The sequence below is a fragment of the Lactuca virosa genome, chromosome 8 (assembly GCF_052849685.1).
Source record: "Lactuca virosa cultivar CGN04683 chromosome 8, Lactuca_virosa_CGN04683_v6, whole genome shotgun sequence".
Lineage (NCBI taxonomy): Eukaryota > Viridiplantae > Streptophyta > Magnoliopsida > Asterales > Asteraceae > Lactuca > Lactuca virosa.
In genome coordinates, this window is record NC_136433.1 from 2,475,100 (window position 1) to 2,547,188 (window position 72,089).

A 72,089-nucleotide genomic window follows, 5' to 3' on the forward strand; every position below is an offset into this window, starting at 1 on the left:
GTTATATTGAGTGTTATTTAACACTTATATAATAATAATAATAATAGCTAGACTATTAATTAGTTCCGGTTAACGTTAAAACTAAACCCTAGTGGTATTTATACTAGGTTTTGGTCGAGGAAAAATTGTTTTGAGATAACGAAGTGCTGTTCAAGTGCCAAGTCACCACCTAATCAGGTGAGTGCATAGTTACTTTCATCTTACACATAGATATGAAGTATTTTATATAAACTACATGCTATGTGTGCATATTATCTGAATACTTGTTGTCTATGCTGGATGAATGTTTTTATACAGGTTATCTGAATACTTGAAGTTATAGACTTAGTGCCTATTGGACAAACACTGGTAGCTATGGACTTAGTGCCTGTTAGACATTGGTAGCTATGGACTTAGTACCTATTAGATAAACACGGGTAGCTATGGACTTAGTACCTGTTAGGAATTGGTAGCTATGGACTTAGTACCTATTAGATAAACACCGGTAGCTATGGATTTAGTACCCGATGAATAAACTATAGCAGCTATGGAATTAGTGCTTTACGAATGAGCATTGGCAGCTATGTATTTAGTGCCAGTCCTATAACCCTGGAAGCAAGGGACTACGGAATGAACGAATACAGGATAGATGACTCTTAGGGTAGATCCTTAAGAGTAAAGAAGATAATGGGGATGGGAAATTGGGTTGATTGTTTGATTGTTTAAACATAATAATTATATTATTGTGGGTTGAAACCCCTATGTACTCACCAGGTTTCCCAACCTGACCCACTCAAGCTTATTTGTATCACAGGTGTCGATACGAAGCTACTTTACACTGAGAGATTTAAAAGAGATGTAGATCACTAGTGTAAATAATGTAAGTTACTTTACACTGAGAGATTTAAAAGAGATGTAGATCACTAGTGTAAATAATGTAAGTTCTGTTTGTGATTATGTTTCTGTATTGACAATGACATCCCAATGTTTTGAAAATGAATAAAAATACATTTCCTCGGAAATGCTTTGATAACCTATTTATCATGTTTTCTGGGAACAAATTCCGCAACATTTTTCTAAAAGAAGTACTCTGATTTTTGTAAAGCATAAACAAAAAATCGGTCTTTTCTGGCCATGAAAATGGGGATGTCACATAGCGCGTGAGCTGTTTTCGGGGTAGGTGATTGTAGTGGAATTTGAGGACGAAGTCTAGTTTAAGTGGGGGAGAGTTGTAACACCCGTAATCTAGAAGGCCAATTAAGGAAAGATAATCTTCATTTAAGAGGTCAACTCGTCGAGTTCAAGGGGTTTGTCACACAGGAATTTAGAAACCAACTCGACGAGTTGGGGAGGACCAACTCGAAGAGTTGGACGGGGTTTGGAAAACCCTAAATCCGGGATGTTGTACCCTATTTACACAACTTAAGCCTCTCATGTTGGCCTCATTTCCAGCCTCCAATTCCTAAACCCTAAATCTTCAAACCCTAGAGGCATAGTTGAGTGTTTGTAAGTTTTGTTTAGCATTTGTGGGTGTTTGAAGCTCTTGGAAGGAAAGGAAGAATGGAGGAACAAGAAGGAGCTACTAGATCCATAACCCTTGCCTCATTCTCTACATTTTGTTGGTATTGAGTAGAGCTGATTCTGGAGCAGAGACGTTTCAGCTATCATCCGACATTTGAGGTGAGTCTACTCACTGTTTGTATGGGTCGAAGACACCAATATCGGCCCATTTGGTTTATGTATTGTAGGAAGACCCGGGAGTTAGCCTTGGCATTATGTATGAAAGACCAGGAGGCGGCTCCTGGCACACTGTATGCTAATTAGCTAAGTAGAGTAGAATGTATGTTAGTTGTCTTTGTGATACTTGCATGGAAGACCCAGAGGTGGCTCCTGGCACTTGTCTGTAAGACCCAGGGTTGTGGCACCCGGCCTGGAAAGAAAGACCATGAGGCGGCTCGTGGCATAATGGCAAGGCTATGTGCGACATATAGCATCTTATTTGATTATGATATATTATTGATATGTATGGCCCGCGGTTATGTATGACATGTATTGACCAATTGATATGTATGGTATGTGGTATTTGGGGAACTCACTAAGCTTCGTGCTTACGGTTTTCAATCTTGGTTTCAGGTACCTCCAGTTTTCAAACAAAGGAGCTCGGGACGATCGCAGTGCATACCCCATGTTTTTCTGCAATATGTGATCTTTGGGATTAGACTCTGATATTGGATTTAATTGAAATGTCTTCATTGTCTGGAACAAAGTTATTAAAGTGTTTTTCCTATATTAAAAATGAAATTTTTACCTTGGATTTTTGGGACATTACACATGGTAATGTTGGAATTTTTTGTTTAATATGTTTAACTATATTAGTATGTTTTTGAGTCCGTGGTTATGGATTATCCTTTAATTTATTATAAAGAGGTTTACATATAATTCTCAGATCTTTGAAAAAGTCATGTATATAGTTTAAACATCCTAAGAATCTTTGAAATTGTTTTTTATCTTTAATTCTGTTAGGGAATTTACTTGAAAATTCTAAACTTCTTGTTATGGGTCTGATGGTGTTTTTAATGATGTCATGTCCTAAAAAACGTATTTGATCTTTAAATAGATGCATTTTTGTTGTTGATACAACTATACCATTTTTATAAATAAGATCATGGAATATGTTTAAATGTCTAAAATGTTGTTCAATAGATTTTGAAAAGATAAGAACATCATCAATATAAACAATAGCGAAACTGTTTATAGGAATGATAATATCATTCATAATATTTTGAAATTCAGAAGGAGCATTTTTTAATCCAAAAGGCATAACATTCCATTCGTAATGTCCAAAAGGAACATTAAAACCTGTTTTATATTTGTCAGATTCATGAAGCAGTATTTGCCAAAACCCTAATTTCATATCAAAATTTGAAAATATTTTTGAATCATAAAGTTTTTTCAATAAATCTCCTTTATCTGGAATAGGATATCTAATCCATTCTAAAACTTTATTTAGAGGTTTATAATTGATAACCAATCTAGGTGATCCTCTTTCTAATTCGGCTGCATTCGTAACATAAAAGGCCGAACAAGACCATGACGACTTAAAATGTCATATTAGCTTTTTATCTAATAAGTCTTGAATTTCTTTTTTACACTGAATTTCCAATTCATTATTCATGTGAATGGCTCTTGATTTTGAGGGAATGACCTTTTCATTAAAAAAGTTAATGTAAGGTAATTTAACGATATGTTGTTTTCTGCTCCAAAAGGCATTTGAAATATTAGAGCAAACATTCTTTTCAAATTTTGATTTTAAAGCTGTTATTTTGTCTTGAATATGTTTTTATTCTAATTGATTAATTATACGCCTATCATTTATTTCATTAATAAGATATTTAGCTTGTTTTGTTTTATAATTGAGTATATTTATATTTGAGTATTGAATAGGTTCACAAAATTCGAACATAATTTCTTTTCCAAAAATATTAGTTTTGATTCCGTTTTCATGGACATTAAATGGATATATCGTAGTAATAAAAGGTGTTCCTAGAATTAGAGGAGAAGTTAAATTTTTTACTAAAATTAGATGGGTTTTGAAACAATAGTCTTGATCATTACAAATATTGTTCAAGAAATAACTATGGCAGCTAACGCTTACAAGTCAAAAGGTAATACTCAACTTCAAATTGTTAATATCATTCTTTCTGGGTTCATTGGAACTCTTAAACGCTGGTGGGATTTCTATGTTACACCAGAAGAAAAAAAATGGGATTTTAACTGCTACTAAAACCATAATAAAACAAGAAAATGGTTAACATATACAAACGTTAGATGAAGATATGGTTAATACACTAATTTTTGCCATTATCAAAACTTTGTTGGAGATCCTGCTACGTTTCAAGAAAAAACTTCTGAAATATTAATGAATCTACACTGTAGAAAACTTACTGATTTTAGATGGTATAAAGATAATTATCTTGTTAATGTAACACCCGTAAAATTCAAGCCAATTTAAAACTTTTTAAACAATTCAAAACCCATTAGTTATTACAAAATAGTTTAATATCAGAGTATCCAGAAACCATAAGTCCAAAACACGAGGATGTGTACGGTCACGCCTTCGCCTTGCCAAGTCATCTGAATCACCTGAAACAATAAACTGAAACCGTAAGCACGAAGCTTAGTGAGTTACCCCCCAAAATACCGATACACATACAGTCCACATAACCATGTCAACAATTATCATAACATAACAAACTGAACAGCATGCAATGGGTCCACAACTTTACAAACTTGATTACCCATGGGCCCACAATGTGAGTCTGGATTGCCCTCCGAGCCAACAACTCACATTTGGATTGCCACCGAGCCCACTATACGAGTCTGGCATGCCCTACCCGGCCCTCAGCTCGTATCTGGAATGCTCCCGAGTCCTCAGTATGAGTCTGACATACCTTGCCCGTCCCTCAACTCATATTTGGAATACTCTAGGGTTTGTTAGCTACCGCACGGAGCAGTACAACCTCAACCCATCCCACATAACATGTCGTCATGTAACATAACTAATGCACATACATATAATCATACAATATCACAGATAGTCCTACAGATCTACCCGACTAGCATATCAACTAGCATACATCACTAACTCAAACTCAACATATCAATAACTACTAGGATATCAAATCCAATGGACCGGCCTTGGTGCCTTATACCCCTTAGTATAGTGAGGATAACTCGCCTGGCACTGCTGAAGTCCCGTAGATAAAACTCCAGCTGCTAGTTGACAGATCCCCGAACTGTCAACATCAAACAATACCCAATTAATAATTGGGTTCCAACCCAAGGTCCAACTCACACTACAAAAGCCCAAAAGTCAAATCATGGGCCAAAGCCCAACATATGGCCCAATTTTCCAAATTGGGCCCAGACCTCTACATGGTCTTTCCTTAAGGCTCATCCAATTATTCCAATCCAATTCCCATGGCCCAATATCACATAATCATAAAGGCCCAATTATGGCCCATCTATGGCCCAATTTTCCAAATTGGGCCCAAGTCTCTCACATGGGCCTTATCCTAAAGTCCATCTAATTATTTTGGTCCATTAACTTGTTCTCGGATAGCCCATCAATAGTCCAATCGCCAAAGCCCAATAGGAAAACCCAATACAAGGCCCAAGTGAAATTAGGGTTTTCACATGAAATGACAATTAGGGCTAAATGTTCCTACTTAACCCATTAAGGACTTAATCCATTAAGTCCATTACTGCTTTAGGTTAATTTGCCAATGATTATTAATTATTATTTAGGTTTAATAATTAATTCCAATGTGGGTCCCGATCAATCCCCAAAATTAGGGTTTTCCAAACCCTAACTAGGGTTTCCAACCCAATACTAGCCTATTAGTCAATTGGTTGGGCTTTTAGGTCACTTTGGGCTTCATTGGGCCCATTGGGGTTCTATTGGGCCCACTAGGGTTTCATTGCGCCCATTCTGTCCAATCATCCTAAACGAGGTCCAAACGCAATCAAAGCACACCGCCACCCGACACGGCGGCCGGTGGCGACAGGAGGCGGCAGCCACCACCTCACGGTGGTGGTTACAAGTTTCTATTGATTACCGACACTATTACAATTTTACAAAGATACACAAACACACACACACACTCACATAACATAACACACACACACACACACATCGCCGCACTGTGGCGGCAGGTGGTGGTAGATGGTGGCAGCCACCATGGCTGGCTGCCATGGTAGTCCCTTTTTCATTTACGGCCAACAAAACACGCACACATACACATTAACACGTCTTCTGTTGCGAAATAAACCCAGCCACCCACCTGGTGGCATTGGTAACACAAGAAGTCCAGCAGCAGCGACGGTCGACGGCAGCAGCTCCGTTATCGGCGGCAACCACCATGGCCGACCGCTATTGTGGTGTTTCGTGAATCCTCTTCGACAGAAACCACACGTACTCATGACCTCATCACGAACCACGAACGACAGCGGTGGCTGACGACGGCAAATGGCGTTGGCAGCAGCTTCACGGTGGAACAGTCGCATGGCGGCGTCCACAAAGACGAAACCCATCATCAGCAGCTCGACCGGTCCTCCCATGACCGCAACGTCAGTCACTGCGGTTTTCCCTGGTTACATACGATGTCCGACGACGGGCTAGAAGAAGCTAAGGCAGCTGAGAAGAAAGAGAAGGGGAAGGGCGGCGGTTTCTGGTGGTCGTTGTCGTTGGCGATTGACGATGGCGTTCCAGCTTCGGCACGGTGGCAACGCCGGTGGTTGGTGGTCGAACTCGTCAAGCTGGCAGCAGCCAACGATGGGGATACAAGGTCGGCAGCGGAGATGGTCCATCGTGAGGGTGACGGCTGGGAAAGGAGAGGTATAAGGGTGGCGCCCGATATTGTGTCTAGGGTTAGGGTTGTTGACGGGCAATCAAACACTTAAATACCCGACTCCATGCAAAACATATAGAGAAAATGACAGAACTGGTCCCTCCCATTCCAATCTCTTCAAACAAAGTCCAATAATTACCATTTAAACCCTGGCTCCTGAAAATCCTTTCAACTTTGATCCAATATTTTACCAAATGGCCCCTCCATGACAATTTCTTTTCAGCTTAGGTCCATAACTTACTCTTTAGTCCCTACTTCCATAAATCCTTACATATTAAATCCAATTAATACCAAACACCCCTTGCCTTATGAAAATCTTTACAAATTGAGTCCTAAAGTTACACTTTAACCCCTGGAGATTCAAATCTTGTCATTTGGTTTCCCGAAACCAACTCCCAGCTAATTGTTATTTGATTTTGGGCTATAATAATATAAAATAACAATAATAATTATTTATCGGGGTCCCGGGTTTATTATTTTAATTACCCTATTTTAAATGGGATGTTACACTTAAAGTATTTTCAAGACCTGACTGCAAAGAAGCTTATTGGAAAGAACGCTTTATTGCTAGCCTTCCAAAATTATTTGCAGAAAGAGTTAGACAAAAACTAAGAGAAAGCTTTAATAATCAAATTCCATATTAAAATCTAATTTATAGAGATCTAACCAATTATATTAATAAAGAAGGATTAGCAGTTTGTGCAGAACTTAAGTTTAAAGAAAAACTTAAAAAAGATAGAATCAATAGTAAAAATGAATTAGAAATTTTTTTGTCAACAATATGAATATCAACCTTTAACTGGACCATCTACATCAAAATCAAAAAATTACAAGAAAAAATCTTTGAAATATTTTAAGAAAAATAGAAAACATAATAATCCTGAAAATTATCATAAAAGAAAAGACTACTCTAAAAAATATTACAAAAGGTCATCTAAAAAATTTAAAGGGGAATCAAAAGACATTATTATTTGTCATAAATGTGGACGTACCGGTCATACAACCAACAATTGTTATGCCAAGACAAAAATAAATAAATTAAATATATCCGAAGAATTAAAAGAACGAATAAGAAAATTTGTTTTAAATTCAGACTCGGACTCTGAAGAAAGTATTTCTGACTATCAAACAAATGATTTAAATGTTTTAGAACATACTACTTCCGATTCAGATAGTTCTGATGCATGTGAAGGTATTGGAAAATACCACTGTAATTCAATTAATGTGATTACAAATAATTCAATTAATGTTCTCACTCAAAATGATAAAGAACTACTAAAAAACTTAGATTCTATTAAAGATAAAAATATCCAATAATTAATTATTAAACAAATGTTTAATAAGAAAGAAGGGGACACTATTATATCTAATAATATTGAATTATTTAATCTCAATAATGTATTTGAAAGATTTTTTAAAGAAAAACCTATTTCTACTCAAAAACTTCAAGAAGAATTAAAATTGGTTAAATAAGAAATAAAATAAATAAAAAATAGACTTCTTATTATTGAAAAAGGAAAATAATCTTTAACAAATAAAAATGATTTTCAAGAAATCGAGAAAGAAAAAGAAATTGAAGAAGTATTAATTGAAAGATTATAAATTCATAGCTTTCTCAAAAATAGAATATTCACATTACTCCAGTAAAAGATAATTTTCAAATCAAGATAACAGTTTTAATTGATAGTGGTGCAGACATGAATTGCATCAAAAAAGGAATAAATTTTACTCACTTCTATGAAAAAACTTCTTCTAGATTAAATGGAGCAAACGGGTCAAAATTAATCGTTAACTACAAAGTTTATGATGTGCATATTTGTAATGATCAAGACTATTGTTTCAAAACCCATCTAATTTTAGTAAAAAATCTTACTTCTCTTCTCACTATATATATATATATATATATATATATATATATATATATATATATATATATATATATATAACCACCTCTACCATATATCGTCATCAACCACCTTTTCCGCAGTTGCAGCTATTATTTATTCCAAATCAGATATGTATATAAAGTCGTACATTGAAAGATTAAATACTACATTCGTAGTTTAATAAACATATTAATTCACTCATTTGAGTTTAACGTAAAAAAATTATAAAAACTTGTACTACATACAAAATAAATATATTCCCAAGAAAATTTATGCAAGAATTCATACATAAATCATTCATATTTTACACAAAATTCGCAAAAAAATTAACAACTCAATATAGTAAATTCACAGTTTAATATACAAAATTTGTTACTTAATATAACAAATTCACAGTTTAATACAAAAAAATTATACATTCACACCCATATTCTCAACTTAATACTTACAATAATACATTTGAGGCTAGTGTTTCTTTCGAAGTTTAACTTACACAATATTCAAAGTTTAAATGTTACATACTTTATTCAAAATTTAAGAAAATCATATTTGTGTATAATGCTTCTTTCATATCATATTTCACAAACAAATAAAAAATTCACAAATTTCTTAACAATTCACATCTTAATACAGTTAATTCACAGTTTAATATAGTTAATTCACAACTTAATACAGTCAAATCAGAGTTTAACGTACAAAATTCACAATATAATATAACAAATTAACAGTTTAATATACAAAGTTCACAACTTAATTCAATTAATTTACAATTTAATACATAAAGTTCACAAGTTAATATAACATATTTACAGTTAAATACATAAAATGTACATTCACAACCATATTCTCAACTTACTAATTCAGACACTAATTCATAGCTTAAAACTTATAAATAATCATGAATTCATAGCTTAAAACTTGTATTTCCTTATCAATAATAGTTAAAACTAACATTAACAAAAGTAAACAATAATTAAAACATTAAAACATCATAATTCACAACTTAATAAGACTTAAATTCACATAATTTGAGAAAACATTAACATAATAACACATATTTTAAATTCAATTCATAACATAACAACCATAAAACATAAAAAATTTAAAACATTAAATTCATACTTTAATAAATAAGAAAAAAACTTGAATTTACAACATAGTAATAGATAAACAAACTAAGATTAACAAAAGTAAACAATAAATAAGAGATTAAAACATTAAATTCACACCTTAATAGAAGGAAACACAATCAAAAGAAAAATCGACATACAAGATATGCATCTGGTGGTGTTTCACCAGATATCAGAGATGGAAATGAGTTGAGTCATAGATTTGGAGGTGTAAATCGTAGATCTAAAGGTAGAAATCATATATCTGTCATCAGATCTTGTAGATCTGTAGACGTAAATTGTAGATCTAGAGCCGCAATTATAAATCTGTTACTAGAAATCAAAGATTTGTCACCGTACATTGTAGATCTAGATATCTTTATATGAGGAAATGAGGTTAATGTTTTGTGACAACCCGAAACTTCTATCTTGTACCTCTAGTCAATTCAATCAATGTTAAGGCTACGAATGAGTCAGCAAGGCGTATAGTAGCAAAATCGGGCCATACACTGCGTTTCAAACCTTGAAGCGGGTCCTATGCAGCGCACCTATCTTGTCCCTCCCCGAGGGGACGGAAGACTTCGTTGTCTACTGTGATGCATCCAATCAGGGCCTAGGCTGTGTGCTCATGCAGCGAGGAAAGGTTATCGCCTATGCCTCGAGGTAGTTGAAAACACACGAAGTCAATTACACAACTCACGATCTAGAGTTGGGAGCAGTGGTCTTCGCGTTAAAGATCTGGAGACATTATCTCTATGGGACCAAGTGCACTGTATTCACCGACCATAAAAGCCTACATCATATATTTGATCAGAAAGAGTTAAACATGAGACAGCGGCGATGGGTAGAGCTACTCAGTGATTACGAGTGCGAAATACGCTACCATCCCGGCAAGGCCAATGTGGTAGCAGATGCCCTCAGCCGAAAGGAGTATTCAGGTCGTAGGGTGAAGGCATTGACTATGACCATCCATTCCCAATTATCCACACAAATCCGAGAGGTTCAGCTGGAAGCCTTAAAACCAGAGAACATGTCGGATTAAGCCTTGTGGGGAATGGATAAGAACTTAGAGGTCAAGGGAGACGAAGTTTACTGTTTCATGAACCGAATCTGGACCCTAAAGTACGGCGGGTACAGGGAGGTTGTCATGAATGAGGCTCACAAGTCTAAATACTCCGTTCACCCAGGTTCAGATAAGATGTATCTGGATCTCAAACAACTTTATTGGTGGCCGAACATGAAAGCAGAAATTGCTACCTTCGTGGGCAAGTGCTTGACTTGTGCCAAGGTGAAGATAGAATATCAAAAGCCCTCATGTCTACTACATCAGCCAGAAATACCTGAGTGGAAGTGGGAGAAGATTTCAATGGATTTTATCACCAAGTTACCCAGATCTCTGAGTGGGCACGACACCATCTGGGTAATTGTCGATCGGTTGACCAAATCCGCCCACTTCCTGCCAATTAAAGAAAACTTCAAGATGGAGAGACTCACGCGGATCTACATTCGAGAAATAGTTCGCCTTCATTGGGTACCTGTATCCATTATCTCCGATCGAGATAGCAGGTTTACCTCGAGATTTTGGCAATCACTACAGAAGGCTCTTGGAACTAAGTTGGATATGAGCACGGCTTATCATCCACAGACAGATAGACAGAGTGAGAGAACGATTCAGACATTGGAAGATATGTTAAGAGCTTGGTTCATCGACTTCGGCATGTCGTGGGACACTCATTTACCCTTGTTCGAATTCTCCTACAACAACAGCTACCATACTAGCATCAAGGTTGCGCCATTTGAAACCCTCTATGGCCATAAGTGCAGATCCCCTCTGTGCTGGGCTGAGGTGGGTGACACGCAGCTAGCCAAGGGTCAAGTCCCCAACATCACTCTCACAGGTCCTGAAATCATCCGAGAGACGACTGAAAAGATCGTACAAATCCGGGAACGACTGAAAGCCTCACGAGATAGACAAAAGAGCTACGCCGATACGAGACGAAAACCCTTGGAGTTCCAGGTTGGTGACCGTGTCCTTTTGAAGGTCTCACCCTGGAAAGGCATGATACATTTCGGAAAGCATGGAAATTTAAACCCAAGGTACATTGGGCCATTCGAGATCCTTGCTAGGATCGGTCCCGTAGCATACAAACTCCAGTTACCCCGAGAACTTAGCAACGTCCATCCCGTCTTCCACGTGTCAAACCTAAAGAAGTGTTTGTCCGATGAGACACTTGTGATTCCTCTCGACAATATCGAACTAGACGAGGGTCTACACTTTGTGGAAGAACCTGCTGAAATCACGGATAGGGAAGTCAAGCGAACGAAGCAGAGTCACATCCCGATAGTGAAGGTCCGTTGGAATGCCAAGCGGGGACCTGAATACACTTGGGAGCGCGAGGATTCAATGAAACAGAAGTACCCTCATCTCTTTCCAGGTTCATGATTTGTATTCTATGCTTGAATTTCGGGACGAAATTCCTTCTAACAGGGGGATGATGTGACAACCCGGAACTTCTATCTTGTACCTCTAGTCAATTCAATCAATGTTAAACTTGTTCTGTTAACTTCTAGCACTGTTTAAGGGTTCATTTAAGTGTTCTAAGCTTGGTTACAGTCAAGGTTGAGGCTAGGAATGAGTCAGCAAGGCGTATAGTAGCAAAATCGGGCCATATACTCCTTTAGGAGGAGTGTACGGCCGTACACATGGGTGTGCAACCGTACACCCCCATCATGGAAGCATACTCACTCTTATATAAAGGGTAGACCCCTTTCCTTTCATTCCTTTCAATCCTTGGCCTCACACTGCACCATTCTCTCAAGCTTCTTCAACCGTGAACCCTCCAAAGCTTCAAGAACGTGAGTAATTCATCCTTTAACTTGTTAACCTTGAAAGACCACTCTATCTAAGCCTTGAGTCTACAATATTCATCAAGTTCTTCATGTCTTGAAGAGTGTGCGGCCGCACACCCCCATAAGATGGTCGTGCACTCCTAAAAGACCCTCCAAAGTGAGAGTTTGACCCCTATCTTCGAGATGGACATGACCCTAGCCTTGTTACACCTTAAAGTCGAAATTTTGGGCATATACATGAAGGGTGTACGGCCGCACACCCCTATGCACGGCCGCACACACACCTTAGGGCCGCAAACCCACTTCTATGACCCTTATTGACCTCAAACTTGCACTACAACTAAGCATGGACCTAGAACACTTCATAGATGCAAGTTAGGACCTTGGAAACACCTCAAAGACACATTACATCATGAGTGTACGGCCGCACACCCATGGCCGTACACACCTCTAGGGTGGCCGTACACCTCCTTCACTTAATCCCATGTGGTCCTAACACTTAGTTTAAGTGTTTCCAAGTCCCTAGAGTGGTTTCCTATCATGTCTAGTAGTGAAATACCCTAATTTGGCTCCTATATGTGTTATTACATGTTTAATAGGATCAAATTGTGTTCGAGGCTTCACTTGACACTCGGCATCCCATATCGATCTCTAGTACGAACCACTCACTCAAGGTGAGTTCATACCCCTACGCTTTTACGATTTTTAAACGTTTTCAGGGGGGGATACAAGCCAAACACGAATGTTTTTGTGAACTAATACAAAAGGATTTTTAACAAATATAGAACTCATGCAATTGATTCAGACAACGATTTTCATATAGTTAGATATCATATCGCTTTTGTACTGTGTTGAGCATAAGGGACATTTTCAACTTACCACCAAAATTGCATAGTTTTACAGATTCAACATTCACATTATATACATGAAAACTATAATAGGTATAGTTTGGGGTTTTCAAATCATAACTTTTATGAATTCAGAATTAATCACCACTAAACATATAAACTATGGCATATTTAGTTTATGGTATTCTTTACTACAAGAGCATGGCACTTAATAATTATTTAAGTATAATTATTACCGTATATTGCATCCAAAGGATTCTAATGCAAGAAAACACTTTAGAATTACATGTAAACTAGATTGTACAATATTGTGAGGCTCTACTTCAAAACTGTACCCTTAGGGTACTGAATTAAATCCTATCCTAGTATAACCAGAGTCTTCTGGAGGGAGAGCGTGAGATTTGTGAATAGATCTATTCGGGATTGACAATCCCACACCTGAACTGCTAGCTACAGTTAGGCGGGCACGCCTGAGGTGGCAAATGTCATTTAACCAACACTTGAAGAACGTTGTAAAGGTCTCTAGGTCATATCAAGCATGGTTATACGACTCACAATAAGTATAAACTAATCATTTGTTTACAAGATATCACTCTTCAATGGTTTTATTTTAAGTAATAAGCCTAATATACATATTGGTATTAACCAGGGTTTTCACGCTATATGATACTTACGTTACTGATAGTAGCCAGGGATTTCATGCAAGTACTTTCAAATATAAGAACAGAATTCAATAACAATCTTACATTGAGTCTTAGGGTTTAAGACCAATTTTCATAACTTAAGAAAATATTGGATTTTCTTGGAAGCATGCAAACCTTTCCATAAATTCATAAACAGATTTTTGCTACATAAACTCGCTTATGAACTCACCAGCTTTATGCTGATACTCTTTCAAAACTGCTTGTATTCTCAGGAAATCAATAAACAGGTACCTCCCGGGATTTGAGAAGTTGGAACAACTAAAGTCATGTCTTTAAATTTTACTTTCACTTTTGATGTATTTAAACAAGGCTTAAACAGATGTAAACCTTTTCGTATATGTATTCAATGTAATGGTTGAGTTTACTATGATTGCTATGATACAATGGTTGTGATACTATACATGACGTCATCCACCCCCGAACGTTTCCACCGTTCCGGTTTGGGGGTGTGACATGTTTCATTTCTTTAGAGGTAGAAGGCATCAAAGAGGTAGGTGACGGTGGTGGTGGATCCGTCATCGACAGTGATAGTGGCGAAATCAGATCTGAAGAAAGCGAACAAAAAATATCAGATCTTGTCAAATTAGAGTGATGTCGGAGGTAGGAATATCTTAGATCTGGAAACTACAGTTGTGGAGTTGTGGATTTGGTGCGTCAAATGGTTACAAAGTTGGTGCGACGAACGAATGTGGACTACTGTAGATCTGGAGTGACGAGCGGCGGCCGAGAGTGGCGGAGAACAGGTTGTGCGACGCGGGTGAAGTCGACTCTGTAGATGGTGATGGCTATGACGTCTGTGGTGGTTTTTAGTAGTGATTATCGTGGTGGTTTCAAATCTGATAATTATTCACGACGGAGCAACGGTTGCCGGAAAAAGTGGTGATGTAGGCTGCCGAAAAAAATGGTGATGGAAGTTGCTGGGTTTTGTGTTTGAGAGAGAGAATATGAGATAGTTTCTTAAGATATCTAGAATGAGAAAGTTTGTAGGGTAATACTCTTTACATAAAAAATTTCATTGTTATGAAGAAAATACCCTTAATGAAGATATATATATATATATATATATATATATATATATATATATATATATAGGGCTATGTTATTTTGTTTCTTCCATTTATTGTATGCTAAAATGCACCAATAGAAATTTAGTAAATTAAATAATTATTTAATTAAATAAATATAGATATTAAATGATTTACATAATTATATATATATATATATATATATATATATATATATATATATATATATATATATATATATATATATATATATATATATATAGGGTGAGGTTCAATAGAGAACCATAATTAACCAAGGAACCAATCTTTTTTTCAACTTTTAGAACTTATTTTTTATCAAAAATAAAACTAAAAATACAGAAATTCATAACTTTTTATCTTTTTTCCAATGATATCAAATTCGAATTTTTTTTACGTCAAATTCACAATGTGAATCTTTGAAAATTCACAATGTGAATCCGGATTCACACGGTGAATCCGAAATTGAAAATTCACAATGTGAATATTTTTCACATTCACAATGTTAATATATGAATTTAGATTTTTTTAGATTTTTTTTTCGATAAAGAATAAGCTTTAGAAATTGAAAAAAAGATTTGGTTCCTTGAAGAACCAATAATTATGGTTCTCTATTGAACTATATATATATATATATATATATATATATATATATATATTAAATGATATCCATAATTATAATTCTCTTTTTATGAAAACTAATTAAATTCGTCATTAATGTCAGCAATAACATTCTTTCAGAATGAATTCGCATCTAGGTTTTTATATATGAGTTCGTATTTTGTTTTAGGACTCACTCACTTAAAATACAATAAAGTTGCATTGAATATGAAGAACGAGAGTGTATTCTATTGGAATACACTCTCATTCTTCTAGATATGAATTCATTGTGAAAGAATATTATTGTTGACATTAATGACGAATTTAATTAGTTTCCATAAAAATGAGTTATAAGTATGGATAACATTTAATATACATATAATTAATACTAAATTCCTATTGGTGCATTCTAGCACACAATAGATGTGAGAAACATTTGAACCTACCTCTCTCTCTCTCTCTCTCTATATATATATATATATATATATATATATATATATATATATATCGATAATAATTAATAATATTAGTATAACAAAAAAATATAAAATCAATAACAAAAATGAAATGACAACAAAACAAAAAAAATATTAAATCAATGAGATTGAGATGATTACAAAACTCTTCCGTATATATATTTTTAAATCTTGAGACAAGGTGGAGGCATCCTTAAGAAGGAGTCTACATCAAGTAACCAACATCAGACAGTGTCTTTGTAAGGTTGCAGATGGGCATTTTACCGCGGCAGTGAAAGTGTTATGCTCATCGGGTGTTGCGCCATATAATGGTGATACTATTAAAGATTTTGAGGACAAACACCCTTTCAGGCCACCCCCATCCATGTCAAGCCCCATAATTTTTGAACCTCCCCTTGTAGCAGACTTTGAATGTGTATTTGGTTGCATCAAATCTTTCCCTAAAGGAACTTCTTGCAGGAGAGATGGCTTGAGGGATCAACACTTACTGGATGACCTTTGTGGAGAAGGTTTTGCTATTGCCACAAATATCATACGTGCTATCACTTAAGTGGTTAATTTATGGTTATTGGGAAGATGTCTGACCATTTTGGCAGAGTTTGTTGCATCCGCTCCTCTCACGCCTCTTCTTAAACCTGACAACGGGATCCGTCCAATTGAAGTAGGCCTTATATGGAGACGTCTGGTTTCCAAGGTTGCCATGAAAGGCGTGGGTAAAGAAATGACCAAGTACCTTAATGATTTTCAGTTCGGGGTTGGTGTGTCCGGGGGTGCTGAGGCTGTGTTACACAGTACCAATAGGGTGTTGAGTGAACACCATGTTGTTGGGTCTCTTGTAATGCTGACAATGGATTTCTCGAATGTCTTTAACCTGGTGGATAGATTAGCATTGCTCCACGAGGTTAAGAGGATGTGCCCTTCTATTTCTTTGTGGGTGAATTTTTTGTACGGGCAAGCAGCGAGACTTTATATCGGATACCAACATGTATGGTCTGCCATTGGGGTGCAGTAAGGCGACCCCTTGGGCCCTCCTTTTTTTGCCCTCGTTTGCACCCGCTTGTGCACAAGACTAAAGACAATTGTAAGCCCCTTCTCCATGCTTGGTATCTAGATGATGAGACTGTCATTGGGGATTCGGAGGAGGTGGCTATAGTGTTGAACATTATTCGGTTGAATGGTCCAGGCTTGGGTCTTGAGTTGAACATCAAGAAAAAATAGATTTTTGGCCCTCCTGTGATGGTAGGAAGCTTCGTGCCGATTTATTCCCAACGGATATAGGGAGACATTCTGTAACATCCGGATTCCCAGGTATGTTATTTTAATTATTTATTTTTGAAGATCATTGATCTACTCGAAGAGTTGGTGCTATAACTCGTCGAGTAGAAGCGGGGGTGGACACATGAGTTTAATGAACTACTCGACGAGTCCGAGAGTAAACTTGTCGAGTAAGCGCTGTAAGTGGAAACCATAGATCCGTGGGTTTGGGACCTATTTAAAGGCACTTATGGCCTCATTTGCGACCACAACTCACTAAGAAGAAACCCTAATCGCCCCCTTGAGCTTGTGAAAGATTTTTGAGCCTTACTTGAGATCTGTGAGTGCATTTTGGTAGAGGAAAGGAATATTCCAAGCAAAGATTGTGAAGAGACTGATAGATCTACTGCTTATACGTCCAAGAGCTTCTATTAGATGTATCAAGTTCGAACCTTTCTCTTTTATTTGAGTAGATCTCTCATTTGGAAAAATAGGGCTTCTTTTCTTTATATTTTGGGACTTTGAGGATTTGGGGTTCATGAGGAGGCTTGAACTCCAGATCTGGACCTTAGGAGGTCTCTAGCATCTAAAGGTTCCTACTTTATTCAGCCTTGATGGAATTTATGAGTGAAAAAACCCATTTAGATCATGTTCTTGGCATTTCATGCCCAAAATGCCATGCATGGACGTAAAGTCTATGACTTTACGTGGTAAATGAGCCCTGAGAGTATGGATATGGAGTTTGGGAAAGTATCCTGCCTTAAAGTCGTCTGAATGCAAGTTGAGGCTGAATGGACTCGCCGAGTTGATGAACCGACTCGGCGAGTAGATTAGGGTTGTCCTGATTAGCTGGATCAGGCGAGAGCTCGGCGAGTTAGGGGTTGACTCAACGGGCTGGACCTTCATGAGATTGTCGAGAATCGATGGGACTCGACGAGTCGCACGAGTGCACTCGACGAGTCTGGTCAATTTGGACTATTGACTGGAATTAACTTCTATTGACTTAGGGGTTGGTCAAATGAGTGATGAGGGTCAGGAAGGGGTAAAATGGTCTTTTACCCATTTCTAAGACTAGAGTGTAAGAGAGAGCAACGTTTGGTGTAATTGAGTATATGGAGAGAATTAATTAGAAATATTATCCTTGTGATAGGCCGAGGCTAGATTGAGGATTCCGAGCACGAGACTTTTACTTACCAGCTTACGAGGTGAGTCTTCTCACTATACGTTACCTAGAGTGGTATTTATGCGTGACCAGAGGGTCTTATGTGATTATTTGAGTACCGTGATATTATTGCATTATGTCGGTGTGATTTATGTCATGTGTTATTCAAAGTTAGGACCGGAGGGTCCACAGAGTTAGGGCCCGAGGGTCCACAGAGTTAGGACGGGAAGGTCCATCAGAGTTGTGGGATTGTAGGGTCCCACTGAGACACATAGACGGGAGGGTATGACAGAGTTATAGCCTCGAGTGGCTAATATGTTGTATGTGGTATTTTGGGGAACTCACTAAGCTTCATGCTTACCGTGTTATGTGTTATGTGTTTCAGGTACTTCTGATGATCGCGGGAAGGCCCCGGCTTGATTGTACACACACTCGCTTGGAGATTTACTTTGGAGGATCCTGATTTATGTGAAAAACAACTTTTGCGAAATAAATTGTACTAATATTGACACTTGTGATTCTTGGGGGATATGACATGTGATATTATGTTTGAAACGAAAAATTTGGTTTGAAAATTTTACGTCGTTACAAGTTGGTATCAGAGCCTTGGTTTGAGGGATTCGGATGCACCTTCGGGTATATCTGGACTCAGACTAAGGATTTGAGAAAACATTTTCAAAAGAAAACGATTTTTCTAAAAACGAGCAAGAGTTCTAAGAGAATAACGAGAAAGAGCAGTGTGTACAATCAGCCAGAGCCTGAACGGTGATTTCCAAAAATACCCTTACTTTCTGTGTTAGGAGATATTATGAGATATATTATGCATGCTAGAGAGTAGGCTAGGTACTTCATAGTTTCATACTAGAGTGGCCTGATCTATGATGCTTTAGCCTAAGAGTTACTGCTACTTGTGATTTGCTTTAGGAAGAGTGTGTAGCAGAAATGAGCTTATGAGAGTAGTCTGTGTTCGGCGAGATATAGAGTACTTGTGATCTGGAATCCTAGGAGGAGGACTTAGGGTGATTACAGATGTGGTGTGGAAGGTAGTATTGGGCCCGTACTACTGGAAGCACCGGGTCTGTGAGCAGTCTAAGTAAGAATCCTTGGGACGTTAAGGAACAAGTAGGGGAGTGATCGAGTGTGAGAATACTCGAGCGAGTCTCTGATTATTTGGTGTTGTATTTCAGAGACATCATGGTGGGTACGCGCCACAACCCGGGAGGCAGTGGTACCAGTGACGATGAGATTCGGAGGATGATTCATAAGGAGGTAGCCGCAGCAATCCGAGCAGAGATCCCTGAGATGTTTGGGTCTATCAATACCACCCTAATTGAGACATTTGATGAACGATACGCTGCTGTCACTCAGGCTGCTGTTGCTACTGTCGCTGCTGCTAGGCCACAGGAGGGTGACTCGTTGTTGTTCCGGGAGTTCAGCAACACGAAGCCACCAGAGTTTGATGGGATGCAGGATCCGATTACTGCGATGAGATGGATTTCTGATATCGAGGGGTGTTTCTACACTTGTTCTTGTCCAGAGTACTTGAGGGTACGGTTCGCGCTGAACCAGCTTCACTTGGGAGCGAAGGATTGGTGGAAGTTTGTGACAGCTCATTTTACTCCTGCAGAGCACACTGCCGTGACTTGGGAGATGTTTACTATGATGTTTCGAGATGAGTATGTTCCCCCGGTGGACAGGGAACGGTTGGCCCAGGAGTTCCTATCCCTCAAGCAGAGGACAGAGTCTGTGACAGTGATTACGAGGATGTCTCATGAGAGGGCGTTATTCTGCCTTGAGCACGTGTCTACCGAGCAGGCACGTATGAGTCGGTATTTGAGCATTCTGAGGAGGGATATTCGTGAGCTCGTGTCGAACTCGTCTTATCAGTCATTTGCTGAGCTTCAGGCAAATGCCCGAAAGAGGGAGATTGAGCTGGAGACTCAGGCCAGGGAGGAGGCAGAGTCCCAAGGGAGAGACCGGCGGCCGACACAGTCTCAGCCGGCAGCCAAGCGGGCTAAGCTCGCAGATTCGAGATCAGGAGGCCAGAAGGGTCGCACTTGTGGAAAGTGCGGCAAGGGTCATGAAGGAATATGTCGAACAGGGTCTTGCTACAAGTGTGGCAAGGAGGGGCACATGGCGAAGGACTGCCCCAAGGGATTTGCAGTCTGCTTTCACTGCAACCAGACTGGCCATCGGAAGGCCGAGTGCCCGCAACTGCTTCAGGGATCAACGCAGGGAGCTGCACCTGCTGCTATTCGAGCTACAGAGAGTCGGCCAGCTAAGGCTGAGGCACCGAAGGCTCGCGGGAGAGCCTTTCAGTTGACAGCGGAGGAGGTCCGCGTAGCGCCCGATGTCGTGGCTGGTGTGTATTCTTTTGTTATCCTATTCTAAGTTATTTGTGCTTATATTGTGGTATGTGTAGGTACTTTTCTTGTGAGTTTTGTACCTGCCTTAGTGTTATTTGACTCGGGTGCGAGTCGATCATTCGTGTCATTAGCGTTTAGTCACCACATCAGTATCACACGTGAGTCGTTGATTCGACCTCTGAGAGTTTCTATAGCCGATGAGCGTGCGGTGTTTGCCACTGATGTGATCTGGGGATGTGTACTCGAGATTTTTGGTGTTGAGTTTCCGATAGACCTGGTACCGATCGCGATGGGTGACGTCTGTGTCATTGTGGGCATTGACTGGTTGAGCCGGTATGGAGCGGTAATTGACTGCGAGCGTTACATGGTGACCATACGAGACCCTAGTGGGGGAATTCTTACAGTATATGGCGAGGGTACCCGATCTGGAGAAGCTTTCTGCTCTGCTGCCCGAGCGAGACAGAGTTTACAACAGGGTTGCATGGCTTTTCTGGCGTATGTGATGGATACGCGGGTTACTGCTGAGAGACCGAGTTCTATTGCTGAGGTTCCGATAATGAGTGAATTCCCAGATGTTTTTCCCGAGGAGTTACCGGGTGTGCCTCCCGAGAGGCAGGTGGAGTTCCGGATTGATCTGGTTCCGGGAGCGGCGCCTATTGCCAGGGCACCTTATCGCCTTGAACCGACCGAGATGCAGGAGTTATCCTCGCAACTTCAGGAGCTGTTGGGGAAAGGTTTTATTCGACCAAGTAGCTCGCCTTGGGGAGCACCGATCCTTTTTGTTAAGAAAATGTTAAGAAAAAGGATGGTTCACACCGGCTGTGCATTGATTACCGGGAGTCGAACAAGCTGACGGTCAATTTGGACTATTGACTGGAATTAACTTCTGTTGACTTAGAGGTTGGTCAGATGAGTGATGAGGGTCAGGAAAGGGTAAAATGGTCTTTTACCCATTTCTAAGACTAGAGTGTAAGAGAGAACAACGTTTGGTGAAATTAAGTATATGGAGAGAATTAATTAGAAATATTATCCTTGTGATAGGCCGAGGCTAGATCGAGGATTCCGAGCACGAGACTTTTACTTACCAGCTTACGAGGTGAGTCTTCTCATTATACGTTACCTAGAGTGGTATCTATGTGTGACCAGAGGGTCTTATGTGATTATTTGAGTACTGTGATATTACTGCATTATGTCGGTGTGATTTATGTTATGTGTTATTCAGAGTTTACAGAGTTAGGACCGGAGGGTCCACAGAGTTAGGGCCGGAGGGTCCACAGAGTTAGGACGGGAAGGTCCATCAGAGTTGAGTTCGACATGACTGTTAGACAGAAAGCAGTCTTTGAGTGTCTTCGGGTACCTCATGCTTAGGATTTTCTGCTAACTATCCAAATTGATGGCCTTGGCCAACATATGTCTCCTGTGGAGTACCGGACTATCCTTCGTTACTGCCTTATGATTCATCTATTCCTAATTAACGAGATATGCCTAGTTTGCCGCAAGGCATGTTTGGATACCTTTGGGGAACATGCGATTCATTGTAGAGAGCTCACCAGTTTCAAGTACAGACATGATGTGGTTAGGGATGTTCTATTTGATGCTTGTCGGGGTGCTGATATTTCTGCGTAGAAAGAAGCGCCAGTGAACTTTTTGACGGACCCGCAGTATGGAAGATCCACACTTAGACCGACTGACATTTTGGTATTTGGATATGTAGGAGGGAAGCACGTGTGTGTGGATCTTACTGGGGTCTATCCTCTCGTTGTTTTGAGGAGCGGGGGTTTCACAGCAGGGCATGCCGCTTTGAAAGCCGCTGCGTGCAAAGTGGCAAAGCACGAGAATGCATGTATAGAAAATCAACATGTGTTTGTACCTTTTGCATTTGATACATTTGGTTTTCTCACACCAGAGGCGGTGAAACTCTTCAACAGAGTCCAACAGATCATGCATTCTAATGTCGTATCTTCTAGATCCACAGATGTTGTTTTCAAAAGAATTAGTTTTGCCATCCAGAAAGGGCTAGCGGCGCAGCTTGTTGCTCGTTTGCCTTCCATCAATATGTATTGAACTATATTAGTCGAATTAATACAATTATAATTATTAAAATCCATTAAATTTTAAAAAATCTTGATTTGCTTAACCAACAACCAATTATGCAAATTAAAAAATTAGGATAATACCACAAAATAGTTATCACGTTTTATAATAGTTTCATTTAGAATAATCATCTTTTTTTAAATAAATTTAAGACAAAATTGCAAAAATGGTCCCTGTGGTATGCATTTTTTTGGAGTTTTAGTCAAAACCCCGACTTTTTTGGATTGGTGGTCATTTTGAGCTACTTTGCTTGCAGTTTTGGTCATTGTCCAAACTAAAAAGACTATTATACCCTTAATGAATTTATTTTTCATTTTTCTTTCACCTTTTAATATTATTATTATTATTAAATATAAAAGTGGGCCCACTTATCCCCTCTCTCTTTCTCTCTCTCCCGTGACCCCACCTTTTTCCCCTATAAACCATTTTCCCCGTCTCTCACCCGGTTCTTGAATTTTTGTTCATGCTATTTCCCTTCCCTTACCCGATGAACCTCGATAATCACTCCATTGTCGGGAAATTGACCATCTCCTCCATTGAAACACTTAGACCAAACTACCGCAATGAAACCCACCTATAATATCAAGATTTAGGGTTTGGTTATCGACAGAGAAGAAGAAAAAAGGGACGACAACGATGTTGTTAGGTTTACTGGCAGGTGATGGTGATGTTCGTCGTTGACGGATGTCAGCGATGATCTATTTTTCATTTTTGGAAATCAATTCACATGGAAATCAATTCACAGGTTTGCACTTTAACATACACCGACACACACACATGAACATTCAGTGTTCTGGGTCTGATCTTCAAGAACAACAGATGAAATTGATTGAGAAGTTGAAGACATATCAGGGGAAAAAAACGATTTCGAATCTGTCAAGATTTAACCACGTCGATCTCTCAAGATCCAATCGCGGTAAGCCCTAATGCAATATGAAATCAATTTCGAATCTTAAATTGATTTTACGTGTGAAATCGAACCATGGATATCCTTTCTTTATCTTAGCTGGATCGATTAATAGGTGTGTTTGTATGTGTCTTTCTTCTTTCTTTGTGAAATTGATAAGTAGGTCTCAAGTTGAGGTGGTTACACAGTCATGAGGAGGGGTGCCGACAGAAGGCTATCCCTGGAGCCTTCATTCCCTTTCTGTTGTGATCGGCAGAAAAACGTAAAAAAGGATGGAAGTCTTCGATCCTCTGTTGATCCGAGAAGAAGGAAGCATTAACGGAGGCGACATTTGGTGGCGACGGATGTGTTGGTGGTGACGATGGTAGCCCCTTAGCTCGCCAGTGGAGTTGTTGTTCTTGATGGTCACCGGAAATGCATCCACCTCCGATGGTGTTTTTACAATAAAAATGAAGAAGAAAAGGAAGAAATAAAACTGAGAGACAGAGAGAGGTGTGCCCCATAATTTTTATTAATAAAACATTAAATTAAATAGAAAAAATCATAAAAAATGTATGAGAAAGGCATTTTAGTCTTTTCAGTTTTCTGGGGGACCAAAAACGCAACGAAACTAGCTTAAAAGGACCACCAATCCAAAAAAATCGTGGTTTGGACTAAAACCCCAAAAAAATGCATCCCACAGAGACCATTTTTGCAATTTTGTCTAAATTTAAGTAATTAAACTTTAATTATGTTAGTAAAAAATTACATCCTCCTTAATAAATGAAGGTTTTTTGCCACATGTCAATCTCTCATGAGTTTTGACACTTGTCATTTTGTGGTATTTTTTAAATAAATATTATACACTTGTTAATTTTTGGTTTGTTTCATTTTTTAAAATTAAAATCATATACTTATATATGTAAAGTATTAAATATTATATATATGATATTAAATTGCAATAAATGTTTCTTCCATTCTTATTTTAAAGTTGTACATTAAAACATATTTTCTGTTTATACTTTAATTTAATGTTTAACTAGAGGGGTTACCCGCGCGTTGCACGGGACAGAATGTGTTTGTTTTCTGAGACAAATAAGGAAGTACGTTGCATAAATTGGTATCCAAATTAAAGTATGTTGCTATTCTGTGTAATTTGCCATCAATCGGATGGTGGAAATGTAAGCAGAAATTGATTACTTAATTGGTCATTGTGGAAGAATTATTTTATATAATGGTTACTTTTGATAAAAAGATTACAGAGTTGGTTCCTATGATACAAAAACATTACCAAAATGGTACGTTTGTAGAAAAATATTACAAAAATGGTTTGTTTACATAAAAATATTACAGAAATAGTCCATGTACACAAAAATACCACAAAAATGACAACTGTGGTAGAGAAACATTACCGAATTTCTCTCTGTGGCATAAAAACATTACAAAATGGTCTTTGCTGCAGAAAATGTTTACATAATTGGTCCTTCTGTAGAAAAACATTACAAAATTGGTCCATGTACTAGAAAAGATTAGAGAATTATATTTTTATATCTTGTACTTAGCTCATTATTGGACTAAATGTAATAAATAGGTCTATGATATACATTGCAAATTTACCTTTTTGCCATTTTGCAAAACTAAATACTTACAAAAACTTATCAACAAAAATGATTACTGTTAGAATCAAATCCCTGCAACACATTTTGCTAATCCTATATAACCTTGATAGAATTGCATGAAGAAAGTAATTGACATGATTAAAAAAAGACTAATTTATTAAAGATAATTACCAATTTAGCATACCAGGGGTAGGATAGTCCCTTGAAATTACAATTGATCTTCGGGGTTCATTTCAGAAAGCAATTGTCTCCTTTAACAGTTACCTGATTTCAACACACAATTGGGCATTCGTTAATTTTAATACATGCTTGCAGACATAGGATAATGAAATGTACTTTTATTTATTTCTATTACAAAAACAGTAACGTAATTTCCATGCCAACTCCTCATGTTAAAATTGATGAATATTATGGAATTTGGGTTTTTGAATGCAAGGGTAAAATGGTGATTTTGTCTGACTATAATAGTTTATTCAGTCTAGAAAACAACAAAAAACCTTTGGTAACTTTTTAATTTTTTATGTCGGTTTAATTTCTTTACCAACTATAAGGTCAGTTTAATCATGCCGGACTAAATGGGGAAAAAAAGAATTATTGTTGAGTGTAAAAAAGAAGACCTGTTACCTGTTGCAGAGTATATTGAGAAAAAAAACCAAAAAATATTAGCATGCTCCCATAGGTTTGATGATTCCTGCAGACTCCTGAAGTGAGTGGATGGTTAATATTTTAACATTAAAAATGTGGTAGAAAAATCAAATGAAGCACTTACCTAAAGATATTTTGGAGTAGAAGTATACTTACCTAATTGTTGAGATACAAAAAGCCTCGTCATCCCATCCATTTTAATTTGTCATTGTTCAAGTGACTGAAGTTTTCCTGACACAATTTAAAAAAAAAAAGAAGAAAAAAAAAGAACTCGTTCACAACCTTCATGTTTTTCCTCGAAAAACCATTCCTGCAACAAAACCAATTTCATATGTAAGTAATTTAATTTATAGAATGATTTTGATTAAATCGGATACACCAAAAAAAAAAAAAATCTTGCCTGTTTAATTTTAGACAACTCTGTGAACAAATCATCAGGATTCAATCAAGTGGTGTGTACCCCTGAATATAGAATGAAAATGGAAGTGGTCTTGAAAGTTGAAGATCAAAATGAACATGGGAACATCCGGATAATAGAAAACCCTCTAACACGGAAGCATATTTATTAGTGGTTTTACCAAAACAATAGAAGATGATACCCTTTATGCTTTGTTAACTACATCAGTCACGTAATTACAGAGAATTAGAAGTTTTTACCTTTTCTTTGAAGGACCTAATTATAGCAGTGTCATTCAAATGCTGAACAACCGAATGCTATAACAATGTAGATTTTTCAAAGTACAACGCCTTAATAAGGGAAAGAGCAATGATTTAATAGAAAGGAAAGAAATTATAATGCCATAATGAACCAATAAAAGAAAGTATGTTGCTATCTCTTGCAGTATAACCCTATGGATGCCATTTCGATGCAGATACTTGTTATCGGGAAAAAAAGAAATTAAAAAAAAATAGAAAAAATTTTAAAAACAAACTATAACCTTATACTTGGGACATTATTGTAAAGTATGATGATAATAAATTTTTATACAAAAGAGGGATAAGATAGAAAGGCTTACATATGTTTAACATCTTCAAGGCCTACAGGGCCAGACCGACTCAAACCAGGGGTAATTCTGACTTTTGTCAAATCTATTTCTAATTTGTTTGATGTAGATAAGTATCCATCGTCACCTTCAGCATCATCTTCACCCACATGTCGATGTCCAAATAAAGAAAACCTGTAGTGAGTTTAGCTAAAACCAAATCCAAAGTCCAAACCACATAAATTACTTTTTTTGTTTGCCAAAGCCATAACAACATAAGGAGTAGAAGAAGGGTCACCTGATCCATTGCTGAAAAGAACCCCATATGGTTTCATTTTAAGTGTCTTGGATTTACAGTAAACGATGCCACATACTGCTATTGATGCTAAAGTCTGCAATGTTGGTAAAGTTCCCTTTGTATCATATCTATCTCCTGCATACTACCTAACAATCTACATAAAATGAAGATTTATTATCAACAAAATCTCAAAAGTAATGTGATTGAATCAGAAAATGTAACATAACATGAAGGATGAATAATAAGAATCAAGGAGATTGAGAAAGGAAAATTGAAGAAAGTATTGACATATCATCTGATTTGAGATATTAACGATAAAATAGTTACAGCTATATCATCCGCCTTTTTCTTTGGCTTATAATCAATAACCATATGCAAACATTCATAATTAGGAGACCTCCAAAAGGTTTTAAGTACCTACCAATGCAGGATTTTCACAGGTTAGAATTTGGTTGCAAACGAAAAGGTTTAAATACCATCTGTCGTATTAAATCAAAATAGGAAAACATGAGAGAAAAGAAAGGAAAAAGACTGAAACCATTCAAGTTACATATGTTTAGAATTCGAAATCAAATTAGGAATATTTTGGGAAGAACAGGTCTCTTAAACTATCCAAATGCAGAACAAAAAACAATCAATACACTTCCCAAAAGCTGGCACAATCAGAACTTCATAATTGTCAATAAAACATAAACCCTAAACTTATAGAATGACAAAATGAAAGAAATTAACCTTGAAGGTAGGCAAATTCCCAGCAACTACTCATCTCTATATTTGACTTTTCTACAACCTAATATGCATCAAAACACATAAATTTCAACTCCGATGGAAAAACTAAAACAAATTCTAACAAATTCAATTACAAAAGCTCCATCGTCATATGAAGTTAAGTAGAAATCAACTAAAAAAACATCTAACAGATAAAAGATGATATGATCAGACACCTTCAGCGAAGAGCATATGAACAAAGTTGACGATAAAGATTGAAACCAGGTTAAATCCCCAGCAACCACTCATCACAATATTCCTCTTTTCTACAACCTAATATGTAAAAAAACACACAAATTTCAACTCAAATAGAAAAACATAAAAAATCTCCATCAAATTCAACTAAAAAATCTACATCTTCATATGAAGTTGAGTAGAAATCAACCGAAAAAAAAATCCGAACAGAGTGAAGAGCATATGATCAGACACATAGTGTATAGTTTAGATTTGAGGTCGGGTAATTACAATCCCCAATCAATTCTTCGTTCACCTCAAAAAGAGTTGTTATCCGTCGTTTGGGAAGGAGACAATCTTTGTCGCCCAAAAGTTGTTGGGCTAAGGAGGCGGTGGTCGATTGATCCAAACGATGATGGTGGGTGATAATCGATAGTTCAGGACGGTAAGCGGTGATGATGATGGAGGTAGATAACGGAAACAGATCGGGTTAAGGAGAACCTAGCGAAGAAGGCGAGCGGTGGAGAAGATGGAGTAGACATCGACTGCAGCACATAGAAACCCTAGGAAGATTACTTTGCAGCGATGAGCATTGGTGGAGCGGTGGTGGGGAGTTAGACCTGTGGTGGGTGCACAGAAAAGCGGAGGAGAAGCAGAAGCGATCAAGAAAAGAAGGAGAAGCAAAAGCGACACCTCGATTGCAGCACATAGAAACCCTACGAAGATCACTTTGCAGTGATGAGCATTAGTGGAGCGGTGGTGGGGAGTTAAACCAGTGGTGTCGATGAATGAGAACCGAAACATAGGATAGGATATTTCAGACTTTAGAGAGACGGTGCAGAAGGATCTGGAAGCGGTGACAATGGTAGATTGCTAACACGTGTTATAAAGAATATACATAATGTCAAAAAATAACCCTTTAAAAAACCAAAAAGAAATTGCAGTTGCACCCATTTTAGAAAAAAAAAATTACAACCCTACCATAATCAAAGGACCTATTCTGCCAACTCCTAAAATATTGTTACTGTTACAAGGACGAAATTGCAATTTCAATAAAGAAGTGGACCAATTCAGATCTACAACAAATTGGGGGCCATAAGGATGTACAATGAATCGAAGTAGAGGCGTCAATTTTAAAAATGGCCTAAAAGGACCCCTGAAAAAGAAGGCAAAATATTAATAAGTAGAGGGAGAGAAACTTAATATAACTTCAGGGACCCAATTTGACAAAGGAAGGGGACGATTATTGTTCCTTTTCTTCATAATCTTAATATATATATAATATTTTTTTTTAAATCAACCCGTGCAATACATAGATCTCACACCGAGTTATTTTATTATTTTATTATTATTAATAAAAGTATAAATCATGTAACGAGATGCAATGGAGCAGTCGAAAGCTTCGTGAGCTTAAAACCCTTTGAATTAGGTCTCTTTTTTCGTTCGTACTCACCCATATCTCTCTCCCTTTCTGTGTTATCTCTATCCTTTCTCTTATCATTCTTCCACAAACAAACCAACCTGCACTTCGATTTTTTTGGAGAATCCGCCATAAATATAACACCCTTTGGAGGTTGGTTCGATTAATCTACGTCAACAAAAGATGGCATCGTCATCACCTAATGTTTGGGTTTTGCTGGGTTTGAGTTTGGCCGGAATACTGTTAATGGCGAAGAAGCTTAAGAAAGTCGTCAAAGTTGACTTTGGTGCATTCGTGGAGAGGTTTCAGATACTACCTCCGCCGCAGCCGGCTCCTCCGAAAGCGCCTCACCCGCTCACTGGCCTCTCCTTTGCCGTCTCCGACCTGTATGCCCCTTTTCCTTTTATCTACTTCCTTGTTCCATGGAAGGTCTACTTTTGATTTCTAAGTTATAACTATATTGAATTGAACGAAACAACTTTACTCTTTCAATAGTTTAACCTTATTATTGATATTTTGCTGAGGAGCGTATCTGATTTCTTGTTCATCCAATCACAATCCTGTACAGATTCGATATAAATGGGTTTGTAACCGGGTTCGGCAGTCCAGATTGGGAAAGCACACATGAAGCTGCTTCACAGACGTCTCCTGTTGTTTCAGCTCTTGTAGATGGAGGAGCCACATGCGTTGGAAAAACTGTGGTGGATGAACTGTCATTTGGGTTAGTAATTTATTGACGTTTGATTTCCATTGTTTAGACCTCTACTAGTCGTTAAATAAAATATCATCTCTTGTGCAGTATCAGTGGAGAAAATAGACATTGTGGTACAGCCACCAATCCTGTTGCTCCTTCAAGGATACCAGGAGGATCATGTAGTGGTGCTGCTGTAGCTGTTGCTGCAAAGCTTGTTGATTTCTCTTTGGGTATGCCATTCCCATTTGTTCCTTATGCCAACTTTGTACTTAAGATGCTAACAATCTCTTAACAGGTGTTGATACTGTTGGTGGGGTGAGGCAACCTGCTGGACATTGTGGCATCCTTGGATTTCGGCCATCATATGGTTCTGTTCTTCATTCAGGGATCGTTCCTGTTTCCACAGGCTTTGACACTGTTGGTATGCAATTATGCAAATGAATACTGATCAATGTTAAATTTACTTCCAATTCCATACACATTCTACATTTATGATTGTTTAAATAATTGATTATCAGGATGGTTTGCCATGGATCCCAGTATATTACGCCGTGTAGGACAAGTCCTGCTACAAGTGCCATTAACAGTTCAACATAATCCCAGGAATGTTATCATTGCTGATGACTGTTTTAAATTATCAAAAATTCCCATTGACCGGTTGACCCAGGTAGTAATTAAATCAACAGAGACTCTATTTGGAAGTAAGCATACTTTTGTTCTTATTTTATCATCTTCAATTTCAATTTCCATTATCATTTATGGATGGAAATGACCCGTTTTCTTATTATCTGCAGAACAAGTTTTGAAGCATGAGAATCTTGATAATTACATTGCTTCTAAAGTTCCAAGCTTGAAAGCACTTGATTCCAAGAAGTCAAATGGTGATGTTAAGTTCTCTTCTCTAAGGTCGCTTGCCAACATTATGCAGTTACTAAGAAGGTAACACTTTAAAAAATCACTACTTATCAATTTAACTTCTGGGTTCATTTTTAATACTGCTTACCTCATCTGGGTTTTGTTAGTTACATAATTATTACATTTATTCTCATAGATGAAAGAGTTCCCTTTGCAACTTGTTTAATAAGTTTTAAATATCTTGAATACAGGCATGAATTCAGCCATACTCACTCTGAATGGATTAGCTCAGTGAAACCAGCTTTAGATCCTCTTATCTCAGCTCAGATACAGGGGAAGCTTGAATTAACAGAGAAAGATATTGAAAATTTCCGCACTGTTAAAAGTGAGCTCAGATCCGCCTTAAATGCCCTTTTGAAGGTATTTATATTCCTTTAATTCATACATTACAGTTTACACACATGATGATATTATACAATTAAAAAAAATTTATTATTATAAACTTGTGTAGGACGATGGAGTTCTTGTGATCCCTACAGTTTGCAGCCCTCCTCCTAAACTCGGTGCCAAGGAACTTTCATCTGAAGAATATCTCATGAATGAGTTTTCACTCACCGGTTTAGCAAGCATGTCAGGCTGCTGCCAGGTCATCACTATATCTCTCTCACACACACACACACACTAACACACACACACACAAAAAGAAAGAAAAGAAAAGAAAAGAAAAGAAAAGAAGGAACTGATTATTATATCGGGTTGGTTGCAGGCCACTGTACCTTTGGGAATGTATGAAAAGTGCCCTGTTTCAGTGTCTTTGATAGCAAGATATGGGGGCGATCGTTTTCTACTGGAAACCATTCAGACCATGCATGCATCTTTAAAGCAGAAGGCTGATGAAGCTGGAAACTCAAAATCATCTGCTGATGTTGTCACCAAGGAAGCCTCTGCTGAAATTGCTAAAGAAAAGGTAAAACATTCAGTGTTGAACCTTAGCTTAGCTTTTTATTAAACAAATGTTGTTAACTGAATTTGATTATAAATATTAGGGCAATGAAGCTTTCAAAGCAAAAAATTGGCAGAGGGCCATTGGGTTTTATACTGATGCCATCAAACTCAACAGCAAAATTGCAACATATTTTAGTAACCGAGCTGCAGCACATTTGGAATTGCGAAGGTATCATAATCATAATCATTTACGTTTAAGTTTAAGTTTAAGTTGTGTTTCTTTTTTAAACAAATTTGCCCTCAATTATTTATTTTTCATGCTTTCAGTTTCATTCAAGCTGAAGCAGATTGTACCAAAGCCATCGATCTAGATAAAAAGGTGACTTTTCTCTTGTTTTGTAGAAGGCGCTAGGAGGGTAGTTTTGGCAGTTGACAAAATACGAGTTTTGTTTGTAAAAATCCTTGTGATTGTGTTACTTACAGAATGTAAAGGCGTATCTAAGGAGAGGCACAGCAAGGGAGATGCTTGGATATTATAAAGAGGCAATTGAAGGTAGATTTTTGTCTAAGTTGTAATTCTTCAAGTTTTTTATTTTTATATCAGGGGTTAAGTTGTAAAAGTGTGTGGGTTGCAGATTTTAGGTATGCACTTGTTCTTGAGCCAACCAATAAAAGAGCAGCAATGTCTGCTGACAGGTTAAAGAAGTTATTTCAGTAAAGAGAGAGTGGATGTTGGGGAAAAAAGGTGTTGAAGATAAAAATTCAGAATCTTGAAGGAAATTCTGAGCTGAGCTGGATGGATTTCATTCATTTGGGGGTCTGTGACTGTAATATATATTTTAGGTCAATTTTGGTCCAGTCTTTAAGATACAAATTCAGAGGAATGAATGAGAGGTATATTATATTATTTTTTTTATCCAAAAATCGGCACATGACATGATTTTGGTAAATGTGTACAACCTATTCCGTAAGTTGGTTGCTATTTTTGGAAAAAGTATGATAAGTTTTCTAAAATTTTGAAATATGCAACATGTTTTTGAATCATCTTGTGTCGGTATAATTGAGTTCTGCTCGGTTGTTGTCTAGTAGTAGAATTGGAAAATTTTTGGATTCTGGCCCTAAATTTTGTTTGTTTTCTTTGGTTAACAGTTTTTGATTTTTTTTTTTGGTTCCATAGAGGAATAAAAATGGCCACAAATAAATGTGTTGTCTCGGTGAAACCAAAATTCATAAAAGGACAAAGTAGATATTTGTTGAATCTTATAGTACAAGAAAATATCTTATCAAGCAAACATGTGAATTGATTTTTTTTTTTTTTTTTTAACGATAAATCTGATCTATTCCTAAACTAAACCTTCAACCTTAAGGTGGAGGGCAACTCGTGAATTGGTATGAAATGGAAACTCAAAATACGACAACATATCTAGTTATGAGGTCTCTCTCTCTCATTTAACAAAAAATTAAAACACCCCCAAAATTTGCTTTTATAAAGAGCATAAAACCAAATTGTTTCCAAACAATTCTGCAAAAAAAGATTCTGGTCGGGTTACAAACCGGTTAGATATTTTTAGATAAAGAACCAGTTTTGAACCGATTTGATTCAGTTTTTTTTTTTTTTTTTTTTTTGCCAAAACTGAATCGTCTTCAATGGGAAACAAATCAAACTAATTTTGAAACCGGGAGGAAATAAAAACCATTTTCTACCCTCAAGTATAGAGATCATATCATATTTCATCCAATGTCCTTCCAACAATTTATATTGCTCTTATTTGTGATTTATTATGTTATGGTTATCTTAAAGCTTATCTATACGGAGATCGCATTCTTTAATGCTAGATGATATGAGTATTGATTGTTGATCATAAATTTTTTCAATTTTACTTTATTGTTGAGTATTTAATTTATATTTATATTTATATTTATAATACTATTAATTTTAAGTTCCCTAATGCACAGTACTTTTATTCTATTGGGCCAAATCAAATATTCATTCACCGATCCACCGCCTCAAATACTTTTCTATTCTTTTTAATTGTTTACTTCCACCGCCTCAGTTACCGCATTCCCCACTGCGCACCTTCTTTGTTTAGCTCCACCGTTCCCACCGCTTATCTTATCTTAGCTTTCTCAAGAAGCCACCGTCTCCCTCTCCACCAACGGCACGCCATTTTGCTTTCTATGTTATCCACCGTTATTGGTGGAAACCAGAGCGCCTTACAACCGTCAACAATCTCGGCTACTTCAGTCGATCCTTTCTGTTTCAAAAAAAAAAGTCTTCGTCTCCCTCTCCACCACCGGTCTGCTTTCTCTGTTAACCACCGTTGTTGGTGGAAACCAGTGCGCCTTACAATCGCCAACAATCTCTCAAAATTCCCGTGAATTGGTACTCGATAACGTGAATTTATGGGTATTAATCAAACCAATAAACAATGGTTTGATTAATACCAGTGCGCCTTACAATCGCCAACAATCTCTCAAAACGTATAACCAGTGCGTATTACATGGTTTGATTAATACCCATAAATTGATTGTACATTGTTTATTGGTTTGGAATTTCCATATAACGTATAACCTTTTGAATTCAGTTTAATTCCAAGGCAAACTTCGTAAATGTACATTGTTGACGTTGCAAAAGGGATTGTAATCATACATATGTTCTAAATATGCAGGTACTTAGCAGATTCAAAATGAAACCATTCACCTGCTTACAATCTAAACCTAGAAAACCTCTCCGGGAAAGGAGTGTTGGGTAATTGTCGATTGCTATTACAGCTAGCAGGTCGTTTTCTTTTTCTGCTGAGTGGCCAACAACCTGGAAATATGTGGATATAATTTTCTTTGATTTAGAGTCATTGCAATAGGTAAATAGATGATTTTATTATCCACATATTGACAGGTTGTTGCTCCATTTGATCTAGAGGGCCCGTTATGGTTGCTTCTTGCGGTTTTAGTATGGACATGTTATGAAAAAAGCTTGGTAAATTATCTTTTTGTATGGCTCTTCTAATAATCATTCCAAGTTATATTGTAACATAATTAAACATATATATATATATATATATATATATATATATATATATATATATATATATTAACATATCTTGTATGTGTTATGATGTGTGTAGTTGGAGTGTGAAGCAGAATACTTAATGGTTGAGTTTGTTTCAAATCCTGATATTGATGAGAAGCCTCATGTACTTCTTCGGGATGCTCCTGAAAAAGAGTCGCAGGTAAGTGACGCTTTTTGTTTTATGTATTTTTTTGTTTGTAATTGACTAATTGGTGAATGGTGGTTGTGGAGTTCTATAAATGAGACATGCTGTGTTGCAAGTATACTTCCTACTTTTTGCATGACAGGGTTGGCATGTGCATTATTACTTCTATTCTTTAAAGCGGTTATGCACTATAAAAAGTGAGTTTATGACATTTCTCAATTCTAAATATGTTAGAATGCTTCATTTGTGATCAACAGACTTCACTAGATGTGCCTGAAACTAGAATAATGACAACATAGTTTCTCTAAAAGTTATATATGGAGCAAAATACCCAGAGATTCCAGGTTCTAGGTGAATACCACTGTTGGAACTTAGGTTCTTTTTGATTGTCATTAACGGTTGTCTATATAAATAATTTTAAACAAAAGAAATTTTGGAAAAACACGTTACCCATACATAGCTTATAGATTAAAGTAATGATTTTTTTATTGAATACATTGACAACTAAATGGATAAATTCATTTAACCTGTACAGGAATCAGTCTATGTTCATATTGCAAGTCAAGATGTCCTACATGAACAAGTATGGTCAAATATACCCTTTTACTTTACTCTCAGATTTTTTGGTTATCAATCTATGTTTTTTTTGTTGACCCAGGAACAATCTGATTGCATTGTTGAATTAATGAAGGAAGTGAGAGGTGAACTTTGTGAGATAGCTCCTCGGATTTGAAGACAGGATTCACTGACACTATTGATGTGACCATTCATTCCCAGGTAAACAGACTATTTGGATTTATGAATATATAGAATTTGTTTCGTGGGTTGAAGTTAAAATGATGAAATGTTTTCCATCTTTGTTTTGTAGTTGCTCAATTTTGGAAGTTTAGACATGGAGTATTTACGAAAAATGATGGAGTTTTCATACGAAAGGCATAACAAATGTTATGTAAGCCAATAATATACATTGGTTTGCTTTTCATTATTAAATCTCTGTTTTTGTATATACTTGAATGTTTTTTTTGAAGGTTTATAATATTAGTTTAATGTTTTAGAAGAATATAATTGAAATTAGTTGAATGTCAGTGATAGATCTTTTTTTTATTTATTAGAATTACTACCAAAATTAGGATTTAATGACATATTTTTAACCTTTTCCCCTGAATGTTTAGTTGCGATTTATAAAAAATTTACATGTATTTAGAAATAATAGCAACCTGCAAGGTTAAATAAACGTTTATGTAAGATGAACAGATTATAATTGTAAACTGTGAAGTAACTAATAGGGTAGAGATGAGAGACTTACCGAACTTAAATGAAATGCAAGCGAGAAAACACATGGTGAACATTAAAGATATGGGGTTGATTATAGTTGTGATCATTTCAGGGGTGACAATCTACTTTTGTTCAACCACGGTTTATCTAACTCATCTTCAAAGGGCAATATCGGCTTGATTATGCCTAGCTGCTGCAAAAAATCATATTTATGGTTCAGCCATACACTTAAGTAGGTTTTTTTCTTTATTCTTTTTGTCCCAATGCTTTTTGATTCAGTAATCTGTAAAAAATTCTTATTTGATGCCCAAGTGACAGTAAAGAAATGAAAGGATGATTGGAATCCTTATTTGATGCCCAAGTGACATTAAATAAATGAAAGGATATGTTGTCTTTCTGTTTTTATAACTTCTTCCGCATCTAACACGATTGCTCAACCATCACCAGTAATATCATTGTGTTCTTATATGAATTAAGATCGACCCCCGCAATGCAGGGGAATCTTTTTTAGTTTATATGAAAAAGTTTTTATTAAATTACATGTCTATTTTAAAAATTGTATTTATTTAAGAATTATCTAAATCAAAACATCGTTTGATGTCTTTGATTTTTTAATTTAATCTTTTATTTATACTGAAATATTGGTCGGATGAGTCATTAGGTGAGAGACTCTTCATCACGACCTATGCAGTCAATCGTGCTACTGTGTGGCGCTATAGCGGTTAGCGGAGGTAAAGAAACACTATTTAAAAATAGCGGTGACGCTATTAGTGACGCGATTTACCGCTATTATGGTCACCGCTATGGCGGCGTTATAACCGCTACTTAAATAAATTCCATTTTTGGACTATTTTACATAAAAAAAAACGTTTTCCGTGTCATTCCATTGAATAAAATTGTTTTTTCTTATCCCAAACCAAAACTTTTGTGACATTTTATTGAATAAAATTGTGATTTTGTGACTGTCATGACTTCCATTGAAACTATGTATGTATTGTCTTGCTAATTGTGATAAAACTATGAAGTACTACAATATGATTACCTATCTACAATATGATTAACTATCAAATTGCTTAATCATTTTATTTGCTAATTGTAATTGTGTTGAAGTATGATAAAATGCTAAGTATTGTTTATGTTTTCTTGTTGATTGTGTTAAAGTATGATTAACTGTGACATTGCTAACCAGCCTGTGAAGTATGATTAACTAATTATGATATGTAAAGTATGATTTACTGATTAACTGGAATGGGTTGAACTTTGAAGTATGATTTATTGATTAATACTCTAATATATATAAATTATACATAATATGAAAAACGTTATACCACCGCTATACCACTGCGAGAACCGCGATTTCAAATAGCGGCTAGTGATCGCTATTATATTTTTGACCGCGATAACTGCTTAGATCACGACACATTCTTGTTTTCCATCATTGCTTTCATCCACAAAACGATTGCTTTCATCCACAAAACGATTGTTTTCTATCATTGCTTTTATCCACAAAACGAGACACTTGTTTTCCACCATATCCATCTAGCATCTCCATTTTCCACCACCATTTCTGTCTTCTCTCATTCTCTCTTACGTTTCGTTTATTGACGAATATTGTAAACGTCAGTTCGACTGTTGCCCTTCTTCTTTTTTATTCTACCAACACCAACTGGGAGAGTTTTGGCGGTAGAAACTGAGGCCATCAAATTACTTCTTTCAAGAAGGTATTTTCATGTTTCTTGATATGTCATGATCCATATTTTATATTCAAACTAAACAATGGAGTTGAAATGGACGAGAATCCACCAAAGACCACTATTGATTCTCTATTCACATACCTCCCAAACACTAGTCATCGAAACTGTAAACAAGTAGTTAAATCTCGTAATATATTTTTCTTCTTCTATTTTTGATTTCTAGTTGCTTAATTTCCCCGGTTTGTGTTTTTTTAGTTATAGAATGACAAAAGGATTTCATGAGTCTTGGTTAGGGTTTCTAATTTCCCAAAGTTTGAATTTTTGTTTTTTGCTATCTGAAGTTCGATTTTTTATTTATGTCACATAGAAATCATGAAATATTTCTCAATGTAAGTTTTTATGTTGCTTAACCTACAAAATTTTGTTCATTAATAAGTTACGACTTTTTATATTATTGTAAATGAGTTATGAAAATCATGAAAGATTTAATATAATGGTCATCTGTTTTCTTTAAGTCATTCTAATATTCTTGTCGCCACAACAAAGATATTATCAATGAGATTATCAATAACCGGTAATAGTTACATATAAATGATGGTCACTTTGTTGTCTTTAATTTATATTACCTTCATATTCTAATATACTTATTTATCTAAAATGATTCACACGAGTAACCAATTCTTTATATATATATATATATATATATATATATATATATATATATATATATATATATATATATATATAGAGAGAGAGAGAGAGAGAGAGAGAGAGAGAGCTAGGTTCAAATGCTTCTAGCAACTATTGTGTGCATGAATGCACCAATAGGAAATTAGGAAAAAATAAATCATTAAATAAATCATTTAAGGGTATTATAGTAATCTTTGCATAGTTAATTATGGTAGATCAACAACAATTTCTTATATCAAGCAAGAAGCAAAGATAAATATAGAACATTAGCCCTAAATCGATTTCACCGCTTCCCATCACCACTGTAGATCGATTAAAAACAACATCGAATAGGACACCTTCAAAGGACGGCAATACCATTTTTTTTTCTTCTTCTCTCTTCCACAACTGCCTCTTCTAGATCGAATCTCCCCCCTGCAATCTAGGGTTCCGCAAATCTCCTTAAGCTCTTCCGATTACATTTGCTGAACCTCTCTTCTTCACGATCTGCCCACGTCTCTTCAAGTCCCGACACTATTATTTACATTTCAAAGTACATAAACCCTTTTTCCCTTTTCAATATTTGCAAAGATTTGATTCAATCTTACCCCTGTTTTAGCAATAGTTTGGTGTCCGATTTGATTTTTTCTTCTATTGTTTTTAGGTTTTGTACCGATCATGACGATTGCTGATTCGGGTGCCCTAATGGATAACGAATCACTATGCTTGCCGTGCACTCGAGAGGAAGAGCGAAGGATTGTTAAGGAGTTAACAGATGAGGCCGAGTTATGTTTGAAAGAGGGCAACTTATATTATGTCGTCTCCAACAGGTAATCTAATGTATATCAAAGTTAACTTATATTATGTCGTCACCATTTCTCTCTGTCTTCTCTACGTTAACTTATCTAATGAATTCGATTAGTATGTTAGTGTGTTTGGCTGTACTTTATCTTATTGCATGTAAGGTGTTTGTGAAAATGTCTAAAAGAGAACTTGATATAATATATACAATTTGTTTGATCGGTGGGTTTGGATGTGCATTATCTCATGATTGATTTTGTATATGATTGATTTTGGGTGAATTTGATTAGTGTGTTAGTGTGTTTAGTGTGCTAGTGTGTTTGGTTGTACTTTATCTTATTACATGCTAGGTGTATTCTAGCAGAATGTATTCTGCTACTTGTATTTCACTTGACAAGATCTGATGTGTACATACATGCTTGTATGTGTTCAATAGGTCTTTGATGGACATAACCAAAGAACAAAACATAAACAATAGAAAGAGAAAACACATGTTATTCTTTTAGAATGCCTTCAAGAACGAATCAAATATTGATCATACCAGAGAAAGACTTGGAATGAAGTTAAAAAAAACAAGTATTGTGGCGATTAAAGCTATAACTAGCAGAATGTATGTTATGTATTCTGTTAGAATGTATTTTATGTATTCTGCCACAATGTATTATATGGATTCTATCATACTATACGTATTCTGCCATAATATATAAAGTGAGAGGAATTGCAAGTAACATGCTTTTAACCATTCTTCGTTTTTTTTGTATTTGTGATAGGAATGGCAGGAATAACGAGTTGAAGACATGATAGGAATAACTTGAAGAATGAATAAAAGATTGATCACACTTACAATTTAAGTATGTTGTTATTTTTTAAGATTTTTTTTTCATTTTTGTTGATATTCTTTTAGAATATGTATAATTATATTAAAATGTATAAGACTATTAGTCTGTTAGAATATGTAAGAATTTGAATTTAACCGGGGATTCAAGAATTATGTTATTCTTCAATAATATTCTAATAGAATAAAATTCTGAAAGAACATCATTCTAACAAAAAACATTCTGACGGAATAAAACCGGTTATGTTTACAAATTACATTAGAATTAAAATTGAATTAATATAAAAAATCCAGATTTTTAAAATTTGGAGAATTAATTATCCCTAAAAATCTGAAAATTTCCTTTTTTAAATATAGTTAATTGTCCAAAATACCCTTATGCTGAAATTTGTGTGATTATATGGTAAATGTTATCCCATTGTAATATCATAGACTCTGAGATCATGACCATTGATTATATTCATCCGATGGTCCAGATCTATGCATTCTGGCACGCAATAGATGTAAGAAACAAAATAACATAGCCATATATATATATATATATATATATATATATATATATATATATATATATATATATATATATAGGGACGGGTTATTTAGAAAACAAAAAAACCCTAAAAATCATAAAAATGCATAAAAAAATACTTAGAGATCACAAAACTTTTTTTAAAATTTTTTATAGAAAAATCGTAGCTTTTAGTATAAAATCGCTGAAAAAAAAATAAAAAATAATTTTTTTTTTATAAAAAAAATTGGTTTTTTTTCAAAAAAAATTTCAGTGATTTTATACTAAAAGCTGCGCTTTTTTCATATATATATATATATATATATATATATATATATATATATATATATATATATATATATATATATAGCCCGACTCTGGTGAGGATTCAAAAAATGATGAGGACTGCGATGACAATTCTCCACAATCCATTTCGTCAAAGGACACACACGTCAAACCCAATACTTGGGGGTGGTGCGTTCGCATGCGACCCACATCCGTAGTAATTAATATGGACTCGATGATTTAATCACGTACGACGAACGTCCATAGAACGTGATTTAAGTGAGTTTTATTATTTATTTTCATTTATTTTAATTTATTTTGTTTTATTATTATTATTAATTTAATTTAATTTTTTTCTAAAGAGATATATACTTGATTTTCACGTTTTTTTTCGTTTTTTTTCGTTTTTGTTTTATTTTTTTAAAAATTATTATTTTTTCGTTTTTTAATGTCTTTACTACAACAATGATGAAGTGGATAGTCCCGAAAATTTCCACAAATATCAGAAATTTCCTTGGCCTAGTCAGGTACTATTAGAGAATTCACCTAGGTTCTTCCTAAGATAAAAATATTTCTAAAGTAGTTTTAAAAGAGGAGTGTATTTTCTTGCAAAGGAAAGTTTAAAACTTTGGTGAAGGTTGTGACGAGGAATCCCTTTGCATGTTCTTGTCTGATTATTATTAGGGATTTGGAGCATGGTCCAAAAACCTGATTTAGTTTTATAAGTTTTTAGAAAGAAATGTCAAGCAAGACGATGAACAACCGACAACTTCAACAGTACTGGGAAAGAAATTAAAAGACGTTTCAATGTTACCATTGCTTGAAAGGATCGAAGACATGACCAATTACTATGATCGACTCATCATGGACTAGGTTGTTTGTTGAAGCAACAAGAGGAGACCATATGAGGTTTTTATGCCTAAAGGCAGATGAGACCATATAAGGTTATTTTTTTGATCCATAACATAGAATTGAGAGTCATTTATTGACAACCGAGAATTATTGACTCGATACAACCATATTTAAATTCCATTTGCCATTGGGACTAGATATACATAGATGTGGAAGAAAGTTAGTGTTGTCTGAGAATGAAGAGAAATGTGGATATCTGTGTAGAGAAATGTCTAAGCATGTTAAAGGTTTAGCGTCGTAAACTTTGTGGTAGACAACATTTGATATGAACATGTATTTTGAAGTAAGGACTTATAGCCATAGATGTAATCATAAGGATTGCTTAGAAACCTTAAGTGATAAGATGCACTACAAGTAAAGTACGTAAATCGATCAATAATGCTCTCTTCATGACAACGTGAGGGGGGTTTTTTGAAGAAGGCTAGCAGACAGTTATGTCATGGAAGGTGGTATTCAGGCACAAGGTGCCAATTTACAGTTATTCCAGTAAAAAAATGCTCGGTTAATGTGCTGATTTTGGAAGAATTTCGATGACGATCGGAGTGCTAAATGTTGGTTAAAGTAGTATACTTCTTTTAGATAGATTGAAGTGTAGTAGAATGTTTCAGACGACATGCTGCGATCATGTGTCTTGGACCTTGATGTAGTTGATCAATTAAATCTTTAAGTAGAGCTAAGGTATGATAACATGTCGATATCAGCATGCAATTTTACAAGGTGTAGTATAAGAGAAAACAAAGGATCTCTATATATCGGGAAGAGTAAGTATTTCGGTGTTTGACAGAGGAAAGTATGAATTAATCTAAGTAATCAGGATTTAGAAAAAGTTAAGGTTAAAGATCAAGATAACCAAAGTGACACTCTTAAGAGCGTGAAACATTTAAGCGTATGAGAAAACTCAAATCAGTAATAGATCGTGAGCTTAATCTTATTTATTGAGCAGGAGGCAGATGACTACAGTTACCAAAAATAATGGTAGGATTTATCACGATTCACGAATAAAAGTTGAGATTCAAGAAAAGAAGTTTGAGTAAACGTCTTAGTATAAGGTGTCATAGAGAGATATGCCTTGAGGTTCTAGTTTGTGTCTAAGATATTTTAAAGGACCGGTAATTTCGAGGGCAAAGTTCTATTAAGTGGGGGAGAGTTGTAACGCCCTATTTCTCGTTAGTATTCCAACAAACAAGTTTATTAAGTAATAATAATAATCATATAATTAGGGATAAATATTCTAAAGAATTACATCGGTGAATAAAACAAATAAAAGACATTTGATAATTTTGTAAGTGGTTAAATTATAAATAAAGGAAATAAATAATAATAATAATAATAATAATAATAATAATAATAATAATAATAATAATAATAAATTAAGAAATGTATAATTAAGGGATTTGTAAGCATTTCTAGAAAAAGGGTTGAATGTGTCAAGTTTGAAACTAACATTTGTCAAGGTAATTGTTTGTGGGGTAGATAATGTAGTTATGGGAAGGTAAAGGGGTTGGAAATGCAGTTTTTGTTTTTTTTTCTTGGAGACCGACGAAATTTCTTCTTGGACTTCTCCTTAGGGCCGACTCCAAGTTATTAGTTCGTATACCCTCTTTAACAAACCATAATCCCCCCAAAGTCCATAATGTATGTGTGCATGTGTGCGTGATTTCCTTTGGCGATCAAGAAAAGAGACAACAACAAAGAAGGGTTGTTGCGATCGGAAGAGAAGATGAAGAAGAGGAGAGAGGCTGAAAATTAATAGGAAGAAGGAAAGTGTTTGGTGGTGTCGATTTTGGGTTAGGTAATCCTCAAAATAGATTAAGTTATGTTTTTTTTTCTTTAGGTTCGAAATTGTTATCACCGCCACAAACCGCAATGGCTACAAGTCATGGCCACCCAAGCCGACCACCACTGGCCACCGTTCTAGGGTGGCAGTGGGTGGTGCCTCATGGTGTTGCTTTTGGTTTTTGGTTTCATTTATTTGAAGATTAGGTCAAAATTTGAGATATGTCCCTTTATAGAAACATACTTTGTATTTTGGGTGGTTTGACCACCTACAACACCAGTGTTCCAGGTAATTTTCCTTTCTAGCTTCATTTCTTAAAAGTTGATAAATTTGGTCCTTACACTGGGCGTACGAGTCAGGTACGCCGGGCGTAGGACCTTGCATGTGATCGCAGAGTCTGTCGCGTACGTTGGGCGTACTTGTATATACGTTGGGCGTACGCAAGTAGGGGACAAAACCTATTTTTTTAGGATTTGGACCCTATTTAAAGACCTTATGGCCTCTAACCCTTCTTACCTCTCAACCTCCATCTTCCCTAGCCTCCATGACCTTGAATTTGTGGTGTTTCACTCAAGCCTTTGGATCCAACAATCACTCTCCCTTGCGCATCTTCTGGAGGTATAAAGCTCCAACCTTGAGGCATATTCCTTTAGATCTTGTTCGATGATATGGGCATATTTAGTTATAAAATTCATTAATTATATTAATACTTTATGTTGTTTTTGTCTCATTTAATGAACAAAAGGCGCTTAATTACTTTGAAATTTCATTTTCAGCAACAAAGACATGCTCGGATGAAAAAAGAAGCGGATTTAGCGATTAAAAGCTTGGAATTTGGATTTTGAAGAAAGAAGATAAAATTGAAGAAGAACTCGGCGAGTTTATGCTCCAACTCGACGAGTTGCTATGAAGACTCCCGACAAAATAGTGCCTTGTCGTACACGCGGTTTAAGTAAAAAACTCGACGAGTTGGGACCATCCAACTCGACGTGTTGAAGCTGTTTTTAGAATCTATTTATAGATCGTTTTCATTCGAAACCCTAACGATTGCTAGAGGCTATTAGCAACTTTTGGAGGCCAGAGACATTCTCAAGAAACTTTGGAATTCAGAATTCGACTAGAGGTTAATTTAGAAGAGATCAAAGGCATTAAACCATTACTTTTCTCTTAATTCTTTGTGTGAATCATGTTTACAACATTGAATTTCGTTTTTATGTGTTTATTTGCTGAAGTTATGGGCTAAAACTCCATACTTCTGTTTAGACCAGATGAGTTTATGAATATGGTTTGATTAGTGGCTTTGGATTATATTGATTTGGTTATTTATCTTGTTAAGCTTGTTAAAAGATCATTATATATTAATGATAATTATTTTCTGTTAATGACTAAGTATATTGAGTTGTATGAATATCTGTTTGATTACTTGAATCTTATGGTTTTGTGAAAACAAGATTGTATGCCTAGTGTTGTGAACATAACCTAGGGTTAACTAGAGAATAAATAAGTTAATATGGTTTGATTAGTGGCTTTGGATTATATTGATTTGGTTATTTATCTTGTTAAGCTTGTTAAAAGATCCTTATATGTTAATGATAATTATTTTCTGTTAATGACTAAGTATATTCAGTTGTATGAATATCTGTTTGATTACTTGAATCTTATGGTTTTGTGAAAACAAGATTGTATGCCTAGTGTTGTGAACATAACCTAGGGTTAACTAGAGAATAAATAAGTTAATGTGTGAGCATGTATGATAACCAACCATATATGAGTTAATTGAACCAACCAATTTGATTAACTATTATTACAAGTCTTGCTTGATTCGAATTGAACACTAGTAAATTCTTTGATTTAATCACTTGATCACTGCTTGAATTGATTTGTTTGCTAAAGGATTAGTAATAGTGAACATGAACCTAATCATATTAGAAATCGGTAACTAATGATATATTAATCCATTGCACTTGCCACGAAATCAACCATAGGAATAAGTGAACTGAATCTAAACAGAAGTCTCTTTTATCTTATTGAATCTAGTTGTCTTTTGCTTCTCCTTTAGTTGTTAATTTTTCTTTGTTTAAGTGTTTTGTAATTGCTTAAGTTTCTAGTCTTGCAAAACTAGAGAAAAACCTCTTTTAATAATTGTTTTATTTAGATAACATTAGTAATATTTTAATTGTTTACCGTTCCCTGAGTTCGATACCCTATTTGCCTACACTAAACTGCTAATCGATAGGTACACTGCCTTCCGTGTGTTTGTTTTTGTGTTTGAGTTAATTAGGATTAAAACTAGTACATTCTACACGTATCAAGTTTTTGGCGCCATTGTCAGGGAACGGTTCTAAATAGTTAATTTATTTGCTAGTGTTATCGATCATTTGTGTGAGATTTATCTCACATAAAGTTACAAGTTTTTCTGTTATAATTTCCGTTTTTAATTTTTTCTGATTTTGCGTTGAATTCGTCGAGTGCATATCTGAACACGACGACGCGTTTCCAGTTTCGTTTTTAGATCGTTTTGTTCGTTTTACACGTGATTTTCTGTCTTGTTTCAGGAAGTTTATGACCCGAGGAACTAGTTCTACAGTAGTACCACCTTTGGAAGATCCGGAATCAATTCTTCGCAAAAAGAAGAATAAAGCAATCGGGGTATCAAACGGTTTTTAGAAAATTCAAGACAAGAAGGTGGAGGATTACGAACCCAAAACACCTGAATCTGAAGGAGAAAGTGACACTGAACCAAAAGAAGAAATGGAAAACATTGCAGACATACCCATGGGCGAATACAAGCGAAGGATGCGTGAGGACACTGGGCCAGGTCTTGTGCAACCCGCCATTCCAGCGACATCAAACTTTTAATTGAAGGGTCACATCCTCAACCAGCTGAAGGACATTCCGTTCTATGGAAAGGATCACGAAGACGCGTACAAGCACATCGATGAGGTTAACGACATTTCCGACTACTTCAACATCCCCAATGTGCCTCGTGAGACTGTATTGCTTAGGATGCTTCCGGTAACCTTCAAGGGAGTTGCAAAAGATTGGCTAAAAGCACTACCTCCAGACTCTATAACAACATGGCAAAATATGCGTGAAGAATTCATAGATCAGTTCTGCCCACCATCCAAAGTAGCGAAATTGAAGAAAGCAATTGCAAATTTTGAACAACAAGGAGGCGAGTCACTCTATGAAGCATGGGAGAGGTACAAAGGGTTGTTAAGAAACTGCCCACAGAATGACCTTAACAAGAGGTATCCATCTTCTATGATGGAGTGAATGTGACAACCAGGCAGCTCCTTGACTCCCAAGGACCACTCACGAAGAAAGCACCAGTAGTGATAAAAGAGTTGATTGATGAATTCTCTAAGCACTCAAGAGAATATCATAATCCAAGAAATGACTCAACTCGAGGAACAGTGTACTCAGTTTCGGATGATATGGCGGTAATGATGACTAAATTGGATAGCATGGATCGTAGGATGACAAAGATGGACCAATACATCCATGCCATCCGGGTAGGTTGTGATAATTGTAGCGGTCCTCACCTTACCAAAGATTGTGACTTGGATGAGAACAGAAACCGAAAAGCTCAAGTGTGTTATTCAAGCGGGGATAAGTTTGATGAAAACTGGAGGAAACCTAAAAAGGAATGGCTACCATATGATGAGTATAAGAAGGCTAAGGAGGAAAAATATAGGAAAAATAAACGAGGGTTTTATCAAAGAGAAGAGTCGGTTCAAGAAAAGAAGACGGATTTTGAAGATATGCTTACACGATTTGCATCGGCATCCGAGAAGCGACACAATGACACCGATGCGGCGATACGAGAGCAATAAGAAATGATGAAGGAACAACAAGCATTGATGAGAAATCAGCAAGCCTCGATCCTCAACATCGAGAAGCAACTAGGGCAACTTGCAAGGCAAATCAATGAGTGGTCACCGGGCGGACTTCCGAGCAACACCGAGCAAAACCCGAGAGTGGCTCATATAAATGCAATAACAACAAAGTTTGGAAAAATTTCACTCCTATGACACCAATCCAGAACGAAGAACCAAAAATGGTGCAGGAAGCAGAGAAAGAAAACCATGAATCGCAAACAGACGACACAACTCGACGAGTTCAAGAAAAGAACTCGATGTGTTTTTCACCTGATGAGAAAAATAAACCTCCAATCAAACCGTACCAGCCTCCATTGCCATTCCCAGGTCGAGTTATACAAGATAGACAAAATGAAGAGTACAAGAAGTTTCTAGAGCATATCAAGGCCCTCCATATTAACATTCTATTTATTGAGGCCATAGCTCAAATGACAAAGTATACAAGATTCTTAAAAGAACTCCTCACAAGTAGAAGGAAGATGGAGGAGGTATCGAAAGTGATTTTAAACAAAAATTGTTCAGCTGCTATGAAGAACAAACTACCGAAGAAGATAGGGGACCGGGCAGCTTAACTTTGCCATGTCAATTCGGAAATTTGGCTACATATTACGTATTGGCCGACTCGGGAGCTAGTGTGAATATTATGCCATATTCATTCTTCAAAAAGTTAAAACTTCCAGAACCAAGACCCATTCATATGAAAATACATCTAGCTAACAAGACGGTGACATATCCAAGGGGAATATGCGAGGATCTTCTAGTCAAGGTTGATAAATTGGTGCTCCCTGCTGATTTTATAATCTTAGATATGGAAGAGGACCATCAAGTCCCGATTATTCTTGGGAGACCTTTTCTAAACACCGCTTGTGCTACAGTGGATGTGGGAGAGTCCAAACTTACCATCCGGGTGGGAGATGATTCAGTCACCTTTGGAGTCAATCAAGCGATGAAGCAATTAAGGTCAAGTGATGATGCAATTTCTTTGGTAGATACGATTGACAAATTGTTAGAAAAAGAACTAATAGATTGGCAAGAAAACAAATCAAAGGAGTTCACGTTCTAACAGAAGAGGACTTTGATGCTCAAAGAGTCCTAAAAGAGTTGGATAAACTAATTGAAGGAAGTGCAGGTGAAGAATATACAAGAAGCTCTGAAGTAGAAACATGCCGTGGTGATGCAAACAAGACTGAGAGTTTAAAAAAACGAAAGAATACCATGGCTTGGAATGATACAAACAAGAAGGACACTAACTCTTTCTTTGGCTTGCACACGATTGACCAAGAAATGGAAGATATTGAGTCAACAAATGTGGATGAAGAATGGAGGATTTGGGAGAAGCATCGAGAAAGGAATGTAAAGCGAACCAAGCCTCGCGCCTTAATTTCTACCACTTTTGAAGTTTTCACTTTTCAAGCACCCAATTCTCAAGTATATGAAGAAAGTGAGGAAGAAATTTTGATTTCAAGTGACGATGAGGGGGTGAATAAAAAGGAGATCAAGATTGACAAGATGGAAGTGAAAAAGGTAGGACAACAGAAAGAAGAAGAAAAGACAAAGCTTATTAGAAGAGGAAAAAGGAACAAAGCGTAAATATGAAGAAAATGCCACTAAAAAGAAAAAGGAAGACACGAAAAAGGCATACAAAAGGAAAGCACAGGCTCACAAAAGAAGGTGGAAAGAGCAAAGGGTGAAGAGGGAAGTTCCGTTCAAAGGTACCACAACGTAGAGCGGGAAGGAGTCCAACTAAAGACTCCTAAAAAAGAAGCGCTTGAGGGAGGCAACCCATCGTTTGAGTTTGCTTTCCTTTCCTTTTTCTTTCTTTTCATTTTCGTCTTTTAATTTCCTTTATTTATTAGTATTTTTTTTTAAGGATTTTCAGTCTTAGTCTTCAAATATTTTAAATGTTGCTTGAGGGCAAACAAGGTTTGAGTGTGGGGTGTGGTAAAAATTTTTGTGAAAAAAAAAACATAAATTTTTTTGTTCAGAACCCTCAACTCGGCGAGTATGAGCTGTCCATTCGCCGAGTTGAGGCGATATTTCGTGATTTTGCTCAGACCCCGTTTCAACACGGCGAGTTGGTGTCCCAACTCGGCATGTTGCTATTTATTACCGGAAATATAAAGATTTTTAAACTCAGTTAAATGAGGGTTTTAACCCTAAAAGGAAAAAAAAAACATCAGTTTTTCACCCATCGCACCCAAGGCTCGCCGAGTTTCCTCTCAAGTGCAACAATCTTTCTATTCAACCCGATTCTACTTGATTTTCCCCAAGAAAGGTAAGATTTATACTCCTTAAACATGTTAAAGTTAAGTTTTTCATGAGTTTGGTGTTTGATTTGGATGAAAAAACCCGACTTTTGAACTTGGCATAAGTTCTAGGGTTTTAATTTTGGTCAAATTAGGTTGTTCAAACTGGTTTTTCTTGTGATTAAATGCATGTTATACTATCCTAAACAAACCCCTGAAGTGATTTTAAGTTGGTTTGGTCATATCAGTTTGATTCAGAACAGATTGCTCGACATGTTCATCGAACTCACCGAGTTGTTCATACAACTCGATGAGTTGGTTGTTCAGATTGCCCAGTTTTACTTAAAAGTTTATTTTTGACTTCCTTTTGGTATTTGTTTGTCTCCTATGTTATTTGTTGTGCATAAAAAAATGAGAAGAGGTGGTAGAGGACCACAAATTCCTAGAGACCAAGAGGACTTTCCTTGGTATAATTTTCCACAAGTTGTTTCACAAGGAACTATGGCCCAATGGAGAAGCAAACCAGAGAAGTTGAAAAGAAAAGAGTTCTACATTGCAAACGAGTTGAACTGGACATGGCTAGAGGAAGTTGGATTCGTGGAAGCAATGAACCCATACCTAACAAAAGTGTTTGTGAACGATGGGGTACGGGTTACGTGCACTGCTTGGAGAAGATTATTTCAAATACAAGAATCACTTTACAAAGAGCTGTGCCTGGAATTTTATGCCACAGTTCAATTCCAGGGTGGTGATGATTATTTTGATACTCACAGTTTGACTTTTTGTTTGGGAGGAGAATATAGAGAGTGCAGTATTGTTGAACTAGCTTGGAGAATGGATTTGTATAATAGATCAGAGGTGATGAGTGAGGCGTTTGGGTTATTTCTAGATTATTTTCATAGAGTACTTCCAGATGGGGTTAATGTATCAAATTGGTGGACTATAATCACCAATGGGGTGTATATTCCATCGGCGTCACAAGAGGGTAGTATCCAGTCACCGATCCACAGGCTCATCCACAGATTCATCTCATGTTCCATTAACATGAGGAAAGACGATGACAAGGTTCCAAGCCTTTATCTATTTTTCATGTGGAGTATTATAACACCAAACACCTTTTGCAACATACCTTACTGCTTGGCAAAGTATTTGGCGGAGGGAGGAGTCAATGATAGGAAGACATCGCGGATTTGTGGGGGCATGGTTATGACAAAATTAGTAATGTCATACGAGATTTTTCAAAATAGGGTCGGGAATTTTCTCACCATGATGCAAACAAGACCATTTAACACTCTTCTCTACAAGAAAACTAGAATTGTGGAAGACAATGGTGGAGGAAATTTTTCTATCCCTAATGATGACGAGGTAGAGGTGCCAGAGGGAACGGAAAGAAGAGTTTGGCCTCGACCCGAACATGTACACGAGGACCCGCCGATGATTCCTGTTGAGGATGAGTTGCCCATGGACCCTTACAACTTGACAATGAGGGAATTTCAAAATAATGTGGTCTGTGGTGTAAATCACCTCAATACGACCTTGGAGTTTATGACGAGTCAAATGCATATGCAACGTCCCGATTCTTTTCTTGACTATTCGTATATTCCAAGTTGGGGGGACCTTTGGAGAGAAAGGCAAGGTGGAGCCGGTGGAAGTAGAGTCGGAGAAGAAGAAGACGATGATTGATTATCCTTTTTCATCTTATTTATGTTTGAGTGGTTGAGACAATTTTATTTGGTTTGTGTTTTTATTTGTTTTGGTTTGTTTGTCTTTAAAAACTTACAGTAATTAGGATAATTTAGGAACTTTAAATTTAATAGTTGTTTTTCCTTTTTATTATGTAGTTTTGTGTTTTTGATCTTGCAGAATTTAGGGTGAGAGTTGAACAAATAGTTAAAGCGTGAGGGAATTAAAGTGAGGGGTCGAATCGTTAACGAGAAAATTAGAAGACTTTGCGCGATATTTTGAGTCTGATGTTTAAAAAGAGTCATATTACTGAAGAATATAAAGAGGTGTATTACACTAATACTCTCTTTGACAAAAAGAAATCGGATTTGAAGCAGAAAGAAGAAATTTCACGATCAAAGCCTTCAACTCGTCGAGGTCATAACATAACTCGGTGAGTTCCAAAGGAAATATGTGATTTCTATCTAAGTTACTGTTAGATAAGGTGTCTAAGTCCATAACTATATTTGCTATGTACCTGACCCGACCCGACATGGTCCATTTGGGTTGCACTTCACCGGAACAATTTGTATGGATAGTCTTTTGAGAATAGTATATTTATGATATATTAATATATTATAAGTTATAATATATTAATATGAAATCATATTATTTAATTAGTATCGATCAAGAATTAATTTGGAATTAATTTAGTGATAAAAAAGAAACTAATTAAATATGGACTCTTATATATATATATATATATATATATATATATATATATATATATATATATATATATATATAGAATGGGCCAATGTTCATTTAGGATGGGCTAAGCTTGCATGGAAGTCCATGGAGCTTTTAACCCATGGATCCTATGGAAATGAAAGGTCATGGGTATTAGGGTTTACATTGATGTAACCCTAATCCACCATACTATATAAAGAGGTCTTTGGCACTTGAAATTTGCACTAGTGTGTGAGATAACAAGGGTGGGCCGATTTCAAGAGTGCATCATATTTTCTCAAAGTCTTCCAAGTTGTTTTGGTGATTTGTGATTCCACTTGAGGCATTCACATTATTGATGATAGGCTCTTAAAGCTCCAAGCAATCAACCACAAGAAAAGGTATGTCATCCTACTAGTTTTTATATTACATGTACCCCAATCACATGTTAGTTAGGATGAAACCTTGGAAAAACAAAGTTTGCATGTATAATAGAGAAAATATAGATCCAAGGTTTCTAGGGTTGCATGCACACCATAGGAGTGTTATAATGCTCAAAACCCATCAGTTATGACCCAACACGACGAGTTCTCCATAGCAACTCGGCGTGTTGCTGTTCAGTCAAATTTTTTTCAATTCATTGATTTGATTCCATTCAAGGCGGACATTGTCCATATTTTTGAAGTCCAATTTCAAGGCTTTCTACGAAGTTTTTTCCACTACATAAGGAGTTGTACAACACGATACATTTGACACCCAAGCCATGGATGAGCTGTTCCCATGCCAAAGTCAGCTGAATTAGGAGCTCAAAAGAAAAAAAATCAACCTCGCAACTTCTATCCCAGGGGAGTTTGTTCCACTTCTCTCTTTACTTTTATGTTCTTTATTATGCATAACATGCAATGGGGACATTGCATAAATTAACTGTGGGGTAGGAGGTTGGTTACATTAGTTACATTAGAATCTTAGGTATAACTTTTTTTTAAAAAAATTTGCATAAAAATTGCTAGGATTAATTCAGAAAATTTTGGTAAAAGCAATTAGGATTCCTTGCTAGTATTGTGTTTGATGATTCTTTGAGGACCTAAATGTTTAGTTGAGCCAATATACGTTATAGTGCATTTGTGACCCCCTTTATTCTAGTGAAATCATGGAACAAAAACACAACCTCACTTAGTTTGATGGGCACAACATGTTTAGCATCGTGTACTTGAAATGTATCCAGGAAAGCTTTAGTAGTCATTGCACATAAGACTAATGCCTTTAATCAATAAAGGATGAAGTTAAAACCCCATGCGTAAGCATATGTTTTTCTAGGTTTTTAGCTTGAGTGAAAAAAAGTGCGATTGAAAAAAAAAGAGTGCTAAAATGTTGAAAGAATCTACAAGTATGAAGACATGAAGAAAAGCTACAAAGTATCAAACATTCGAAGCAAATGTTGTATTTTTATTTTATTTGTAATTTTCTTTTCTAGGTTATTTTTGATGGGTTTTGAGAAAAGAACATTCCTATGTGCACTAGCAAAACCCTAAAGCTTTGGATCTAGGTTTCTCTATTGTACATGCAAATTTATCCAAAGCTTGTAAACCCTAAACTAGCATACAACAAAACTATTGAATATCAAATAAACAAGTTAAATGAATACCTTGATTGTTGATTGTAGATCTTGAAGCTTTGAGAACCTTAGTACCCCAAATGTTGTGCCTCTAATGAATCACAAACACCAAAAGCAATTGGATGAAGCAAGAGAGAGAGAGAGAGGACAGGGAAAAATCGGCTTCAAGACTTCTAGGGTTCAAGTGTAGCCGAATTCTCATGCCCTAGGGGTCCTTATATAGGTGTGGAAATTAGGGTTTCAGTCTTTATCATTATCTGGTTACTTAGCCACCAAGCAGTCCAAGGATAATTCTAGAACCCTTCCTTTGGACGAATTCCTAAGGCCTTATCCTTAGAATTCGTCCAACCTATACTTTAGGGTTTCCTTACCCTACTTTGCAACTATTACATAATTACAAGTTCAGTCCCCTTAATTCAATTAACCTCTTTTGACCACAAAATTAATTCTTAATTAATTCTTGACCAATGTTAATTAAATAAATATGATTTCTCTTTTAATATATTATTCTTATAATATATTAATAAACCATAATCACCTCTTTCTATATTATTCATCCAGTCAAGTTGCTTTGGTGAAGGCAACCCAAAAGGACCATGCTACACCCGAGTCAAGTACATACCAAATATAGTTATGGAATTAGACACTAATCCAATAGTCTCCCACTTGGATAAGTCTAATAACTATAAATGCAAGTACGACTTCAGGATCCGATTAGCAATCGTAGCTATCAAAAGCCGTTGTCGAACTCTGACTCGTCCTTTAGACAAGGGATCGTATAATCCTCCGTTCTAGATATCGTGTGGACAATTACATGGAACATAGTCATACTCATTGTCCAACAGTTCATTTCTCAATCTCTGATTCGTCTGACATAGAACTTAATTGAACACATCAATTCAGTCCTGACCGGGCCCGACACATAAGTCAAACCAAATCATCGAGGGGCCCATATATCGCTTTTACCCTCTTAGGATAAAAGGAACAGATAAACTTCGACTTATATGTATTTACTATTCACTCATCAAATCATACACAACAATGCGTTTTATAACATCAAGTTACTGATGCGTTTACACATTATCAATGCACATCCAACTTGCAAACAATAAACCATATATCTAGGTTTAAAGACTATATGATATTATCGTCTTGCGATCACTCGTGATAAATTCCATGAAGCGATACCAGCAAGCGTAGGTTTAATCCACTACTCAAATCTTAGTTCATAAGCACTCATGAACGTTGTAGCAAACTTTTGCTATGTCTAATACACTTTAGACAGTCTACAAACCAATTCATGACAGTCTTCTTTCATACCTACTTCCAAAGTATGAGCGACTGTGGACTGTTCGAATAATCTTATTATTCCGGAAGTCAAAACATGCAAAGTGAAACAATAGGTAAATAATTAACACAAGACGGTAACTTTACTTATAAATAATACACCTTTATTTAATCATAAAATGTTAATTACAATTTATCTATTACATGTTTCGAAGTTATCTAATCTAAACTAATATCGTCCTTCAGCCCAATGCTCCTAGCGTGCTGCAAGTGCTTAACCCTGCTCAGTCCCTTCGTAAGGGGATCTACTGGGTTATCCTCTGACGATACCCTCTTCACTACGAGGAGTCCTTCTTCTACCCGATGTCTAATAAAGTGATATTTGCTGTCGATATGTCGAGATCTGCCATGATCCCTCGGTTCTTTGGTCAAGGCAACCGCTCATTCATTATCGCAGAAAATCTCTATAGGCTCCTCTATGGCTGGCACAACTCCAAGGTCTCCAATGAAGTTCTTCAACCATATTGCCTCCTTTGACGCTTCGCTCGCTGCTATGTACTCTGATTCGCACGTTGAATCAGCTACGGTCTACTGCTTGGAACTTTTCCAAGTTACTGCTCCTCCATTTAGGGTAATGATTCAGCCTGACTGAGATCGATAATTATCTCGGTCTGTCTGAAAACTGGCGTCACTATACCCTCGCACCAATTCATCACTCCCACCGAGTACTAGAAACCATTCCTTGGTCCTCCAAAGGTACTTAAGAATATTCTTGACTGTGGTCCAATGTGCTCTGCCAGGGTTCCCTTGATATCTGCTGACCATGCTCAATGTGAAAGCCACATCAGGGCGAGTATAAGTCATAACATACATGATTGCACCAACTATGGAAGCGTTAGGTATTCGGCTCATCTCTGCTATCTCGGTCTCTGTACTCGGGCTCTGAGTCTTACTCAGTTTGGCGTAGCTTTGGATTGGTAACTCCCCTTTCTTAGAATTCTCTATACTAAAACGCTTTAGTACTTTATCCAAGAAGTATTCTGACCAAGTCCTATTAGTCTTTTACTCCTGTTTCTCACTATCCTTACTCCTAAAATATAGGCAGCCTCTCTGAGGTCCTTCATAGCGAAACACTTCCCAAGCCAGGATTTAACTTCCTGCAGGGTCAGGATATCGTTTCCTATAAGTAGTATGTCATCGAAATACAACACGAGGAAGCTAACTATACTCCCACTGGCTTTGACATATACACATGACTCATCCTCGCTTCGTAGAAAACAAAACTCTTTGACTTTCTCATCGAAACAAAGATTCCATCTGCGAGATGCTTGTTTCAATCCATAAATGGATTTTTCAAGCTTACACACTCTATTAGGATGCTTCACATCGACAAAACCCTCTGGCTGACTCATGTAAACATCCTCAGCCAACTTCCCATTAAGGAAAGCGGTTTTGACATCCATTTTCCATATTTCATAGTCATGAAATGCAACAATGGCTAGCATCACCCTAATAGACTTTATCTTCGCAACTAGTGAGAAGGTCTCATCATAGTCAACTCCTGGAGTTTGAGTAAAGCCCTTCGCAACCAATCGCGCCTTATAAGTGTGTACCTTCCCATCCATGTCGGTCTTCTTCTTGAAGATCCATTTGCACCCGACTATCTTACGACCTGAAACATTGTCAACCAAATCCCAAACTTGGTTATCATACATGGACTGAATCTCGCTGTCCATAGCGTCTTTCCATTTTGCAGACTCCGGGCCTGCCATGGCTTCCTTGTAGCTGTTAGGTTCATCCAAATTTATTAGTGTACTGTCACTAATAAACGTATCACCCTCACTTGTTATATGAAAACCATATAACACAGGCGGAACACTAACTATACTGGAACGTATAAGAGGTAAGGACTCGTCAATCGGTTCAACAGGAGTTTCCTCCTCAGGTTGAGCGCCAGTGTTAGAGGTTCCTTCATCGTTCGATTCTTGAAGCTCTTCAAGATCAATTTGCCTCCCACTGTCTCCTTGGCTTATGAGTTCTCGCTCTCGGAAAACCCCTCTCCTCGCAACGAAAACAACATTGTCAATCGGCCTATAAAAGAGATATCCAAAGGACTTCTACGGGTACCCGATGAAAATACATCGCTCACTACGAGGTTCGAGCTTGTCGTGAGTCTCTCGTCTTACGAAAGCCTCGTAACCCCAAACCTTGATATGTGCCAATGAGGGAGCTTTCCATGTCCACATCTCGTGAGGTGTTTTGGCAACCTTCTTTGTAGGGACTAGGTTAAGGATATGTGCGACAGTCTCTAAGGCATACCCCCAGAATGAGATAGGTAGTGAAGCACGAATCATTATGGAACGAACCATGTCTAGCAAGGTTTGATTACGCCTCTCAGCTACACCATTCAATTGTGGTGTCCTAGGTGGCGTCAATTGCGAAACGATTCCGCATTCCTTGAGGTAGTCGTAGAATTCAAGACCAAGGTACTCTCCACCTCGATCGGATCGAACATCTTGATTTTCCTGCCCAACTGATTCTCCACTTCCTGCTTAAACTCTTTGAACTTTTCAAAGGTTTCTGACTTGTGTTTGATTAAGTAGATATAGCCATATCTGCTATAATCATCAGTGAAAGTCACATAGAAGCGGATTGCATCCCTTGTGGTGGATCTAAAGGGCCCACACACACCTGTGTGTATGAGATCCAATAAATCCTCACCCCTTTCACAAGAACCAATGAAGGGTGACTTAGTCATCTTTCCAAGTAAACAAGACTCGCACACGTCATCGTCCCTAAGGTCGAATGACTCCAACACTCCATCCTTTTGGAGTTGGGCTATGCGTTTCTTGTTAACATGTCCAAGACGACAATGCCACAAGCATGCTTTATCTAAATCATTGGAAGAATCGATATACAACACATCATTTCCCAAATTGTCTACAACCATCACAGTTTCATATATTCTATTACAATGCAATGCTTGAAAATAGAAAACACCATTAAGAAAATCATTAATAGAACCTTTTTCATTATTAAACGAAAATCTAAATCCTTGTTTATATAAACCATGAAAATAAATGATGTTTCTAGCCATTTATGGTGAATAGCAACAATTATTCAAATCTAGTCCTAATCCACTACTAACCACTAAAGAGTAAACTCCAATCTTGGTGACAGGCGATGATCTTCTATTCCCCATGATCAAGTTTATCTTCCCATGCTCCACATCTCTATTTCTTCTTCGGCCCTGCAAATCAGAACAAATGTAAAAACCACATCCTGTATCAAGAACCCAAGAAATAGCATGCACTGAATTATTAGATTGAATAGTATAAATACCTGCGTAGGATGGTTTTATCTTTCCATCCTTGATGTCCTGCAGATGCTTCAGGCAGCTTCGTTTCCAATGCCCTTTGTCATGGCAGTGATAGCACTCTGCATCCTTTGGGTTGGAGTAGGGTGCAGTGGTACCAGCCTTGGTTCCGCTAGAAGAGGTGCCATCATGAGACTTTCCCTTGTGGTGGCTCTTAGAAGGATCCTTCCTCTTCTTACCCTTTCCATGCCTAATAGCCAAGACGGGGGCAACAGTAGCGGGAGTTGATGCAACAGATTTGTCTTTGAGGTTGCTCTCAGCAGTCCTCAACAAGCCTTGGAGCTTGCTCAAGCTGACCTCCTCCTTGTTCATGAGGTAGGTCATTCTGAACTGGTTGAAACTGGGTGGCAAGGAGTGAAGAATGATATCAATCGCCATCTCTTCATCGAAGTTAACATTTAGCTTCAGCAGGCGGTCGACATATCTCTTCATTTTTTGCAGATGAGCAGTGACAGACTCTCCATCCCTCATCTTCGTTGTGATCATCGAAGTGATGATCTCGTATCTCTCCTGCATGGCACTCTGGTGGTACATGTCCAGTAAATCTCGGTGCCTCTCATAGGGATAGTAGTCCTCGTAGGACTTTTGGAGTTCTACAGTCATAGTCGCGAGCATGATGCAATGGACTTTCGTAGCATCTCGCTCGTGGGCCTCAAAGGCAGCGATCTCCTCTGGAGTAGCAGTGTTGACATTCACCTCCTTCAGCTCCTTGTCGAGGATATATTCTTTGTCCTCGTAGCGGGTAACCATTCGAATATTGTGGATCCAATCTTTGAAATTGGTCCCATCGAAAATCACCCTCCCACACAATTTCATGAGTGAGAACGAGCCTGGAGAGGTTGAGCCTGAAGCGTGTTGTTGTTCGAGTTAGACATCTGAGAAGAAAAGAGACAAAGTTTGATTAGATCGGTTTCGTGAATGGGGCCTACTAACGGTAAGACTAGCATTTATTTTATACATATATAATAATTATTCTTATAATATTATAATAGTATAGGGTGAATTTTAAACTTGTAAAATTCTAGGGTTTAGAATTTAAATATTTCAAAATTAAACTTTTAATCCAAAATTTTAAATCCCAAAACTTGAGGGCAAGTTTTGAAACATTTCAAAACTATCTAGATCAAAATTCAAATAAACAATTAAACACTTAATTTGGTGATTATCTAATTTGTTTTTTACCTAATCCAATTTCATGCAAGATAATTGATCAAATAATTGAAATAATTAAGATTTATCAAATAAGGTAATAATTATCTAATTAGATGACAAATATCTTTTATTTTTGACAAAGATAATCATAAGGAATCAATAAAATTCGGATTTTATTAATTAGAAACAATTATGGTAATTATCCCAAGTCAAAATAAGCAAAAATCCCGAATTTTCCTCTGTCTGACAGCCCGACTAGCCGAGTCCCCTTTTGGACTCGTCGAGTTCATCTGACTCGGCGAGTTCACTTTGGGACTCGATGAGTCTGTCAGGCAGAAGGCCAGAAAAACGATTTTAAGCAAAGGACAAACACACAATGCATCAAATACAATAGAAACCAAACAAGTCTCTGATACCACTGATGGGTTTTGAGCAAAAGAACATTCATATGTGCACATGCAAAACCCTAAAGCTTTGGATCTAGTTTTCTCTATTGTACATGCAAATTTATCCAAAGCTTGTAAACCCCAAACTACCATACAACAAAACTATGAATATCAAATAAACAAGTTACATGAATACCTTGATTGTTGATTATAGATCTTGAAGCTTTGAGAACCTTAGCATCCCAAATGTTGTGCCTCTAATGAATCACAAACACCAAAAGCAATTGGATGAAGCAAGAGAGAGAGGAGAGGGAAAAATCGGCTTCAAGACTTCTAGGGTTCAAGTGTAGCCGAATTCTCATGCCCTAGGGGTCCTTATATAGGTGTGGAAATTAGGGTTTCAGTCTTTATCCTTATCTGGTTACTTAGCCACCAAGCAGTCCAAGGATAATTCTATGACCCTTCCTTTGGATGAATTCCTAAGGCCTTATCCTTAGAATTCGTCCACCCTATACTCTAGGGTTTCCTTACCCAACTTTGCAACTATCACATAATTACAAGTTCAGTCCCCTTAATTCAATTAACCTCTTTTGAAAACAGAATTAATTCTTGACCAATGTTAATTAAATAAATATGATTTCTCTTTTAATATATTATTCTTATAATATATTAATAAACCATAATCACCTCTTTCTCTATTATTCATCCAGTCAAGTTGCTTTGGTGAAGGCAACCCAAAAGGACCATGCTACAACCGGGTCAAGTACATACCAAATATAGTTATGGACTTAGACACTAATCCAACAATTTTTCCATATGTATTCTTGGGAGTTTAACCAAATATTCCTTGAGGTTAAGAAAGTTTTATGCGTATGTATTCGAAGGGATGCATAAAATGAGCGTTGTTTAAAAGAAGTGAGTGAGTATTTATGAGGATCATTAGTATTTAGGATTAGGGGGGTCCTTAGGAAAAATTTAGACACAAATGCATGCATTGCGGTCTTGGAATAATGGTTGGGTTCAATTGGGATTGTCTTATGTGGTATTAGTGTGCTAAAATTCAATTTTGCTTGGGGGCAAGCAAAAGTCAAGTGTGGGGTATTTTGATATGGGCATATTTAATTATAAAATTCATTAATTATATTAATACTTTATGTTGTTTTTGTCTCATTTAATGAACAAAAGGTGCTTAATTACTTTGAAATTTCATTTTCAGCAACAAAGACATGCTCGCATGTATGATAACCAACCATATATGAGTTAATTGAACCAACCAATTTGATTAACTATTATTACAAGTCTTGCTTGATTCGAATTGAACACTAGAAAATTCTTTGATTTAATCACTTGATCACTGCTTGAATTGATTTATTTGCTAAAGGATTAGTAATAGTGAGCATGAACCTAATCATATTAGAAATCGGTAACAAATGATATATTAATCCATTGCACTTGCCACGAAATCAACCATAGGAATAAGTGAATCGAATCTAAACAAAAGTCTCTTTTATCTTATTGAATCAAGTTGTCTTTTGCTTCTCTTTTAGTTGTTAATTGTTCTTTATTTAAGTGTTTAGTAATTGATTAAGTTTCTAGTCTTGCAAAACTAGAGAAAACCCCCTTTTAATAACCCCTTTTAATAATTGTTTTATTTAGATAATATTAATAATATTTTAATTGTTTACCATTCCCTGAGTTCGATACTCTACTTGCCTACACTAAACTGCTAATCGATAGGTACACTGCCTTCCGTGTGTTTGTTTTTGTGTTTGAGTTAATTAGGATTAAAACTAGTAAATTCTACACATATCATTCGATCTTAAAATTATACACCCTTTGATGGGTTTTTAAGCATTCTAACACTTCCTAAGTGTACATGCAACCCTAATAACCTTGAATCTATGTTTTCTCTATATACATGCAAATTTCTTTTTCAAGGTTATTTCCTAACTAGCATGGCATGGGGATTACATAAAACATAAAACTAGTAGAAATACATACCTTGTTGTTTCTTGGATTCCTTCAAGACTTTGTGAGCCTAGCACCCCAAATGTTGTGCCTCAAATGCTTCACACAACACCACAAGACTTGGAATAACTTGAGAGAATGTCACTTAGCCTCAAAATTGGTTATGCCCTCTCTAGTAACCCCTAGGTCACGATTTTGCTAGCCATAGGGTTCCTTTTATAGTGTTGTCACAATTAGGGTTTACACATGAATGCCCTTAATTGTCATGACTCTTGATTTCTCATGACCCATGGGTTTGTAACTCCCATGGAATATCCATGGAGCTCCATATGGTTATAACCAAACCCATAAACCTTGGATCATTAATCCACCATAAAAGAATTGATGATTGTCATAATCAACCCTATATATTTAATTAGTCTCACTTTGATCACCAAATTAATACTAGATTAATACTTGATCAATACTAATTAAATAATACTATTATTAATATATTAGAACTTATAATATATTAATAATCATAAGTGCCTTATTCTCTCATTTAGTCTATCCAAGTATTGCAATGCCATGCAACCCAAATGGACCATGTCGGGTCGGGTCAAGTACATACCAAATAAAGTTATGGACTTAGACACTATATCCAACAGTCTCCCACTTGGATAAGTCTAATAACTATATTTGCAAATATGACTTCAAAATCCGACTAGCAATCGTAGCTCTTTCAAAGTCTCTCGGAACTGAGATGATGATGATACGCCATTTAAGATAAGTGATCATATAATCCTCTGTTCTCATGATATCAGCCGGACAAACACATGGAACATGGTCTTACTTATTGTCCAGCATTTGTTTCTCGATCTCTGATTTGTTTCGACATAGAACTAAATTGAACACATCAATTAGGTTCTGACCGGGCCCGGTACATAGGTCAAAACCAAATCATCGAGGGGCCCAGATATCGCTTCTATTTCTAGAAGGAACAGATAAACTTCGACTGATATGCTTGTACTAACTACTTGTTGAATTACTCACAAAGGCACGTTTTATGACATCGAGTTACCAATGCGTTTTCATGCAATCAATGAATAACCAACTCATAGTCAACAACTCATATATATAGGTTTGAAGATTTATATGATATTACCGTCTCACGATCACTCGAGATAAATTCCATGAAGTGATGCAAGTGAGCGTGGGTTGAATCCAATACTCATCCCTTATGAGTACTCATGAATGTTGTAGCAACCATTGCATTGTCTAAAGCACTTTAGACAAATCATACAAGACAAATTCATGACAGTCTTGATTCATATCTACTTCCAACATATGACTGACTGTGGATGGTTTGAATAATATGATATATGCCATAACATAATTATTCTGGAAGTCAAAACATGCAAAGTGAAACATAAGAATAATACTAATCTTATATGGCCCCAACACTTTGAGTGTAAATAAAAACACCTTTTATTTAAGCACCATATTGATTACTCATTATTTATGTTTCGATTAATCAACTTTATGCTTGAATTAAAACATTAGTTGTCCCATGCTCCAAGCATGTACACTATGTTTTTCCAAACAACAATTATGCCATACTCCAAGTATGCATACTATGTTTACATATGGTCCTCTCTTTGTGAAATAGATCAATTGACAATATTCCAATGATGCTAATTTCACAATTCCAATCCTCGTTGTAAATGAAAGAATACCAAACTCTTGCCATCTGCTGTAATCTGTTAGATTCTAAACTTATATGCAATGATCCCCTTGTAATGACTATGCACAGAAGTCACAAAGACTTGGCAACAGAAATTACAAAGTATTCCAATGGAAAACAATTCCATGGAAATGAAGTCTCAAATTCAAAGTACATTCCTTTGAACATCCTTCTTAGCATTAAGTTCTTTAATCTTACACAGATTCAAAGAATAACTTCCACCTATGGAGACAATTCCATATTACCATTTTGACCATCACTTCTGAACAAGAGTTGCCTCTTTTCAAAATATGTTAATATGGTCCTTACTCTATACTTCTAATTGTCCATGAGCAACCAATCTTTGGTAAACCTCAGATTGTCCTCGACAACTTTGCTTAATCATTTTAGTCATTTCCAGTTCTACTCCTTTTTCCATCTTAATGCCCTAGGCATTTGGAAAATTTAGAATGGATGAATATTATAGCACATGTAATCAAACCTATACCCAAAGCATATGGGACATGATTTATGCTATAAAATTTTTTATTTGCCATGTTTTCATAATTCGAACTATGAAGAGGGATGCCGTAATCATAATCGAATTTTGAGAACGCGACATATATAGAATTTCCTTATGTTAAACCATTCCAACATAACATTCATATATATTCTTGACTAAAGTAGATTAAATTCTCAATCTAAGCTTGTAGAATTGGAGTGAAGTATAAAATCCTCTCCCTTAATTATAGCAAAACAACTTTTTCAAGGCGAATTGAAACTTTTGTTTTCTATAATTAACATTGCTAACCTGCAATATTTAACATAATCGTCATGCTCCCACTAGCATAATGATTACCAGCATAACACTTTATGCTCCCACTAGCTTTGACATGTACTCAGAAATCTACTGGACTTCTAGAAATCAATACTTTATTGACTTTCTTACCAAAGTTCATATTTCTGATACTAGATTGCTTTGATAAGACTTTATCAAAAACATACACCTTTCCTTAGATAACTCACATGTTTGTCTAGACCTTTTGCAATTCTCACTAGTTAGTGTGCCGGTTAACCACACACGCTCCACTAACTATATGAGAATGCAAATATCACAACCGCTATCTACTTAAAATCTTCTTAGTGGAAGCGTTTCCTCACCATCATTTTCATGAATCGAAGAGAAACCTTATGACACTTAGATTTTATGGTGTATGTGTTCCTATCCATGTGAATTTGTCATAACCATAATCACAGGACTAGGTTAGTGATACTTCCAAATTCATAGGGACTGAACTTGTGCAATCTTAATTTCTTGCCACCTGGTAGCACAATGCCCACCATTGCTTCCGAGTTGTTATGCAAACAATTGAGAACTCATAGAACTCACAAGCATAATCAACTTTCAACTGGAACAGACACAGAAACAAGAATATGTCAACACGATAGGTTACAAACCTCAAGTCGTGGGCTAGTGATTAACAAAACTCTTGATTTAGTTCTTGAAACTATTTCAGAATCATTTAGACTCCCACTATCCTCTTGACATATAAGACTTCTCTTTGTCAAGAACCATTCCTTGACAAAACAAATATTCAAGATCTAGTGCGGATTCTTATCAAGTTAAACACTTCTCACTATTGGTCTTAGCTGGTCTTTGTTTTATCCAAAACATCACAACTTACCAATCTCAAATGTACAAGAATAGGAAACATCTTACTCTACATTTGACAAGTGTTATGAACTTTCTAAAGACTATGTCACTCAAGTTACAATCTTGGAGTATAACTCCAGGATTTGTTTTTGGCACGAAGTATGAATTATCTTTTGATTTAACCATTTCAACAATTCACGATTCCTCTCCTCAGGCAACAAACACACTAAGGTGTCCTTAGAGGATCAATTGTGATATGGTTCCATAATCACTAAGATAATCATAAAACAAAATACACAAGTACTCTCCCATCTCTTCAGATTGGAGAAAATTTTATCTTTCTGCCTTATTTGATTCTTCTTATTCATTCTGCCATACATTGAAACTTTTCCAATGTTTCAGAATTACACTTAAACTCGTAAGCATAACCATATTTACTAAACTTTAGTAAATCATAACGAATAATCTTATCTACCTTTGTGGTGGACCTGACCAGCACACAACCAAGTGTACCCAATCTTTTAGTCCTTCACTTGACTCACATGTACATGTGAACAAGGAATTAGTCTTAATTTCCCAAAGACGAAAACTTCTCGTTCATCATACAATACAAGTTGCATGATTCCAACTTTCTATCTAACTGAAACTTGGGCGATGAGAATCTTTCCTTATTTGGTAAATTATGATACTACCACAAATGAAAGAATCAAATCCATTTTCAAATATTGCTATTAATGGAAACATATAATCAACAATTTTTCACAAATGCCATTGTAAGGATACTTAAAATAAATAAAATCAAATTTCTTTATTTTAAAACTTTACTGAAAACTTATCCTTACAACCCATATGAAAACCTTGTTGTTATCTATTCCTAAGCAATATGTCTCAACTCTTAAGTAATAGCTCAAAATTCTGATCACCGAACCATGCGATCAAAATCCCTCTTCGCGATCAGAATCAGCATATACTTCCTTTAAGTTTCTTCACTTTTCTTTGATTCTTAAAACATCAACATGTGACCCAGTCACATCATGCAATAAGAATCTCAGAATAGAAACTTAATAGAGTTAGACAATGGACTTTACCTGAAGTAGAGTCAAACATTTGACTTTACTATCCTTATGGACTTTTAGGTAAATTTGGCAGCTTCGCAACCAATGCCCTTCCTTTGGCAACAGAAACATATGGACTCTTTGGAAACGGTACACGGGACTATCACAGACTTAGCCTTTCTCTTTACCATTTGGTCAACCGAGTTGACTATGGCCAATCCCTTTCGATTGGGAAGAGAAAGTTTTTCTGGACTTCCAATGTTACCATTGTCAATGTCCATGGAAGTTTGGGAAGTTGATCTTCCAATCAAATTTTGCTTTACCAATGCTCCAAATCATTGCTGATTCAGCATCATCAAGCAAATAGGTAAGATCATTAAGGGTCATGTCGTGATCTGTTATCAGGGAGTGACGAAGTCAACAGCCAGCTACCTTGAGACTTCGCACCCTACTCTCCCGGCTTGTCAATATGTGACTTAATCTCCAAGACCTAAGCACATATAGACTTTGTTTGCCAATAGGGATTGAGTGACTTAGAACTTATCATGTCTTGAAACTTGTGGGATAAGGAGATTTATTGGAGGAGGTGGAGGAAGTGAAGTATGATTTCCAGTCCCACTAATGCACAACAAAGGGATTGATCTTTCACCTTGTTTGCCATTTGGGATATCATCTTCATTAGGAAGCTTGTTCCTAAAGATTTGGGAAGACCATAGCTGTCTAAACTAGAAATCTATAATGGGAGAAATTCAAGTTAGTTGATTTAAAGTCCTTAATATAACACCCAATATGAAATATTAAGGCTAGGACCCAACAACCTATTTATAACTGGAAGAGGGATGCCGTAATCCAAATTATAAAATAGTTGAAGGTAGGTAAATGACGATTTACCAATTTCCTACCATAAAAACGAAATATAATTAAGTTTTTAATTGGATTTGAAACTCCTAGATCTTTTGAGATACATTGAACTTTCAATGGCATGTTTGAATCTCGATTGTGCCCTCTCAAGTTTGTGACTGGGATGCCGAGGATCACAAACAAGGTGCGAATAACCATACAAATTGACTTGGTACCCTCAACAATATTACCTAATCGATGTGCCGGTTAACCACACACGCTCCACCGATCTATAATAAGGTCAAGTTACCCTTTGCCACTCTTACTAGTCCATGTTAGTGTGCCGGTTAACCACACACACTCCACTAACGACTTGGTAAGGTACAAAGTGTAATTTTATGGGCTAGCACCAATTTCACATTTTCCTAAAGTAACTAAGATTGGGAATTTATAATGTATAGTTACTTTATAATTCATTATACTTTTAACGAGTATTTAAAGTCGTATCCTACCCGTTCGGCTAACGACCCTCCACCGATCAAGGAAGCGGTGGGTGAGAGTGGACACCCATTAAGTCACCATTTTATAGGCAACAACCTTATACCCCCCTTATAGACCGACTTTGTGAATGAGGCCTACTAACGGTAAGAATGACATATTCTTATACATATCTATATAATTAAAATTATAATAATAGTATAAGGGTGTATTTTAAACATTTAAAATACTTGGTGGTTTAATCTATTAATTAAACTATACTTAATTTAATTAAACTTAAACCATGTCTTTATGGAATTATTAACTCTTTTAATTAAACACTTTAATTAATTTAATGAAGTCCATAAAGCTTGAATTTTACCTTTAAAAAATTCTAAGAGTTCAATTTGGAATTAAAGTATAAGGCTTTTCAAATTCCAAAACTTGAGGGCAAGAATTGAAACTATTCCAAGTCTCTTCAATTTGTAACTTATGAGTTTTAATGGTTCATAAAATGAAGACTCTTCATTTTATGAAACCTCTTTAGTTCTTTAATCATAACTAAAAGAAGTAACTTTTGGTTATCCATAACTTGAGGACAAGTTATGGACACCATCATTAGCATTAAGATCATGAATTAAACAAGCATGTAAGTTACACAAAATTCCTATGATCTTCTAAAAACTCATAAGAACAAATATTCATATCAAACAATTTCAAGAAAATCATATAAACATATACAATACTTGAAAATTGATAAAAGTCACGTAAAATGGGTTAACATAATCATTATCATTTTGAAAAACAGATTTTACAAGTCCAAAACAGATTGGGATAATGATCTTAATCCATTTCCAGCAACAAAACTCGAAAAAACTGCCCAGCACGCTCCTACTCGCCGAGTGCATTATTCTACTCGTCGAGTAGGATGAATTTGTTCATGGACTCGGCGAGTCCTCCCCATGGACTCGGCGAGTCCAGTCGTCAGAATGCAGAATTTTCGATTTTTAAGCAGTTTTGCATCAAGTATACAGAAAACAATCCTAGGCTCTGATACCACTGATGGGTTTTTAAGCATTCTAACACTTCCTAAGTGTACATGCAACCCTAATAACCTTGAATCTATGTTTTCTCTATATACATGCAAATTTCTTTTTCAAGGTTATTTCCTAACTAGCATGGCATGGGGATTACATAAAACATAAAACTAGTAGAAATACATACCTTGTTGTTGCTTGGATTCCTTCAAGACTTTGTGAGCCTAGCACCCCAAATGTTGTGCCTCAAATGCTTCACACAACACCACAAGACTTGGAATAACTTGAGAGAATGTCACTTAGCCTCAAAATTGGTTATGCCCTCTCTAGTAACCCCTAGGTCACGATTTTGCTAGCCATAGGGTTCCTTTTATAGTGTTGTCACAATTAGGGTTTACACATGAATGCCCTTAATTGTCATGACTCTTGATTTCTCATGACCCATGGGTTTGTAACTCCCATGGACTATCCATGGAGCTCCATATGGTTATAACCAAACCCATAAACCATGGATCATTAATCCACCATAAAAGAATTGATGATTGTCATAATCAACCCTATATATTTAATTAGTCTCACTTTGATCACCAAATTAATACTAGATTAATACTTGATCAATACTAATTAAATAATACTATTATTAATATATTAGAACTTATAATATATTAATAATCATAAGTGCCTTATTCTCTCATTTAGTCTATCCAAGTATTGCAATGCCATGCAACCCAAATGGACCATGCCGGGTCGGGTCAAGTACATACCAAATAAAGTTATGGACTTAGACACTATATCCAACACCCTTTTGTCCCAAATCTTTATCGTTGTGAGTATGGAATACTCTAGGACCTTTAAGTTGTCCCTTCAGACGATTTAGGTGTGTTAAGTCGTAAAAATGCAAGCTTGGACCTTGGCTTTCTTCCATGCAACAGTATTGGAGTTTTAAATGGTTGAATGAGTTAGGGTTTTGATGTTGGACTCCTTATAGCCATGCAAAGGCATAAAGGTTGCAACTTTATGGCCTTAGTCGTTTTATTAAGCCTGTATCTGAAGTTGGACGTAAAGTCTTAAAGCATTAACACCATTTAGTAAGAGTTTGGTCGTCAGGGTAGTACGTTGTGCGTAATGACCTGTGCGCTAGGCGTAGAAGGCTAATGCCCCGCAACCTCCCCTTCGTGAATCAAGCAGTACGCAGGGAGTAGGAGAGAGTACGTCGGGTGTACTCTCATAAAACCTTTTTGGGCTATTTTTGAGCCTTGGTTCTTTAAGGTTTTGGGATTTACCTCGTTGAATCATCAATGGTAAGGGAAAAATGGTCTTTTCCCCTTAGTTAGAAATCAGATGAATTAGACTTTCATTTATGGGTTAATCCCGATTATTAATTAGGGTTATTATTGGGATATGTTAGTGTGAGGAGTCGTGTCAGCAGCAACCTGAGTGTGCGATTCAGTTATCTTCAGTTTGAGGTGAGTCTCCTCACTATATCCATGGGTCGAAGGCACCAATGCCGACCCATTATTCTGTTATGTAGAATGCTAGTTGTTATGTGACTGTTACATATATGTTTGTGTGATCGGGTTGAAATAAACCCCAGGGCGGGGCCTGTAATGACATGTTTGGGTTAATATAAACCCCAGGGCGGGGCCCATTATGGCATGTTCGGGTTGAAATAAACCTCAGGGTGGGGCCAACAGTGTTGATTGAGGTTCTCGGTATTGCGAGCGGTGGGACTTGAGGTTTCCTAGGAAAGTTTATGATATGTATGTTGTTTAGCATAGGATTGGTATATAGCTCTAGTGTGGTGACTTAGAGGAATCATGACGGATCTGGATGAAGGCATAAATAGGTGTGAAATGTAGTATTGGGCCCGTACTACTGGAATCACATGATTTGTACCTAAGATAATAACAGACCTGGAGACTCTAAGGAGACCTGTATAGTGAGAGTTCCCTCAAGTATTATGATGACTATTTATATGTTTGTGTTTCAGTTTGAGGATGGTGGTGATCACTAGAGGAGGAGGATCTGGCTCAGGTTTAGGTTCTAGTTCTGGTTTAGGTTTAGGTTCTAGTTCTGGCTCTGGTGCAAAACCAATTGATGAGAGGCTGTGAGAGCTCATAGCATCCGAGGTTACTCACGGTATCTTGGATGCTACTCCTGTGATGTTCGGTGCCATCAAGAAGGGTATTATGGAGCTTATAGAGGAGCGGCTCAAGGATTTCTAGACTGAAATTGTGTGGGTCAGTTAGGAGCACAAACTCCCTCGTTTCCGGAGTTCAAGGCTTGTGGAGATCATGAGTTCTTTGGGGCTAAGGACCCCATCGCTAGCCGACATTGGATCGCTGACATGGAGAATGCTCAACGGGCGAGTTTTTTCCCTCAAATGTGGAATTTGCATCCTGCCTGCTGAGGGACCGAGCGTTTGACTGGTGGGATGAGGTTGGCCGAGCTGTAAGGTCTACGGCAGTGGCAATCATGACTCGGTAGGAGTTTGTTACGAGGTTCCATAGGGAGTTTGCACCAGCGATCGAGGTTGGTTTATTGATCTTTTTAAGATTAACAAATAGCAATAAATGATTTATTAATATATTATGATATTAATATATTAATTAGAAATAGTATTATTTAATTAAGAATTAATCATAATTTAATTAGAATTATTTATGGGGTTAATTGTAACAGGTGGTGATTCCATTCTTCAGTTGTCAGTGGGACGACGTAAGGTCAGAGAGGTCTTGTTTGGGTCAGATCTTTGAGTTTTTGGTCAACATGGTTGATGTATGAGGGTGAACTTATCTACCTGTAAGATAGATATGATTTTGGATTTTTCAAGTTATGGACGAGGAAGTCAGCTCTTCTCGATATCGATGAATCGTGGTGTGTTGGTATTCGTTCTTCGTCAAGTCGTGTATTTCTAGCTAAGGATCGAATCGGCTTTTGGGTTTCAAGGAAGTTTCCGTATAGAGCTTTGTTCCAGTGTTGC

The 72,089-nt window shown here is 36.5% G+C and overlaps 1 protein-coding gene, 3 long non-coding RNA genes and 1 other non-coding gene across 14 annotated transcripts; 3 read left to right on the top strand and 2 right to left on the bottom strand.

The window, feature by feature from the left end:
- Positions 1 to 27,218: 27,218 nt before the first annotated feature.
- On the bottom strand, positions 27,219 to 28,244 carry LOC145129729 (uncharacterized). Its single transcript, XR_013717632.1, has 3 exons — positions 28,157 to 28,244; positions 27,945 to 28,002; positions 27,219 to 27,366 (listed from the first exon to the last, which is right to left on the bottom strand). It is a non-coding gene; the product is annotated as an uncharacterized LOC145129729 (long non-coding RNA).
- A 1,303-nt stretch (positions 28,245 to 29,547) lies between these two features.
- Positions 29,548 to 33,092, top strand: TOC64-III (translocon at the outer membrane of chloroplasts 64-III). Its single transcript, XM_079068332.1, has 13 exons — positions 29,548 to 29,960; positions 30,143 to 30,295; positions 30,374 to 30,498; positions 30,564 to 30,689; positions 30,787 to 30,969; positions 31,063 to 31,207; positions 31,375 to 31,543; positions 31,635 to 31,769; positions 31,890 to 32,090; positions 32,170 to 32,297; positions 32,396 to 32,447; positions 32,552 to 32,621; positions 32,704 to 33,092. Exons 1-13 carry the CDS (start codon positions 29,758 to 29,760, stop codon positions 32,784 to 32,786), a joined length of 1,773 nt encoding a protein of 590 aa, XP_078924458.1. The 5' UTR covers positions 29,548 to 29,757; the 3' UTR covers positions 32,787 to 33,092.
- Positions 33,093 to 34,085: 993 nt separating this feature from the next.
- Positions 34,086 to 37,476, top strand: LOC145134611 (uncharacterized). Of its 10 annotated transcripts, none has more exons than XR_013719229.1 (9): positions 34,086 to 34,558; positions 34,738 to 35,045; positions 35,194 to 35,298; positions 35,370 to 35,480; positions 35,819 to 35,866; positions 35,942 to 36,060; positions 36,152 to 36,232; positions 36,671 to 36,790; positions 37,220 to 37,476. It is a non-coding gene; the product is annotated as an uncharacterized LOC145134611 (long non-coding RNA). The 10 variants fall into 10 exon arrangements; XR_013719231.1 differs by lacking the exon at positions 37,220 to 37,476 and having other exon boundaries at positions 34,738 to 34,847; positions 34,965 to 35,045; positions 36,671 to 36,966; XR_013719233.1 differs by lacking the exon at positions 37,220 to 37,476 and having other exon boundaries at positions 34,738 to 34,817; positions 34,965 to 35,045; positions 36,671 to 36,966.
- A 577-nt stretch (positions 37,477 to 38,053) lies between these two features.
- LOC145129205 (uncharacterized) lies at positions 38,054 to 40,729 on the top strand. The gene is made up of 3 exons (XR_013717369.1): positions 38,054 to 38,279; positions 39,586 to 39,751; positions 40,493 to 40,729. It is a non-coding gene; the product is annotated as an uncharacterized LOC145129205 (long non-coding RNA).
- Positions 40,730 to 47,174: 6,445 nt separating this feature from the next.
- Positions 47,175 to 47,281, bottom strand: LOC145135369 (small nucleolar RNA R71). The gene has a single exon (XR_013719830.1). It is a non-coding gene; the product is annotated as a small nucleolar RNA R71 (small nucleolar RNA).
- Positions 47,282 to 72,089: the final 24,808 nt, after the last annotated feature.

Excerpts from the sequence above, each read along its gene's own strand:
- TOC64-III (XM_079068332.1), top strand. The coding sequence starts at position 29,758 with ATGGCATCGTCATCACCTAATGTTTGGGTTTTGCTGGGTTTGAGTTTG. Across the intron at positions 31,544-31,634 it reads CCTTAAATGCCCTTTTGAAG|GACGATGGAGTTCTTGTGAT; the intron begins GTATTTATATTC and ends AAACTTGTGTAG. Across the intron at positions 32,298-32,395 it reads GCACATTTGGAATTGCGAAG|TTTCATTCAAGCTGAAGCAG; the intron begins GTATCATAATCA and ends TCATGCTTTCAG.